The sequence below is a fragment of the Cnephaeus nilssonii genome (genome assembly GCF_951640355.1).
Source record: "Cnephaeus nilssonii genome assembly, chromosome: 3".
In the NCBI taxonomy this organism is placed as follows: Eukaryota; Metazoa; Chordata; class Mammalia; order Chiroptera; family Vespertilionidae; genus Cnephaeus; species Cnephaeus nilssonii.
The window spans coordinates 94,177,273-94,249,361 of NC_137074.1; positions in this window are offsets into that span (position 1 = coordinate 94,177,273).

A 72,089-nucleotide genomic window follows, 5' to 3' on the forward strand; every position below is an offset into this window, starting at 1 on the left:
ATAGATTACTTTCCTGCTCTACAAACATAAAAACAATATTATAATTAAAATAACAATATTATTTATTGTGAGGTTATTTCTTCCATAAACTAGTCCAAATGTTTTATAAGCACCTTTTATTTTATATTCACAGCAAGCTTATAACAATTATAAGTATTAGTTTTCATTTGCTTTTCTGCAGATTTTTGAGGACTATCTTGGAGTACATAAGAGTTCACTGAATATATTATTAGAATTGCTTTACTGGTGATATATATTACTTAGACTCAAACTTTTGGACTATAAGGAAATAGGAAGTTGTTGATTATATCATCTGAAAGTCTGTGTTTAACCAGCAAAATACAGCAAATAATTTCTCAATTTAGCAATAATAATAACACTAAAATTAACCACTGATTCTCCATTAGGGGCTAAAGGTAAGAGGTTTGATTCCAGGTATCTCATTTTTCCAAACTGAATCTTTCTATTGATTTTGTTTTAAAAAGAATGAGCCCCCAAAAATTGGTCAAGAGATTAACCAAAGAACCTAACTTAATTCAAACCTTCTTCAGACTTAGTGTGTGATAGTTAATTTTATTGGTAAATATCTGGGTAAGCCATGGAACCCAGATTTTTAATTGAACACTAATTAATAAGTAACTCTAAAGTATTTTTAGATGATAATAAAATTAAAATAGACTTTGATTAATGCAGATTACCCTCCATAATGTGGGTGGACTGCATTCAATCAGTCAAAGGCATTAAGGAAAAACAGACTAATGCCTCTCTCTTTTTAAATTTCTTTTATTATTAAAGTACTAGTGGCCTGGTGCACGAATTCATGCACATTGAAAGGAAATTAATTAGAAGAAATATCAAGTCTCCTATCTACCTACTCCAGAACTTTTGTGAGGATTAAATGAGATGAGGCATGGGAAAACACTTCACAGACATTTGGTTAAAGTGTGAAATGTTTGCACCTGGCTATAAAGCAAGTTGTGTTCTTGGGATGAAGGAACTCCAAGGAGGCTAGTTGTCACTAGGGAGAGGAAAACGGGCACTGCTATGTGACATCATTACCTGGCACCCACAGCCACCATTTCCGGCCTGGGCTGGGCTGTGGGTCACATTTTGCACAATGGGGCCTCGGCAGCATCGGCTGCAATTTGGTGGGGTGTAGCCCCACAGTGATGGCGGGGCCTGTATCCCACTTGGGGGAAGCTGAGTGTTGCTTTGTAGGTGCCAGGTCCACAGTGTCAATACGTGTCACGGCCGCTCCTGTTTTTAGCGTCTGCCACCTGGTGGTCAGTGCACATCATAGCGACCGGTCAGATGGTCGGACACTTAGCATATTAGCCTTTTATATATATAGGTAGTTGGCATGCAATATTATATTAGTTTCAAATAGTGATTCTATATTTAAATATCTTACAATGTGATTCATCAATTCCATTTCTGGGAGCTTATCAGAAGAAATTGAAATTACTATCTTTAAAAGCTATCTGCATCCAAGGTTCATTGATGCATTATTTACAATTATGAATACATAAAAATAACCTAAGTGTCCATCAATGTAGTATATATATTCAGGAATAGTATTCAGCCATAAAAAGATGGAAATCCTGTCATTTGCAACAACATGGATGTACTTTGTGCACATTATGCTAACTGAAATAAGGCAGCCAGAAAACCACAAACACTTTAATGTCACTTAAATGTTGATTTATAAATAAACCCTACAGATACAGAGAACAGATTGGTGGTTATCAGGGGTTGTGGAATGGGTAAAGGTGGTTTAAAGGTACAAACTATAAGGTAAATAAGTACAGGGAAAATAATGTACAGCATGAGAACTATAGTTAACAAAACTGTATTGTATATTTGAAAGTTACTGAAGAGTAGATCTTAAAATTTATCATAAAAATGTGTCATGATGGCCCTAGCCAGTTTGGCTCTGTGGATAGAGCGTCGGCCTGCAGACTGAAGGGTCCCAGGTTTGATACCGGTCAAGGGCACATGCCTGGGTTGCAGCTTGATCCCCAGTAGGGGGTGTGCAGGAGGCAGCCAATCAATGATTCTCATCACTGATGTTTCTATCTCTCCCTCTCCCTTCCTCTCTGAAATCAATAAAAATATATTTTAAAAAAAGTGTCATGATGGATGGTAACTAAATTTATTGTGTTAGTCATATATATATATATAATACCTAAAACTAATACACATATATATATAATACCTAAAACTAATATAATTTTATATGTAAATTATCTCTCAATTAAAAAAACAACACTACATACAGGATACTGAAAAGAGAGAGAATAAGAAAATTCACATATTGGTAAAAATATTATTTATTATGTTAAGGAATATAAATCTCCCTACAACACTATTTATAATTTTCATAATAATATAACATGGTTTGTATGCTTACTCAGAAAAAGACACTTAATAACATAATAAAATGGTCATACTGTTTTTCACCAATTTATATTTCTACCAACAAGGCACAAGGATTCCCTTTTTTCCACATCCTCAAAAACACATGTTATGTTTTGTATTTTTTTATCATAGCAATCCTAACAAGTGTGAGTGATATTTCATCATGGTTCTGATTTGCATTTCCCTGTTCATTAATGATGTTGAGTGCTTTTTTTAGATACCTATTGGCAATTTGTGTGCTTTCTTTGGAAAAATGTCTTCATATACTCAGCCCATTTTTAAATTGATTTGTTTGTTTTGCAACTATTAAGTTGTATGAGCTCTTTATATATTTTGTATATTAATCCTGTATTAGTTTTATAATTTGCAAATATTTCATTTTATTGATGGTTTCCTTTGCTGTAAAGAAGCACTTTATTTTGACATAATCATATTTGTTTATTTTTGTTTTTGTTGCCTTTGCTTTTGGTGTCAAATCCAAAAAAAATATTGCCATAACTGATGTCAAGAAGCTTACTCTGGATTCCAAAATGGTGGCAGAAAAAGTGGAAGCTACACTGATACTCTCTCAGGATCAAACTGGAAATACAACTAAAATAGAGAAGAATGACCCTGGAAAATCAATTGAAGTCTAAATGGATTTAACCCTAATAATCAAATATGGAAAGTGGAGACTGCATAGAGATTGATAGGAAGTTCAGAGATCCAAAAACACTGGCTGGGCTCTCACAGATAGCAGCTGAGGTTCTGGAGAGCTATCTTAGCTGTTGGGGCGGGGGGGAGGGGGGGCGGGGTTCACACTGAGAACTCTGGGGTCTTAACCCTGAAACTAGGCTCCCAAGCCCAGAGCACCAGAACTGAGAAAGGTGCCCACAAAATGTCTGGCTGTGAAAAGCAACAGAGTTGCTGTCTACCAGCCAGAGGTTGCTGGAAATGCAGGTACCCGCTTAAAGAGCCAATGCACAAAATTTCATGTGCAGCCACTCACCTTCAGGCCCAGCAGAGAGAGGTCAGAGTGGACTGGAGATGTGTGAGCAGAATCTAGACTTGTGGCCCCTGGGGTGGGTGCTCAGAGGGCAACCACCCTAGTTTCCTGGGCTGAGTCATTCCCTCATACTGCAGAGTACATCTTTCTCCATTGGCAGACCAGGCAGTTTGTGCCTGGGGGGAAGACAGATGCCCCACCCTGTTGGAAGACCTGTTAGCCCCATCCTTTGGTTGCTAGCCTGAGGCTAATCAAGTCTGAGTGTCAATGGGACTGTAGGCAGAAGTGGCTTTGAGTCTTTGCCTGATCTAATCCTTGGCCTGGTGCTCAGAAAAGCACATCTTGGTCCTTCCCAAATGCACTGAGCCCCAGTAGAGGGAGCCACAAACTGTGGATTGTTGATAGCTCCAACAGGGTACTCAGGGCCAGTCACAAACAGCATCTGACATTGTCCTGCACTAGAGATTGGGACTCATAGCAGATCTACCTAATACACAGACACAAACTCAAACAGGCAACCAAAATGGGGAGACAGAAAAACCAGTCCCACATGAAAGGGAATTCTCCAGAAGAAGACCTAATAAAATACATATAAGAAATTTATCAGATATGGAGTTCAGAAAAATGATGGCAAAGATTCTCAACAGCTTAAGAAAAGATATAGTATCTATGAAGAATGACATAGCACTAATGAACAACATAGTAGAAGAAATACTAACCAGATTAGGGGAAGCTGAAGATTGGATCAATGAATTAAAAGACAGGGTAGAAAAAAATCACTCAATCAGAGAACTAAAAAAGAAATTAATAAAACAACTAAAATTAGGAGGACAGCTTAAGTGAGCTGTGGGACAGCATGAAATGTAACAATATTCACACAATAGGTGTGCCATAAGAGGAATAAAGTGAGCAAGGGATAGAGAATGTGTATGAAGAAATAATGGGAGAAAACTTTGCTAACCTGGTAATGGAAAAAGTCACCCAAGTTCTGGAGGTACAGGAAGTCCCAAGCAAGAAGAACCCAAACAGGCCCATGCCCAGACACATTATTACTAAAATGCCAAAATTAAAGACAAAGAGTGAACCTTAAAGGCAGCAAGAGAAAGCAATTTGTTACCTACAAAAGAGCTCCCATAAGGCTGTCAGTTGATTTCCCATCAGAAACTCCAAAGGCCAGAGGGAATAGCATGAAATATTCAAGGTAATAAATAGCAAGGATCAGAAACCAAGATTACTATATTCAGCAAGGCTATTATTAAAAATAAATGGTGAAATAAAGAGCTTCCAAGACAAAAAAAAGGCTAAAGGAGCTTATCGCCAGCACTGCAATAAATGCTAAAGGGACTGATGTAATGAGAAGAAGAAATATATGTGGTGCAAAACATAGGCATAAATAATTGAAATAGCAATAAGTAAGTACCTATCAATAATAACTTTAAATGCAAGTGGATTTAATGTGCCAATCAAAAGACATAGTGTAGCTAAATGGACATTAAAATTATATATATATACTGTCTACAAAAGATCTACCTCAGAACAAAACACTCACAGGATGACAGTGATGGGATGAAAAAAAATTTTCCATGCAAAGAAAAAAAAAAAAGCTGGAGTTGCAATACTCATATCTGATAAAATAGACTTCAAAATGAAGATCATCACAAGGGACAATAAAGGTCACTACATAATGCTAAAGGGATCGATCCAACAAGAGTATATAACCTTAGTAAACATATATGCACCCAATATAGGAAGATGTACATATAAAAAAAATCTTCTACAAGATAATAAGGGAGAGATTGACAGTACAGTCATCGTAGGGGACTTTAACACTCTGCCAGATTTCACTGGATAGATCTTCCAGACAAAAAATGAACAAGGAAACAGAGACTCTAAATAATACACTGGATCAAATTAATTTAATTGACATTTATAGAACATTTCACCCAAAAGCTGCAGAATATACATTCTTCTCAAGTGCACATGGGTTACTCTCAAAGATAGACCACATGTTAGGACACAAAATAAGTTTCTACAAGTTCAAGAAGATTGAAATAATTTCAAGCATTTTCTCAGATCACAATGGCATGATTTAATAAATCAACTACAATAAAAACACTCAACATTCAAACATGTGGAGACTAAATAGCATGTAGTTGAAAAATGAATGGGTTACCAAAGAGATCAAGAAAGAAATGAAAAAATTCCTGGAAACAAATGAAAATGAATACATAACAAATCAAAATCTGTGGGACAAGGTGAAAGCAGTTCAGAGAGGGAAGTTCATAGCACCACAGGCCTACCTCAAAAAACAAGAAAAAATTATAATAAAGTCACCCACAACATAGAGAATTAGAAAGAAAGTAACAGGAAAAGCCCAGAGTAAGTTGAAGGAAGGCAATTATACAGATTTGAGCAGAAATAAATAACACTGAGGCAAACAACAACAACAACAACAACAAAAATCAAAGAAACCAAGAGTTGGTTCTTTGAAAAGATAATCAAGATTAATGAACCGACTCCATTGTATGCTCTTGCCTCCTTTGTCAAATACTAAGATGTTGGGAAAGTTTGACAGATACATGCAAAAAAAAGAAACTAGACCACCAACTTACACCATACACAAAAATAAACTCAAAATGAATAAAGGACTTAAACATAAGATGGGAAACCATAAAAATCTTAGAAGATGCCATAGGCAGCAAAATAGCAGACATTTGTCATAGCAATATCTTTACCAATACAGCTCCTAGGGCAATGGAAACAAAGAAAAAAATAAACAAATGGGACTACATCAAAATATAAAGCTTCTGCACAGCAAAAAAAAACCATCAACAAAACAACAAAAAAGCCCACTGCACGGGAGAACATATTTGCCAATGTTATATCTGATAAGGGTTTAATCTCCAAAATTTATAGGGAACTCATACAATTTAACAAAAGGAAGATTAACAATCCAATGAAAAAAATGGGCTAAGGACCTAAATAGACACTTTTTGAAAGAGGACATACAGAAGGCTAAGAGACATATGCAAACATGCTCAAAGTCAGTAATCATCCAAGAGATGCAAATCAAAACGACAATGCGGTACCATCTCAAATCTCTCAGAATGGCCATCATCAACAAATCAACAAATGACAAGCGCTGGAGAGGATGTGGAGAAAAGGGAACCCTTGTGCACTGCTGGTGGGAATACAGACTGGTGCAGCCACTGTGGAAAACAGTATAGTGTTTCCTCATAAAATTAAAAAAGAAACTTCCATTCGACCCAGTGATCCCACTTCTAGGACTATATCCCAAGAATCCAGAAACACCAATCAGAAAGGATATATTTACCCCTATGTTCATAGCGGCACAATTTATAATAGTTAAGATTTGGAAACAGCCAAAGTGCCTGTCAGCAGATGAGTGGATTAGAAAACAGTAGTCCATTTACACAATGGAATACTAAGCTGCTGTAATAGAGAAGGAATTCTTACCATTTGTGACAGCATGGATGGAACTGGAGAGCATTATGCTAAGTGAAATAAGCCAGTCAGAGAAAGATAAATATCACATGATCTCACTCATTTGTGGAATATAATGAACAACATAAACTGATGAACAAAAATAGAACCAGAGTCATAGAAGCATCAAACAGACTGTCCAACCTATGCAGGAAGATGGGGCGGGGGGGTTGTGGTGAGGGGATAAGAGATCAACCAAAGGACTTGTATGCAAGCATATGAGCATAATCAATGGACACAGACAGTAGCGGGGTGATAGCATGTGTTGGGGGGTGGGGGTGGCCAGGTAGAGGTCAATGGGGGGAGAAGGAAAGTCATGTAATACTTTAAACAACACTAAAAAAAAGATTAATGAACCAGTCCTAGTCGGTTGGGCTCAGTGGATAAAGCATTGATCTGCAGACTGAAGGTTCCCGGGTTCCATTCTAGTCAAGGGCACATGCCAAGTTGCAGGCTCGATCCTCAGTAGGGGAGTGCAAGAGGCAGCCAATCAATGACTCTCTCTCATCATTGATGTTTCTATTTCTCTCTCTCTCTCCTCCTCTCTGAAATCAATAAAAATATATTGAAAAAAATGTTGATGAACTGTTGGCCAGTCACATCAAGAAACAAAGAGAGTGTAATCCAAATAAATAAAATTAGAAATGAAAGCAGTGAAGTAACTACTGACACTACAGAAATACAAAAGATTGTAAGAAAATACTATGAACAACTATATGCAAATAAGCTGGATAATATGGATGAAATGGAAAAATTCCTAAAAAATACAATCTTCAAAAACTCAAACAGGAAGAATCAGAAAACCTGAATAGGCCAATAACAACTGAGGAAATAGAAGCAGTAACCAAAAAACTTCTAGCAAACAAAAGCGCTGATCCAGATGGCTTCATAGGGAAGTTTTACCAAAACTTCAAAGAACAAATAACACCTACCTGCCTCACACTATGCCAAAAAGTCCAAGAGGAAGGAATAGTTGGAAGCTTTTTATGAGGTTAGCATCATCTAATTCCAAAACCAAATAAAGACACTACAATGAAAGAGAATTGCAGGCCAAATTCCCTGATGGACATGGATGCTAAAACCCTCAACCAAATAATAGCAAATTGGATACAGCAATATATTAAAGAGATCATACATCATGACCAAGTGGGATTTATTCTAGGGATGCAAGGATGTTACAATATTCACAAACCAATATATGTTATATATCACATAAACAAATTGAAAGACGGATATCACATGATCATATCAATTGATGCAGAAAAAGCATTTAACAAAAGCTAACACCCATTTTTTATTAAAAAAAGAAAAAAATTCTTAGCAAAGTGGAAATAGAAGGAGCATATCTCTAGCAAAGTGGAAATAGAGGGAGCATAATAAAGGCCACATACACTGAGTGGCCAGATTATTATGATCTCTGAACAGATAATAATCTGGCCACTCAGTGTATAACCTATATAATAAAAGACTAATATGCAAATTGTCCCCTCGACCAGGAGTTCGACCAGCAGGCAGGCTGGCCAACTGCCCATGTCTCCTCCCCCGGCTGGCCGGACCCCACGCATGCAAGAATTTATGCACTGGGCCTCTAATATATATATATATATACTGAGTGGCCAGATTATTATGCGTTCAGAGTTCATAATAATTTGGCCACTCAGTGTATGACAAACCTACAGCCAACATCATACTCAATAGGCAAAATGTAAAACTATTTCCTCTGAGAATAGGAACAACACAGGAATGTCCCCTTACCAGGAATGTTCCCAGATACCACTCTTATTCAACATAGTACTGGAAGTCCTAGCCACAGTGATCAAAAAATAAGAAAAAAATAAAGTCATCTAAATTGGAAAAGAGGAAATAAAACTCATTATTCACAGTTGACATGATATCCTACATAGAAAACCCTAAAGTCTCCACCAAAAAAAACACTATATTTAATAAAGGAATTTGACAATGTAGCAGGATACAAAATTAACACCCAAAAATCAATGGCATTTTTATACACCAATAATGATTTCGCAGAAAGAGAAACTAAAAAAACTATCCCATTTGCCATTGCACCAAAAAAATTAAGATACTTAGGAATAAAGTTAGCCAAGGAGGTAAAAGATTGTACTGGGAAATTACTAGACTATGAAAAAAATATATAGAGGAAGATAAAAACAAGTGGGAAAATATACCTTGTTCATGGATTGGTAGAATTAACTTCATTAAAGTTCCATACTACCCAAAGCAATCTATAGATTCAATAGAATCCTTATTAAAATACCAATGGCATATTTTATAGAACCAGAACAAATACTCCAAAAATTTATTTGGAGCCAAAAAAAAAAAAGTCCTTAAATAGTTGCAGCAATCTTGAGAAAGAAGATCAAAGTTGGAGGGATCAACATACCAGATATCAAATTATGCTTCAAAGCCACTGTTCTCAAAACAGCCAGGTACTGGCACAGTAACAGGAATATAGATGGAACAGAACAGAGAACCCAGAAATTGACCCAAGCCATTATGCTCAATTAATATTTGACAAAGGTAGCAAGAAAATACAATGGACTCAAGACAGTCTCTTCAGTATATGGTGTTTGGAAAATTAGACATATACATGCAAAAAAATTAAACTATATCAGCAACTTATATCATACATAAGGATAAACTTAAAATGGATAAAAGACTTAAATGTAAGTCATGAAGCTATAAAAATCCTAGAAGAATCCACAGGCAGCAAAATCTTAGACATCTCTCATACCAATATGTTTACATATATCTCTCCCAGGGCAAAGAAAACTAAAGAGAAAAAAAAAAATAAAAAGCTTTTGCACAGCAAAAGAAACCATCAACAAAATGAAAAGAGAGCCCACTGTATGGGAAAAAATATTTGGCAATGATCCATCTGATAAAGGGTTAATATCCAAAATATATAAGGAACTTGTACAACTTAACAAAAGAAAGACAAGAAACCCAATTAAAAAACTGGCAAAGAACCTAAATAGCCACTTCTCTAAAGTGGATGTACAGAAAGCCAAGAGGCATATGAAAGAATGTTCAGTCACTGATCATCAGAGAGATGCAATTTAAAACAACAATGAGGTATCTCCTCACACCGGTCAGAATGGCTACATCAACAAATCAACAAATGACAAGTGCTAGTGAGGATGTGGAGAAAAGGGAACCTTAGCACACTGGCACACTGTTGGTGGGGATGCAGACTGGTGTAGTCACTGTGGAAAACAGTATGGAATTTCCTCAAAAAATTAAAAATGGAACTGCCATCTGACCCAGTGATCCCACTTCTAGGAATGTATTATAAGAGACCTGAAACACCAATCAGAAAGAATATATGAACCCCTATGTACAATAGCTAATATCTGGAAACAGCCCAAGTACCCATCAGTACATGAGTGGATAAAAAAGCAGTGGTACATTTATGCCATGGAATACTATGAAGCTGTAAAAAAGAAGTATCTTTTACCCTTTGAGATAGCATGGAGGGACCTGGAGAGTATTATGCTAAGTGAAACTAGCCAGTCAGAGAAAGACAAGTATCAGAAGATCTCACTCATATGTAGAATGTAATGAATAAAATAAACTGATGCACAAAATAGATATAGAGACATAGAAGCATGGAACAGACTGTGGAATCTCAGAGGGAAGTTTGGGATGGGTGGGAAGAGATCAATCAAAGAACTTGTATGCATATATGTATAACCCATGCACACAGACAACAGGGTGGTGAAGGCCTGGGTGGGGGGAGATGAGCTCGGGCTAGAATGGGTCAATGGGGCAATGAAATGAAGGGGACATACATAATATTTTCAACAATAAAAAATTAATTTTTTAAGAAGCTTACCCTGTATGTTTACTTCAGATCTTATGTTCAAGTTTTTAATACATTTTAAGTTGATTTTTGTGTATGGTGTGGTTTCATCATTTTGCATGTGGCTAGTTTTCTCAGCTGCATTTATTGAAGAGACCACCCTTTTCCCATTGAATATCTTGACTACTTTGTCATAAATTAATTGGCCATATCAGCATGGGTTTATTTCTGGACTCTGTATTCTGGTCCATTTATCTATATGTCTGTTTTTGTGCCAATGCCACACTGTTTGATTACTATCCTATCTAATAAAGAGGGAATATGTTAATTGATTGCTCCACCCTCAAAGATAACAGTGCCCACAGCCAATAAGGAGGGAATATGCTAATTGACTGCCCTGCCCTCAAAGATGGCGGTGCCCACAACCACAAGATGGCGGCGCCTAGTCCCCTCAGCCTCGCAGGGGCAGCAGGCACACGGCAAGGCCGGGCCCGCCCCCAGGCAGGTCCGGCCACTCCACACGCCTGCCTCTGGAGTCCCCCAGTTCCCTCAGCTCCCCAGCCACCCAGGACCGGCCCAAGGCGCATGCAAGCCTCGGATGGCGGCTATCCAGCCACCCAGGGCCGGCCCGAGGTGCAGGCAAGCATTGGATGGCAGCTGCCCAGCCGCCTAGGGCCACCCAAGGCTCAGGTAACCAGGGCCAGTCGAGGCTTGCGCTGCTGGCAGTGGCAGCAGCAGAGGTGTGATGATGGTGTCACCTTCCCCTGATCACTGGGTTGCCTCCCACCCCTGAGGGCTCCCAGACTGTGAGAGGGGGCAGGCTGGGCTGAGGGACCCCCCCTCCAGTGCATGAATTTTCATGCACTAGGCCTCTAGTAGTTTTATAAACTTATACCAGATGAAGTACATTTTATGAAACTAAAAGAAAACTCAACTGCTATATGCATAATTATGTGTTTTACTTTGATACCTAATCTATTTGCTTTAACTAACTGTCTTAATTTCTGTACTGGCCAAAGGAAAAAATAACTGGCTTTCTCTATGGTGAAAAATTTACTAAAACAGTGGGAAGTAATGTTAGAATCAGATTTTTTTTTTGCAAAGGAATACTAGAGTATACACTAGTACATTTCTGAAGTATTGTTCTTTATATACTTTTTTGAAAGTTTGTTGGTTCTCTTTCCCTTTATGATTCATAAATAATGAATACAGGCTTAAGGACTAAAATTTCTGACCTAACAGCATTATGTAGATTTTTTTTTTTTGGAAAATATTTTTCTACAAACACATTAAAGAATATATTAATTAAAATTAAATGATATTTTAAAAAATTTGTGCCTAGGTTTTAGTCAGATTACTCAATATTGTTTACCACATCACATAGAAGTTAGCATATGTCATGCTCCTTAAATCATAGATCTTAGTTCTGGAGTGTGTCAAGGATTTCATTTTAGTGAAAGGTACTTAACCATTTAGAGATTACTATGTAAAAGTAGAGACACAGAAAACTGCATGTCTCAGAGCCTTGTGCACACATTTTCCTAGAAATGAATAAGATTATAAAATTAGATGTGATTATTAAACTTTAGTAAAGTGAAGATTGTCATATTTTTTCTACAAACAGCTTATTAAATCAATTACATAATGGTTCAATCTTTAATCTATGGCTCCTTTGCACTAATGATGATGTTTACCCTAGTACATTTTTTTCAACCACTTAATAGCCTATAATAGCTTAATCATACAACTCTGAAAAAAATAATTTACAACTAGTAAAGCTTAGGGTAATTGAAATTGAAAAATGTATCTCTAGCATAATTTAGTATATTGTCAATGTAGGTTCTTAGTCAGTGTGGGCTGCTGTAACAAATTATCGCAGATTGGAAAGCTTATAAACAACATCAATTATTCCTCACAGTTCTGGAAACTGAAAGTCTGAGACCAAGGTGTCAGCATGATAGGGTGAGGACCCTCTTCCAGAGGGCAGACTTCCTAGTGTGCCCTCACTTGGTGGAAGGTCTAGAGAGCTTGTGAAGCATCTTTAATAAGGGCACTAATCCCATTAATGAGGACGCTACCCTCATGAACCTAAGCACCTCTCAATGACTGCACCTCTTAATATCATTACAATGGGCATTAGGAGTTCAACTTATAAATATTTGGAGGACAGGAACACTTAGACCATAGAGATAGTTATAACTCTAACGTAGGTATCAAGATCCATGTTTTCTAAAGTATGCTCTCTGAACTAACGCTTGTTAGCTTTATAAAATAAGAAGACATGCTGGAGAAAGTTATAGAAAGTAATGGTCAAGTAACTAATGAACCCAATTTTTAAAACATTTCTCTGGTATGTAGTTACACTCTTTGCCCAATAAATGACAGTGTCCTCCCTCATGATTAGAGTGGCCTTGTTTGTCCCTCAGCTCTGGGTGTGGACATATGTATGCTTTGCTTAAGAGCCTGAAGCAGAAATAAAAGTTCTAATCCTAAACTTCAGAAGATTTTTGTGTGAGTCGAATTCCATTACAATGTTGTGTTCTTGGCACAGCTTTGAAGACATGCTTAGGTTAATTTGCTGTCCTAGGAGGATGCATGTGGAAGAATTTCGTTTAGCCAGCTTCTCAAGATAGGTTGGCTAAGCAGAATAACTTAACTTTTCCCATGAAGTTTATTCTCCAAATTACAAATGGTATTCCCAAGTACCTCAGGTAGCTGTAGCCAAGCCATTCATTGGTTTACTCAAAAGTGTACCACAGAAACAAAGAAATCATGTTGAATAGTTTTATCTACTCCTCCTTTTGTCCATAGCATGGAATATATCAGCTTTCTTCTAAGCTAACTGCTTAAAAAGATCTATCTATCTATCTATCTATCTATCTATCTATCTATCTATATATATATATATTCATATATATAGATATATATATGAATGATGAAACTTTGGAAAGGCTATATTACCAGCAAAGATTGGGTAGTATGACTCCCTCGATCTTCAGAACACACATTATTCAGATGTGCTTTATAGATGAGTGTTTTGATCTTTAGCTAGTTTTTCAAAGAAATACAGGTTGTCATGATCTTGTTCTAAACATCATTATACTAGTATATATTTTTTACTTATGGGAAGACCTTTTTCTCCTCATAAGGCATAAAAGAAAAACAAACATTTAAACTTTCCACCTAAGGCAATGATTGCTACCTGCCAAGTGCCAACTCATTTTAGGCTGTTTTATGTGCTTGCCAAAATTACAGAGTTATTTTGGAATGCTTAGGAATGATTAAGATATGATTCTTTACAATGCAGCTCAGTTGTCCCCTAAAAGAGACAATATATTAATATTGACTTTCCTTTTTTTTTCTTAATTTTTTCTTATTGAAAGGACAAATTTTACTATGATGATTAGCCTTCAAATTATATTTTGCTGAGATAAAGTGTGTATGATATATCTAACATCAGGTAATTATTTTAATTGGAAAAAATAACTTTGTTTACATTTATATTTTCTTTAGCAATTTGGACTATACATTATACAGGATAGGGCAGAAGTAAGTTTATAGTTGTTCATATGGAAAATAATTCAATAATTAATAAGTAATAAAACTGGGTTTCACGGACTCACAACTGTAAACCTACATTTTTCCCACCCTATATTGTTAAAAACCAGCAGCTAACCAGAAACAGATTCTGAGTAACCAAAACGCAACTCAATTCCACAAATGTATCTTGAATGCCTATTACCGGCCAAGCACTGCTTTAAGTCAGCAATAGAGAGAACAAAGGCTCTCCTTTCCTGGAAATTATAATCTGGTAAAAAATTTTGTAATTACCAGCTAACTTTTTACAATTAATTAATCAATTAATCAATTAAGTTCCACAAGAACTTATTTGACTCATTTTTTTTAGAGGAAAGAACACATGTCCACCTGCAGTACATTGATTTGGGATTTGGAAAACAGAGGCAGTAAATGAAGAACAATTGAGCAAGACAGTATAGGTTGTGTTATGTTCAGTTTTCACAGAAAGGAGAAAGCAATTAAAAGTCACATAGAGGATGATCTTTAGTGGCCTCTCTAAAGCAATGCCATGTGTGCTAAGAACAGAGAGATGAGAATGATCAGAACATACAGAGACTTGGAAGAACATTTCAGCAAATGCAAAGCATAGAAAACAAATGAACTGTAAATATGTGAATTGATCTCCAAACACAAGAGTAAATAAGGAAGTGCAAATTTAGCAACAATTAGGTATGATTTTATACATTGGCTTGGCAAATATTTTAAAGAAATATTTAAAGAAATGAGAACTCTCATACTGTTTGAGAAAGAAAGAGATAAGTAGAGACCAGTTAATAAATATTCACTAAATACAAAGCTGCCAAGTCCTGTGATGCAGCAGTTTTCCTTCTAAGCACACTGGGATAGTTTTACATATCTGCATTGATGGTGGCAGATACATACGGTTTAATTGCTAAAGAATTACAGGACCCGAAATGACAATGCTGACCAAGCTACAGTTCATTGCAGGAAAAGGAACTGAAGTAAGGGTATACATCACAACCATGTTTAAGACATTAACAAAATACACTGTGGAGGAAAAGAAGGGAAGAATAATGATGGGCTGTGCAGTGATGAACCTAGAGCGATGGCCAGAGCAGATTTTCCTGGATCTGTGCTAAGAAATACAATGTAGAGCCATTTAATAGTTTAACTGGAGCCCATCAAAAATCAGATTTGTGTGGTGCCAGAGAGAAAGATACTCCAAGAAGCAAAAGCTCATACAGTACCTACAACTTCCTGTTGTAGAAAATATGCACATGCCCTTCTAGAGCAGTGACAAGCAGGTAGGTTTGCTTAGTGATTAATGGCCAATTTTTTATAGACAAATAGAAGAAAGCTTAAAAATAAGATTTCCATTTTTTTAACTTGAGACTTTTAGAAAACTATTCAAACTTTCTAACTTTATTTTTAAAATTATGTTTTTATTGTTTTTTTTTTAGAGAGAGAGGGAGGGAGAGGAAGAGAGAGATAGAAACATGAATTGGCTGCACGCCCACTAATGGAGATCAAGCCCTCAACCTGGGCATGTGCCCAGACTGGGAGTCAAACTGGTGACCTCTTAGTGCATGGGATGAAACCCAACCAACTGAGCAACACTGGCCGGGCTTTTTCTGCCCTCAGACCCTGGGCACCTTGCATAACTTCCTTTGCATTGATTTTCTCATGTATAAAGTGGAACATCTGCCTGAAGTATTTTCTGTTTGTCCTTTTCCAGGACCTAGATTAATTTGGTGGTGAGGGTGCGGGGGGAGGAGAGGTAATTACTTGCACTTTAACATAATTATATGTTTCTTTTTAAATTAGCATTTTAAATATAATTTAGCCATAATTTATCTTTTCTTTTTAAATATTGCTTGCTTTAAAAATATCTATATGTGTGTAACTCTGTCTACATCTCTTCATATGTATCCATATCTATATGTGTGACTAAAAACAGAGAGAAATTTGAATTAATTAACTTTGGTATTTAAAATAATTTAGTTAATCAATATATTTTTCTGAAAATGAATAAATTATTGAATAGCTAAACTTAAAACTACATATGGCCCATATTAATTGTGAAATAAATGATTAAATACTTATAATATTTAAACCTGCAAAGTTTTCTGTATTTGTGTTTTCTCTGTGTATATAAACTTATAGAAAGAGGTGCTCTTTGTTCCTTAAAAGAAGTCAAGTAAGACTCCTTCCATGACTGTGGGAATAAATATTCCATACTTTATTTAGTATCAGAGAAAACCAATTAGAAAAAAATTACATTAATTGTAATTTCAACATCCTAGAGATTCCATTATTTAAGTAGAGAAGAGATAAAGTTATAAGCAGATGACAGGGCATGGATTTCACTATTATCCAGGCACAACCTAATTTTGGCTGCCTCCACTGGATAACCAGCCTGCGGGCCCGTGCTACTGTCCTTACCACTGTTAGCCCCTTCGCACCAGGTCATTCATAGTGTTTCAGTTTTCATCTGCTCCATAGGTTCCAACAGAGTCTATCTATTGATTGAGAAGCACCACCCAAATTCAAGATATATTAATGAGACTGTGTGATATTAATGAGTCTCTGTGTGTATGTGTGTGTGTGTGTGTGTGTGTGTGTGTGTGTGTGTGTGTGTGTTTGAAAGAGAGAGACAGAGACAAAGGCAGATAAATGGGGAGAGAGACAAAGAAAGTTATGAAAATGTCATTTACTATTCCGCTTTTCCCTTTTTGTTTTTTGGTTATGACTTATGCCTGCTGTTCAGTGTAGTCACTCAGGTGGTCAAACTTTTTCACATTTCACATATTTTGGGAGAGGATATTTGGGAGAGAATCACTCCTCTAGTGTGTAGTGATGATTTAAAAATTTCCTTTTTACACAAAGTGACTCATTTTTGTAAGAAGAAAAAATGATACCTATATATCATTTTATCATTTGAGGATAAAATGTTATACATGTTATACAGATAATATAAATCATATAATCTAGTTTTTTTGGGGGATTTATTTTAATTTAGAAAGAAAGTAGATCAAGATTATGAAATTGCACAGTGTACTTAAAGAATTCAATGTAGTACCTAATAAAGAATTAATGCATAATTATCATCTTCATGATGAAATAACTTGAACCTCTACTAGAAATTTCCCAGAAATATTTACTACCCAGTACAATTGTTTGTTATATATCTGAATTAAGATATTGATAGGTAAAGCACATTAGTATTGCCATCTTATCTCTACATGTTAACCATAAATTTGTATTCTCTTTCTTAAAAAAAAATATTTTAAATGATTTAAGAGAGTACGGGAGAGGGAGAGATAGAAACATCAGTGATGAGAGAGAATCATTATCGGCTGTCTCCTGCATACCCCCCACTGGGGTAGAGTCCCCAATCCTGGCAGGTGCCCTGACTGGGAACTGAACCATGACCTCCTGCTTCATAGGTCTAGGCTCAACCACTGAGTCACACCGGCCAAGCTGTATTCTCTTTCAAGTGTTAATTTCAAATAATTGTACTTTAGAATGTCCTTAATAACTATCTTCTCAATTATTCATTCATTCAGCATATATTTATTTTGCATCTATATGTGTCAGGAACTTTCCTAGGTGCTGCAAATGCAGCTGAGAATTAAATCCACACTTTCATGGAGTTAACATTCACCTGGGAGCAAACAGAACATAACAAGTCAATGTATATTGTAGAAGGGGTAATAAGTGCTTTAAAAAATAATAAAGCTACTTAATAGCATGGGAAATAGAGGGGCGGTGTGGGATACTATCCTATCTAATAAAAGAGTAATATGCAAATTGACCATTGCACCAAGACACAAGATGGCCGCCCACATGTGGCCAAAGATGGCTGCCCCCATGTGGACACAAGATGGCCGCCACAAGATGGTTGGCAGGGGAGGGCAGTTGTGGGTAATTGGGGGTAACCAGGCTGGCAGAGGAGGGCAGTTGGGAGAGACCAGGCCAGCAAGGGAGGGCAGTTAGGGGGAACCCAGGCCTGCAGGGAAGGGCAGTTGGGGGGACCAGGCCTGCAGGGGAGGGCAGTTGGGCGGGGCCAGGCCTATAGAGGAGGGCAGTTAGGGGTGACCAGGCCAACAGGGGAGGGCAGTAGGGGGCAACCAGGCCTGTAGGGGAGGACAGTTAGGGGCAACCAGACTGGCAGGGGAGGGCAGTTAGGGGTGACCAGGCCGTCAGGGGAGGGCAATTAGGGGCAATCGGGCCAGCTGGGGAGCAGTTAGGTGTCAATCAGGCTGGCAGTGGAGTGGTTAGGGGGTGATCAGGCTGGCAGGCAGAAGTGGTTAGGGGCAATCAGGCAGAGGCAGGTGAGCGGTTGGGAGCCAGCAGTCCTGGATTGAGAGGGATGTCCCAGATTGGAGAGGGTGCAGGCTGGGCTGAGGGACACCCCTTCCAACCTGTGCATGAATTTTGTGCACCGGGCATCTAGTTTTAGATAAAAAAAAAGCATTTAGGCAGAGATCTGAATGAATGAATGAAACATTCAAATACATTAGGGAGAAAAAGTCAAACTGCAGAAAATATACATAAATGTAAAATCTGTGAGTTGGAAGCAGGTTTGGTATATTAACGGATGTGAAAGAAGACCTGTGACTGCATGAAGAGACAGTAGGTATGGTATGAAGTGAAAGAGGTGGCCCTGAGAACTATCATGCAGGACATTGTATGCCAGGGTGAGGGCCTGAGTGAATTGGGGACTTATGGAAGTACTTTTTTTTTTATCAGAAGAGTAAAATGATTTAGTATATGTATTCATTTAAAAATGAACACTGCTATGCTGAAAGCAGCCCTGCTATAAATCAACTTGAAAAAAAAAATTGATAATTGAGAATGGTGCAATCCTATATAATAAAAGCCTAATATGCTAAGTGTCCAGTCGGATGGTCAGCCATTCAACCAATCAAAGCACAATATGTTAATGATATGCTAAGGCCGCTCAACTGCTCACTATGACATGCACTGACCCCCAGGGGGCAGACGGTCTGACCAGTAGGTTAGCTTACTGCTGGGGTCTGGCCAATTGGGACTGAGTGAGACAGGCCAGACACACCCTGGAGCCCTCCCATGTTCCCTCACTGGCTGGCCAACCTCCTGTGTCCCTCCCTGGCCCCGATCATGCACCGGAGGGGTCCCTCAGCCTGGCCTGTGCCCTCTCACAATCCGGGACCTCACAGGGCATGTCAGAAAGCTGGTTTTGGCCCAATCCCGCAGGCCAGGCCAAGGGACCCCACTGGTACATGAATTTGTGCACCAGGCCTCTAGTTCTAAAATAATATGTTAACTAGTGACTCGTTCAAGTTACACATTTTTTTCATATTCAATCTGTTAAGCAGAAAGCTATAGAATATAAATCACCATCTACCCATCTGTTTTTTGTTTGTTTGTTTTTTTGTATGCTTAAAAAATAGTTAATAATGGAAAAATGTCACATTATTATTAGTCCCATAGTTTTTAAATGGGAATATCCTTATTGATATTTCGGTTATGTTGTTTAAAAATTAAAATAATGTCAATAAGTGAATTATACCTTAATAATGTTCTGTAACATGTTTTTTAAAAAAATACATTTTATTGATTTTTTACAGAGAGGAAGGGAGAGGGATAGAGAGTTAGAAACATCAATGAGAGAGAAATCGATCAGCTGCCTCTTGCACACCCCCTACTGGGGATGTGCCCGCAACCAAGGCACATGCCCTTGACCAGAATCGAACCTGGGACCTTTCAGTCCACAGCCGATGCTCTATCCACTGAGCCAAACCGGTTTTGGCTGTAACATGTTTTTTTCTTTATTGATTAAGGTATTACATATGTGTCCCTAATCCCCCATTGCCCCCCCTCACCAACCCTGCTCATACCCTCATCCCCCTGGTATCTGTGTCCATTGGTTATGCTTATATGCATAAATACAAGTCCTTTGGTTGATCTCTCCCCCTTACTCCCACCATCCACTATCTTCCCTCTGAGGTTTGATGGTCTGATCAATACTTCTCTGTCTCTGTATCTGTTTCTGTTCATCAGTTTATGTTGTTCATTATATTCCACAAATGAGTGAGATCATGTGATATTTATCTTTCTCTGACTGGCTTATTTCACTTAGCATAATGCTCTCCAGGTCCATCCATGCTGTTGTAAATGGTAAGAATTCCTTCCTTTTTTATAGCAGCTTAGTATTCTATTGTGTAGATGTACCACAGTTTTCTAATCCACTCATCTGCTGATAGGAACTTAGGTTGTTTTCAAATCTTAGCTATGGTAAATTGTGCTGCTATGAACATAGGGGTGCATATGTCCTTTCTGATTGGTGTTTCTAGTTTCTTGGGATACATTCCTAGAAGTGGGATCACTGGGTCAAATGGGAGTTCCATTTTTAGTTTTTTGAGGAATCTCCATATTGTTCTCCACAGTGGCTGCACCAGTCTGCATTCCCACCAACAGTGCACAAGGGTTCCCTTTTCTCCACATCCTAGCCAGCACTTGTCATTTGCTGATTTGTTGATGATAGCCATTCTGACAGGTGTGAGATGGCACCTCATTGTTGTTTTGATTTGCATCTCTCAGATGATTAGTGTACCCATCTGTTTTATTAATGTCAGGAAATAATTTAATGCTTTACTTCTATAACTGAGTAAAAGATAAACAACTATATATTTTTTAAATTGAAGTGAAGAACACTTATCAATATGTTTACTTTTTAATTATCATAGAATAATCAACATAACAAATGCATCTCCTAACCCTAGAAAATGCCTTTTTTTATACATTGATTAATTTTCTGTCTTAGAGGAGAACTGTTATTAATGCTTTTTTTATATATTTACTGCTATTATTTCTCCCCTTTTCATTTTTAAAACAGTTATTTATACTAAACCTCTTTATGTCTATTTTAGAACTGCCCCAATTAATTTTGATTGTACTAAAGTGAAAATAAATAGGCACATAACATAGGCACAATACTGTTAGCCATGCTTTTCCAGGCACAAAGCTTGGAATAGAGCATAATCTTTCCTTTCAGTGTTCTACTGTTTAGTAGGAAAGAAAATATGCAATAGATAGTTATAATAACAGTATGTAAACAGTGAAAAATGTGAGATTGAAAACTTCCTTGACTAAGTAGCTGTGGACATATTGAGATGGTTCTTACTCTAAAATAGACATATGTTTAGAACTATGCAATAAAATCCTTTTCCTTTTTTTAATATATTTTTATTGATTTTAGAGAGGAAGGGAGAGGGATAGAGGGAAACATCAATGATGAGAGAGAATCATTGATCGGCTGCCTCCTGCACACCCCCTACTGGGGACTGAGCCCACAACCCAGGCATGTGCCCTTGGCTGGAATTGAATCTGGGACCCTTCAGTCCGCAGGCCGACATTCTATCCGCTGAGCCAAACTGGCTAGGGCAATAAAATCCTTTTTCATCTATTGCTAAAAATAGGATGTTTCTTCAGATATGTCATACACATACATATTATAAAAATGTGACTAGTATATTAGAAAGTTACTCTGTAAATATACATATTTGTTAATCAAATATAAAATGTTTATTTTATTGGCATAATTCAGATTATGAGTGTCTATTTTTCAAGATACCTGAGCTCAGACGTGGAAAAGAGATAATAATCTCAATGAGTTTCTATCTGAATAAGGGAAGATATTGCTTACCAATTCGAAAATGTCAGAGAAAATTCCCCATAACAGGGAGGTTATTTAATAAATAAAATATGAAAAGAAGATCTAAGAAAGTAACCTTCTGCAACAACTTGAATTGTTTGCAATGTTATTTGTTGTAAATCATACAGGCAAAGAATACTATAATCAACATATGTAACTAAGTAAATCAAAGAAGTTTTGTAGTATTTCCAAAGTAAATTCTATGGGGCTTGTACTGTATTGAAAACTGATTCTTCTTTTTCTTATTTTTTAATAGGTACTTGGTCAATTGATTATTTTTTAAAAATAATTTATTGATTTCACAGAGGAAGGGAGAGGGAGAAAGAGATAGAAATAATGAGAGACAAAATTGATTGGCTGCATCCTCCACACCTACCCCACATCGGGGATTGAGCCTGCAACCAGGGCATGTGCCCTGACCAGGAATCAAACCATGACCTCTTGATTCATAGGTCAATGCTCAACCACTGACCACTGAGCTATGCTGGCCCTGTGTTTTTGTTTATTAAAGAAAGCCCGAGCCCAAGCTATTGCAGAATCTACAAAGTGTGGTGCTTATATATTAATTTGTATTTACTTAATGCTATTACTACAAATAGAAACATAATATTTTTTTAATAAAACAAATCTAAGTTTAAGAGGAATGTCTTACATAAGAAAGAATATGATCACATTTTTGTTTGTCTGTGTGTGTTTACTCTGTTTTAAAGGATGCATTTATTGTCTTGCTTTTATTTGTATGAGGGTAAATCCTGTTTGATTTCATATTTGACTTCTTATTCACATGGCTTTGTAAGACTACACAGAATAGAGATAGCTATAATACACTTTGAATTATTTTAAAGATAAACAACAATGTGGGAAAGCATGATATATTATTTCTCTATCTACCCAGAGAAGTTGAGTTACCATTTTTCCCAAATTAAAATAATAATGAGTGAGCATTTATTATTAGTTTATTACAATTTAAGCATTGGGCAAACAGTTACATGCTTGAAATTAATAATCCCTCTCAATATATCAACTAAATAAATACTACTGTCATTTTCATTTTACCAATAGGGAGACTGAGGCTCAAAGAAGATGGGTCCTTTTCCAAAGATCACATAGCCATGAAGAGGTAAACATTCTATACCACTAACTGTTTTTGCATTTTCATGGAAGTATACCTGGTTTTCATTTTTGAATAAAACCATATCCTTACTGAGTACTAGCATATCTGCTCGTTTAACCAAGTGTTTATACTTTTCAAAAGAGATAATATGTGTTCCTAGCTTGGCCGCCTTGGCCATTGGGCTGCCCTTTAGTGGTGCTGTTAGCATTCTTCTACAAGTCATCTCACAGGTGCTGACTTCCCTGAAATCTGGCCCCTATATTTTTTGTTAAAGTCTTATAGTGACTTCTGGTCTAATCTGTTGAGGTTGGGGTGACAGGTTTATTTCACTCAGTATATGAGATAGAGGCCAAAGATCTGAAGAGAAGCACTTGAATCTACCATCCAAATTTAAATTTTAATAGTGCTCTCTAATAATAGGCTTTTTAATAGACTTCTTTAAGTGGAAAACAGTTTGAATAGATTATTATTGATTTTTTAAAGATCCCTTGTTTTAAGGACCCAGCAGAAATATCTGAATGGTGGGAAAAAAGAAATGTTGAGCTTTGGAAATTTGGTCATAAACCCAGCCATTATTTTGTGATAGGGATTACTATAAATAGTGCCTATTCTAGGAATCTGTGGTTAACTAAAAAGGGGAAAAAACAGAAAAGAACCAAGTATTTAAAGATACAGTTCAAAATTCAAAGTATCTGTATGAACCATAGAGTGGAAGCTGATCAGGGGAGAATGTATGAAGAAGAAAGCAGTCAGAATCATTTAAAAGTCAGGTAAATGATATATATTTATCCCTTGGATGCAGTAAAAGTTATGGATAATCTTAGTAAAAGCTGACCAGTACAAAACATCAGGTAAAGTAAGTTGGAAGTGAATGTATGGTGAAAGCAGATACCAAAAGTGCCTTACCAAATATTTAATACTAGAGGCCTGGTGCAAGAATTCGTGCCTGGGTGGGGTCCCTTGGCCTGGCCAGTGATTGGGGCTGGCCGGCTGGAGGAAGGACCATGGGAGGTTGGCTATGGGAGCACACTGACCACCAGGGGGCAGGTCCTGCATTGAGCATCTGCCCCCTGGTGGTCAGTGTGTGTCATAACTACCAGCCAGTCAACTGGTAGTTCAGTCATAAAGGTCGCTTAGGCTTTTATATATCATAATAATAAAAGTCCAAGAGGCGTTATGACTGAAACGACCAAACAAACAGTCACCATGAGGGGACCCCTGCCATGGTCAGGGGCGTAGCCAGCTTTCAAACTGCAGGCGCCCCTCGTGCAGGCCAGCCCAGTGCCCCAGAGGGGACCCGCGCCTCAGGCTCTCCACCCTCATGAGCCCGCATCCGACCTCACCAGCAGCTGCCACTTTCCTCAGCCATCAGCCCGCCAGCACAGGAGGAGAGGAGAGGAGGAGGAAAGCTGCTGGTGCGAGTGAGATCAGAATCACAGATTGCCTGCTAAAAGCCACACACTTCCACCAAAAACCAGTCCTATAGATGTTTCTCCGTGTGCCTCCCTGCCCCACCTCTGCCGATGGGACCCCGTCCCTGACATGCCTTCCTCCAGGTTGCCGCCATCTTGGGAAGGTCAACGCCCAGCTGACTGTCCAGGCCTCAGACAGTAGACACCCAGCAGATGCCATGACAAAGAGGTCATGGAGGGTCAAGACACTGCCTCTGGTTGAAGCAGGTGCTGTGGGAGCAAAGTGACCCAAAGAAATAGGTATGTCCAACGGCCATCTAACTCTACACATGGTGTGCGAATTAGTCATTGTTAGAGCCAAATTTAATATTGATGTGCCTCATTTTAAGCAGACCCCCCAAATAGACTTACCATGTTGATAATTCACTTTACTACAGAAAGAATGAACAAAGATTCTTGAAATAAGCAAAATATTTTGCATCTCATAGTACAAAATGTTTAAACATCATTAAAAATAATCTCTATAAGTAAAGGGAGTTGATATTAACAAAATCTAATATATCCAATTCAAAATGTCATTCAGAAATGCATCTACAATGTAAAATCAAAGTATGGGATCTAGGGTTTGGAAAAAGCAACTTTACTTCACTCTACCTGCTCATCCTCTCAGCCTTATGCTTTGCTCCATAAAGAGATGGAGCAGAAGGAAAAGTAATGCCTCATGGCACTGAAATTTATCTGTTTCTTCAACAAATGTTTATAAAAGTTGTATTAACTTTGTGCCTGTATTATAGAAACACAATACAGCTCTGTCCCCATCTTCAAAGGGCTTAAAGTCTCTGTGAGTTCCCTGTAAGGTAAACACGTAAATAGCCAAAGAAGGAGTAGGTTCCAATACAATTCTTATAAAAATTACTGAGTAAAAAACTGTCCTCACTCTCCCTCTAGAATAAGAATTAAAAGGAGCAAGTAGATATAATGAATGAATCCGAACTCCTTTGGGGACCCCAACACTCAGGGACTAACACAAGTTTTGTGAGGCCTAAAGTTTACTGAACCTGAAGGACTAATTTTTTTTTTTTTGGGGGGGGGAGGATTTTTTTAATAAGGTTCAAAAATGACTTTATTTAGAATAAGAAAATAAATTACAAATAACTGTAGGCTTGGGGAATCTGTCCCTTTCTCTTTTAAATCATTTCAGGCAAAATGCTGCTGGTTGCAACTTGCTTGCTCTCTCCCCCAGAACAAATCCAGCTCTTACAAGGGCTCTGAAGCTTCCTTATCTTTACCATAAAAAAATAAAAATTCAACAACACTGCTTTCTGGACAAAATTCTTTCTTTTTACATTTTTAAATTTTATCAAAGTAGTAAATACATAGTTCATAATGTATCTTTTTTTTCCCTAATAGGTGTGTAGTGTAGTGGTATATCATTGTTGTTTTTATTCTATTGTTGACATTAGTATAGATGTCTCCCATATCCCTCCCTTTACCTTCCTCCACCCAGCGCCCCCCACCTCTGGCCATCACCACACTTTTTCTATGTCCATCCCCCTCCCCTCTGACGTCTGTCAATCCCTCCCATCGTACATAATAAAAGGCCAATATGCAAATCGACCAAACGGTGAAACAACCAGTTGCTATGATGCTCACTGACCACCAGGGGGCAGACACTCAATGCAGGAGCTGCCTCCTGGTGGTCAGTGCACTCCCAAGAGGGAGTGCCACTCAGCCAGAAGCTGGGCTCACAGCTGGTGAGTGCAGTGGCGGTGGTGGGAGACTCACCTGCCTGCGCTGCAGGTGGGTGGTAAGGAACAAGGGCTCCCAGACTGCAAGAGCCCCGGACTGTGAGAGGGATGTCTGACTGCCGACTTAGGCCTGATCCCTGGAGGCAGACATCCCCTGAGAGCACCCTCCCCAATGCATGAATCTCATGCACCAGGCCTCTAGTAGTTAAATAAAAGAGCAAAACTACCAAATTTGGAGACTTATATCCAGTTACTTTAGAATATGCTGAAACTATTTTTTTTTTTTTTGCTGCACTGTAAATGATCGCTACCAAAAGAATTAATTTGAGTTATACTCTGGGAAAGAATAATAGGTAGTTAAAAATAATAACTGCTGCAGAACTAGTAAATCAGAAATTTCACAATGCAAGCTTGACATCTGGGACACTGTGATGGTCATAAACTAAATATTTAAAACCATAGATAGATAATGAAATTGATCTCAAATGGGAGAAATGTTTCTCTTTCTATCATCTCTCTGTCTATCTAACTATCTAATATCTATCTATCTACTTATAATCTATCTATCTATTATCTATCTTATATTTTTTGTTGAATCATAGAGAGGTTTAGGGGAAAACAGAAATATATTTGATAAGTTTGCACTTTAATTTCTTTGTTTCACTTTAACTAATATGAGTGTATAATTTTCTCAGAATCAAATTAAACAATAAAAATAATTTTTTAGAGGAAGTGTTCAATTAATATGCTCTTCAGTAAGATAGACTTATCTCTGCCACTTAATTGCTCTATAACCTTGCGAAATTTAACTTTCCTGCCTGTGACTCAATTTCCTCATACAGCAAATGAAGGCAATACTAACTTCATAAGGGTATTGTGAGACTGAATAAGATATATATATTTAAATGCTGTCCATCACAAAGCAAAAACTAAATAAAAAAATTAACTTTTACTAGAATGCTTTCTTGTGGCAGGCATTTTACATTGATTTTGTAATTTTATCTTCACGGTAGCTTTGTGAAGGAGGTAAAGCTATTGTGCCAATTTGTTTCCTCCTGCCCTCTCTCCCTGCCTGCTATTATACATCCTCTTTCATTATTGCTTCTATTTTTTCAGTCAGTATATAAAGAACAAGGCACTACATTAAGGCCCAGAGCTACGAAGATAAATATGATATAAAAACTGCTTTAGAATTTATCAAAATCTAGAAGGAAAAAAAGACACAATGTATAAAAATTATTATTAGAGTGCTCTATTACTTCTTTTTATGATCTTATACCTAGTCACTGAGAAAGGAGATCCAGTGTTCAGGAGTCCTACTTTCAATATTGGGCCCTGTATACCTCAAATATAAGTAACTCAGGCTTTATTAGTTCATTTAATTTGTTTTGTTTTATTCTTGCTCTCCCAACCCCCATTAACTAGGATCATTGTATTAACCATCTGAACATTAGTTGGTGAAAAGGTTATAGTACATTAAAGATTCTTTCTAATTCTTAACATATTAGAGAAAAACATTTTAGCAGATTATAATTTGGATGCTATATTATCTTTTAGAGTTTGTAGTAGAGTGTGAGATGAATTCCATTTCCTTGAAATGATAACAATCTGCTTTTTAAGATTCATTTTTTTCAAACATCTTTTATTCAGTTCAACTGAAGGACAGAATAGAATGAAACAGATAATGAGCTGGCAGCTCATAAGACTAACCTTTTTGAATAATTAAAAAATGTACATTTGCTACCTTGTTATGTTTCAACAGAAAAGACATGCATCCATCTTATCCAAAGGAATTTTAAGGATCCCTAAACATCAAAATTAAAGAATCAGAAATGTACAATTATTACAGGGGAAAGAAAATAGCTGTCAAATATATCTGTAGGAGAGAAATGTAATACAGAACAAATAGGAAGACTGAGTTGTATTAATGAATTTAGAAATCATCATAAGAAAAAAATGCAACAATTAATGGATATCAAGAACTTCTAACAGTTAATTCCTAATACTGAATAGAAACTGATCAAATTACTGTATTGAGATAGAAGAGAACAGCAAATGGCCATAGACAAAACTAGTTAATTCTTTATACAACACCCCCCTCCCCAACAGGGATGTTTAAATTTTAACCATAGGTGATCAGTAGACTAGCATAAAACATTTAAGACAAAAGCTACATTTATATAATTTTTTTTATTTCTTAGTAAAATTATTCTTATATAGTACTAGAAAATAAACATTATATTTTAAGAGTAGCAGTTATTTCTCCTAGGACTGCCACATTTCTATATTTTATGATGTAAGCCATTAAGTTGAATTAACATGGCATTTTATAAACATTCTTAAGAACTAACTGAGCTCCCAAATTTTAAATATCTCTAATAAATTATATGTTTCTTAATATAGCAAAGAATTGACAGCACAAATAGTTTTACTGCTTAATTGTGTCATGAAAAAATACAACCCCAGAAGATGACTTAAAAATACCTCTCTTTAAGGTACGTAGTATCATAATTATTAATTCTTATGGAATGAATCAACTTAAGGGAAATTCTCTTCATCGAAGGTTAAATGATCACTAGAAATACCAAATGAGAGGCAGGTATCCCAGTCGTTGTTTTGTTGTCTCTTGATAACACTCTTTCATTTATATTTCTTTTATTGACTATAAATGTGAATAATTTGTAAGGGTGTAAATGGAGAAAATTCGTAAAGAACAATAGCATCTCACAAACTTAAATTAGAGAATAGCCGAGTTGACTGTGTTACTCTCCTGAAACTATTTAATGTAGTGTTCTGTGAAACCACTTTCATTTCAGAATGTCTAGAATGGAAGGAAAATTGAAACAGATATGAAATCTTAAGTAACTCAATTTTATGTAAATTTATGTATGAAACAAAAAGCAGTGCTGCAATGAAATCTTCTGGGTTTTAATTTGATTCAAGGTCTGATACATATTTTGACCATCTTTCCCTCATGCAAAAAGAGAAATACTCCAGATAGAACAAGTCATTGACTGCCTAATGTACATCAATCAAGCTTGCTAACTTACGATGTTTCTCAAGGGTATTGGCTCTTTGGGAGTCGTCAGAAATATAAATGGACAACGTGATGTGGGTATACAGTGCAATGGAGCAGGGAGGCATGGTTCAATGTGCCACATCCTTTCATTTTAAACATCTAATTAATGGTCTGCTGTATATCCTGTTTCTCAGGGGTCAGAGGTATTGTTAAGAATCTTTGATGTCACTTGATTAAATAAAAAGAGATGACAGATTCATCCGGGTGTTAGATAGGGAGGAGAAAGCCCTTATCTCTAGAAAGCTCATGGGAAAGAATAGAAGCAATGGAATACCAAAAGAATTAGTTCCCTTTGGTAAATTTTATTTATTAAACTTTTAACCCCTAAGGAAGAAAAATTAAAACAGTTTATTCTAAGCAAATAATTAATTTGATATATTTTGTCTGTGAAGCTAATTTCCTGAATCATTTTTCTCATTAAACCACTTGTAGTATAATGAGCAGAATATTTTAAAGAAAAATCATATTTATGAGAAAAATGGTGTCACCAATTGTAGAATTTTATTCTCTCTTTTGCAAAACAAAATATGTTATTGCAGTGAGAATTTAGATGTGTTTGAATACTGAGGTTTAGACATGAGGGCCTATATAGTTTATAAGAAAAGAAAATCAATAAACTTATGCCAGCTAGCATGTATTAAATATGGCAAAATTCACATTGAATTCAAATTGTATTACTTTTGATATTTATAAAGAAATCAACTTTGAGTGAGCATATTTTAATCACTTAACTATTTTCCTGGATTACAAACATTATTAAGAATTGTGATTCATCCCCCCCCCCTTTTTTTTTTTTTCTCATACATTCAGTCACTGAATGCTGAGCTATCCGGTAGAAAATTAAAGGTGAATGAAATTAAAAAAAAAAAATTAATGCTCCAAAGATCTCTCTTCTCTGTGCCAGGCATTCCTCTTAGTGCTACTATTAATGACATCATGAAGCTTATATTCTTACAGGAATGACATAATAAATATAAATGTAAATAAAACTCAAGTATTACAGATGGTGTTAAACCATATGAATGAAATACATAGCATGAATTGACAGTAACTGGAAGAAGTCAGTTTAAATAAGATTGTCAGAAAGACTTTTAAAATATATTTTTTATTGATTTCAGGGAGGAAGGGAGAGGGAGAGAGAGATAGAAACATCAGTGATGAGAGAATCATTTATCGGCTGACTCCTGCACGCCCCACACTGGGGATTAAACCTGCAATCCAGGCATGTGCATAGACTGGGAATCGAACCACTGAGCCACTCCAGCTGGGCAACTATTACATTTTTTAAAATGTTACTAATCTGAGAGAGTTTTTTTTAAATGAGACTCAAGACTTCCTGTTCACATGGAGAAACAGTTTTAGAAATTCTCCTCAAAAGTATTGTTCTTGTTACTATTAGCATTACTAGTTGATGTTTATTATTTATTTTTAAATTAATGTACAGTGGTTGACGTTTTTTGTATATAGCTCCATGAATTTTACCACATGAAGAGATCCATGTGACCCCAACACAGCCAGGACACAGAATAGCTATGTCACTCCATGAAACCTCCTCTCTGCTATCCCTTTTTAGTGACAATTTTCACATACTCCTAATTCTTAACAACTCTGATTTTTTTTCTCCCCCAGCATAGTTTTCTCTTTTGGGGGCAATTATATAAATGTAGTTATATAGTTTCTGACTCCTTGACACTGTTACTGGGAAACCCCGGGTGGGCTCGGGCTGCCTGTCACTGTGTCCAATAACCAAGGCAGGGTTGACTCATATAAGGTGTTTGTTGAGAAGGCTAGTCAACCAAGAAGTCAGGGCGCTTAAAAGCATTCAAATCCTGTCTTACAGCAAGGTGCAGGGGACAGGATTATAAAGGGGAAGGGGCTAGGGAATGGAATGCAGCTACGTGTAACCCTGGGGTCTGCAAATGTCAGCTATTATCCTTAATCATCAGGTCACGAGATGATGTTGATGAGATGATATTTTGACTCCTGGTAGGTCAGTCTGACCCTGCTTATCTGTTATGCTTGCTGGATTGACAGCTGAGTCACCCCCACCCCCCACCCCCCGCCACTCCAATACCTTCACACAGGCCTTGAAAAAGAAACTAAAAAAAAACAACTTAACCCCCTATTTACATAAGTATATGTGTTCTAAGATTTAAAACAATATGATTACTTTTCAGATGTTCCATCCAGCAGATTATAAGTCCCCCTAACAAAACTGATGTTTTTACTTTCAGAATAATGACTTTAATATCCACCCAAGCTGTATGAATCAATGGCCTATTCACTTTTATTGCAGGGTAGTATTCTATTATATGGATATACCCAAGTTTGTTTCTCCTTTCACCCATTGAAGGACTTTTAGGTCATTTCCAGCTCTTGGTAAATATGAATAGACCTATTATAAACATTTGTGTACTGGCTTTTGTAGAAATATAAGTTTTCATATCTCTTCAGTAGTACCAAGGAACACAATTACTGGGTAAGTGTGTATTTAACTTTATAAGAAACTGCTGATCATTTTTCCAGTAGTTTGCAATCCACTAGCCTGAACAGACACTTCTCCAAAGAGGACATACAGGTGACCAATAGACATATGAAAAATGCTCGGTGTCAGTGATCATCAGAGAGATGCAAATTAAGTCTGCAATGAGATATCATCTCATACCTGCCAGAAAGGCTATCATCAGTAAGTCCACAAACTAGTGCTAGTGAGAATGTAGAAAAAAAGGAACCCTCATCACATATATTAGATATAGGAACTTTATCAGATGTTATTTGCAAATATTTTCCCAGTGTTGATTAATTTCTAAATATATGAAGATGTTTCTATTATTATTCTGTTATTGACTCCAGTTTAATTTCATTATGATCAAAGATAATTCTTGTTTGATTTTAATAAAATTCATCAAGGTTTGTTTGTTTTCTTTGTTGTGACCTCAAGGTTTGTTTTATATTCATTGAATATGGTCTACCTTAGAGAATGTTATTTATGCATTTGAAAGGAATATATATTCTATTACTGTTGGGTAGAGTGTTTCATAAATATAATGAAGTCCAAGTCGTTGATATTTTTCATACACTTTTGTCTATCTTGCTTATTTTATGTCTACTAGTTCCATTGATTAAAGGAGGAGTGTTGAAGTCTCCACTGTGGGTTTATTTATTTCTTCTTTCCATTTTTGTGTTTTGTATTTTAAAATTATTTTGTTTGCCATATACACATTTAAGATTATGTGCTTTCTTAGTAACTTAACCATTCTATCATTATTTAGTAACCCCCTTTTTCCTTATGATCAACTTTGCTCTCATGTCTTCTTTGTCTGGCATTAGTATAACCTCCACAACTTTTCATTTTTGACTTGTGTTTGCATGCTATGGCACTTTTTATTCTTTTACTTTTTTTCCTACCTACCACATTGTATTTGAAGCGAGTTTCCTTAAGTAGCATTTAGTTGAGTTATAATGTTTAATTCAGTGGCAATTTCTCACTTTTAATTTACATATTTAAGCACATTACATTACATTTAATGTAGTTATAAATGTCTTAATTTATATATACCATTAAATTTTTAATTTCAGTTTATTCTCCTTTTTTTTGTCGCTTCCCAGCCATCTTTCATGTATATGCACATTTTTAGCATTTCATTTTTATTAATACATTCAGGTTTTTGTTATATCTGTCTGCATATTGCATATGTTGTTGTAGTGATCCATGGATTATAGTACACATATTTAATCTACATCTGTCTACTTATAACCAACATTTTAAAGTGTGGAGTGAAATGTAGAAACATTACCAACATATGGGTCTCTTTCCACCCCTTTATATTGCAATTGCCTTATGTATTACATCTTTATTCATTGAAAATTCCATCAAATATTGTTTTAATTTTGCTTACAAGCAACATACATATTTTAAAGAGCTCAAGTGAAGAAGAACATTTAATTAGATTTGGCCAGATATATACCATTTCTTTGCCCTTTCCTCAGTTTTTATGTTTTCAGTTACCTTCTGGTTTCATTTTCCTTCTTTCTGAATAAATTGTTTTAGCAATTTCTATAGAACAAGTCAGCTGACATGAAATTCTCTTACTTTTCTACCTTATTCTTCATTCAATCTTATGCCAAAATTTCTGTTCAGGTATGAGTTCCTTGTCCCACAAAGTTGAAGAATTAATTCTTGGACTAAAACAGTTAGTGGGAGCAAATTTATTGAGAGAGAGATGGATTCTCTCTGCTGTAGGGATCAACAGGAAGGGGGCCCAAGGTGGGTGACAGGTAAAGCTTCTTTCTCTCAGGCTCCAAAGGGATAGATATATGCTTTGCTAGCTCCTGATTGGTTCTTTTAAAAGAATTCTGCCTTAGCAACATCCCTAAGGATTGGTTATATGCCTCACTACTTTGTGATTGGTTATTTGCAAGCTGCCTGTTTTAGCAGCATCCATACATTTTGAAGCTCACTTCTCCCACTGGCCCCTTCCTTCCTCATCCAACTGGGTTGTCTTAGCAACTCCCACCCAGCTGGGTTCAGTTCTAATCCTTTTGTTTGTCTCTGTGGTGCAGTCAGCAAGCTACATTCTGCCTGTGTCTGCAATGCTCCACTACCGCCCCCCGCCCACACTCCAGTCCCTGATTGCCAGTTTCCTTCTGCCCCCTCAAATTTTATTCATGAGGACGTTTTTCCTTTAAAAATATATATATATTTTATTGATTTTTTTACAGAGAGGAAGGGAGAGGGATAGAGAGTTAGAAACATCGATGAGAGAGAAACATCCATCAACTGCCTCTTGCACACGCCCTACTGAGAAAGTGCCTGCAACCAGGGTACATGCCCTTGACTGGAATCGAACCTGGGACCCTTCAGTCCACAGGCTGATGCTCTATCCACTGAGCCAAACTGGTTAGGGCGAGGATGTTTTTCCTAAATGTAGCATTCCAGGTAAAAGTTATTTTCATTTTTATATATTAAAGTGTTTCTTAATTTCCTTTTAGCCTTAATGGGTTCTGATGAAAAAAATGCATACTCATTCAAAAAGCATTCCCCTGTCAAATGCTGTATTACTGTATTGTTGTTTTGTAACTGTTTTCAAATTTTTTATTTTACCTTTAATTTTCATCTTTTTGACTAGGATGTTCCTGGATGTGTTTTTGGGGGTATCTTTTGTGGGGTTTTTGATTATGATGTTTCTGGATGTGATGTTTCTGAGATATCTTTTGCGGAGTTTTCTGAGCTTCTTGACTCTGTGGTTTGATTTATTGGCCAAATTTGAAAAGCTTTCAGCATATATATATCAGATTCAGATATATTGTCAAATTTGAGAACCTTTTAGAATATATGTATTCTAAAAGTATATGCATGAGCATATCAGGTATATATACTGATATATATATATATATATATATATATATATATATATATATACATACATATACTTATACTTATATTCATACATATACTTATATTCATGTGACTGAAAGTTGGTAAAGTAATAGAGGTAACTTATTCATTATTTTATATTTTTGTCTCTTCATTTGTTGACAGTTATATTTTTGTAAATTATAAAATAAAAACATTTATAATTTATAATTGTTTGTTTACATCATAATATAAACATACTAGAGGCCTGGTGCACAAAATTCATGCACTGGGGGGGGGGTCCCTCAGCCCGGCCTGCCCCCTCTCACAGTCTGGGAGCCCTCAGGAGATGTCCTAACTGGGAGCGGGCCTAAGCAGCATCTGTCCTCCCTCTGCAGAAGGTGACCGGCCGATCAGGGGAAGGCACCATCCCCATCACCCCCTCACTGCTGCTGCCTCTGGCCTACCTCTGTGGAAGGTGACCCTGTGATCAGGGGAAGGTGACGCCCCCATCATGCCTCTGCTGCTGCCACTGTCGGCTGTGAGGCTGCCTGCGCCTCAGCCTTCGCAGCTTTCCTGAGCTTCACGAGGCCCTCATTGCCTGAGCCTCGGGCCCTTGAAGCGGCAGCAGTCATCGGGAGTGCACACAGCTGCCGCTGCCATGTGGGGAGTACAGGCTGCCTTCCACCAGGCCCTGCCTCCCCTGCCCCCATCCCCGCTGCCACTTGCCCAGGGCTGGCCCAGGGCAAGCAGCAGTGGCCATCGGCAGCTTGCTGGAGTCCCGGGTTAGCCCTGGGCAAGTGGCAGCTGCCATTGTGTCCCCAACACTGCAAATCCCCTCCCCTATCCGCATGTCCCCACCCACCTGCTGTGCACGCAGCCTGCTGATCGGTCATTACTGTGATGGCATTACAACTAATTTGCATATTACCCTATTATTAGGTAGATATAGATATCTTTATTTTAAAAAATATTAATTATGTTATAAACATTACCTTTTAATGTTTTATTTAAAATAATGTCTTCTATAATGACATTAGTAATGGGTGATAATAAAAAATATCTTTTAAACAATACTGATATTTAAAAATGGATTATGTGTTATATATTAGGCCAAACCTTTTAAAAGAACTGCTAGTATGTGATAAGTATAATTATCTCAGAAAATATTGCAAAACATTTAGTTTCTGTTACTTACATGAATACAGCTAAATTTCTCATTATGTTCAGTGATTTAAAGTAGTGACAAATAAAATACACACACTTTTAATGTACTTTCATAATATTTTATTATATACATATGGGCTGGTAATATCTATTTCTCTATCTTAATGATAATTAGGAATTCATCACTCTAATTAAAGTGTCAAGACATTCATTCCTGCTTGGTATGGCTCAGTTGTTTGGGTCATTGTCCCATACACCTAAAGCTTGTGGGTTTGATTCTAGGTTAGGGTGATCGGGGTGTGTGTGGGAGGCAACTGATAGATGTTTCTCTCTCACATGGATTTTTTTTCTCTCTCTCTCTTTCCTTTTCCCTCCCTCTCTCTCTGAAAAAGAAAAATTGTCAAGACATTCAAAGATACAAATGACAAAAAGAAGTTATCTATGACTTTATTTCTGAGACTATTTTTCCCTTTTCTCAGGTTGTGTCTACTTTATGATCTTGTCAAGTATGAAAAAGCAAACAAGAAATTATAAACATTTAGTAAAATACAAGAAAGAAGTACTGTGCTCTGTACATTTAACATTTCACCTTGTGAAACCCTGTTCAAGCCCGGCTAGTGTGGCTCAGTGATTGAGCATCGACCTATGAACTAGGTGGTTATGATTTGATTCCAGGTCAGGGCACATGCCCAGGTTGTGAGCTCTATCCTCAATAGGGGGCATGCAGGAGGCAGCTGATCAATGATTCTTTATCATCATTGATGTTTCTATCTCCCTCTCCCTTCCTCTCAGAAATATATATAGTTAATATATATATATATATATACTTTTATCTTGCCTATTAATACTTAGGTACAATAATGCTTTCTAGTTTATATAAAAAAAAAGTGCCTTAAAAATATCAATAGCTATCCAATATCATAAAACTATTAAGAAGTAATTTTGGCTTTGAGTCTACTACTTTTTGGTTTCAAACTTTGTAGTTATAATTATCATGTTCCCCTTTTTACTTTTATAGTTTTTGTAAATACATTATATTTATCACTGTGTGCATAGACTCTATATCTTTTTCATGTAAGCATGCCAATATACAAGGCCTGAATAGGTGAGATATCAAGGGTAATAGATTTACATTTGGATGGGAGAAACTAACAACAGCAACTAATATTTATATTTGCTGAAAAACAGACTTTGGAATTTTGATACTTAGTAACATAGAAGAACCTTGATTGGGTTACATATGGAATGATTTAAATTAATTCAGACACATTTCTAAGACACATCTTTTTTTAACCTTGTGAAAATATAAGATTGAATTATCCATCAAATTGTTCCTGTCTTATACGAAATTATTAATACCCAATAAAAGAAGAGTGATTTATGTAAGTAAGGCAATTTAAAGAGAATAAAATATGAACAGGGAGGACAAAATAAAAGTCTAAAATTCTGTGCATATTTTGCAAAGAGATAAAGGTCAAAAGGAGTATTCTTAGAAAGGACATTAAAATAGCCACATTAAAATAGTAATATGTTCCAATCCATAAACTATAATTTCACAACAAGGTTGTAATAAAATACAACAGGATTCATCACTCAAGTGGACTATTATTTTTAACTCATTACCAATATATTCAAAGAAAGGATGCATAATCTCAAATTCAAATGAGGTTACTCAAAAATAATATTTCAAGGGTAGGTAATGCACACAGCTATAAAAGGATCTATAAGATATCTTGCATGCTATAAGACAGTTACTACTTGAGCAAGAATCAGTTATTTCTTATTTTTACACTTTATCGCAAGTTATATTGGTGGATAATCAACATTTTTTTTTAAAGCAAGTCTTGATTTCTGATAATAATTGAGCTAACCAAATACCATGGTAGACCCTGATATGGTACTTTTTGTCCGTGTCATTATATACCTACTTAAGAGCAAAAAAAAAATTTTAATGCTTATGAATTCAATAACTACAATAACAGTGCAAAGCAATGGATATTTTATTTAGAATTGAGTGTCTACTCTGTGCCAATTAGCATTTTATAACACTAATTTCAGTAAAATGTTTACATTGAAAAAAAATCAAAGGCGATATATAATGAGGATTAAGTGCAAGTCTTTACTGCCAGACAGACTTTGATTTTGTCACTATCTGTGCAATTTTCCTCAAGTTCTACTTCTATATGCTCCTATCTCATCATCTTTAAAATAGTAATGATAATATTAATAACTAGAGGCCCAGTGTATGAAATTCATGCATGGATGGGGTCCCTAGTCCTGGCCAGCAATCAGGGCTGATTGGAGAAGAGGTAACGGTTCCTGGGCCAGGCATGGAAGGAACCACCACTGTGCGGTTCCCCGCCTACCCCCCTCCTTCTTCCCTGCTGCCATGCTGCCACCACGGTAAGTAGGCTGCGGGCCGATCAGGGCCTGCAGGCTGGGAGGAGGGACAGCACACAGGAGGTTTGCCACTGGCTCCAAGGAGGGATCCGGCCTTCAGCCCCCATGGGAAAGGGGCCTTGTCCACCGCCACCCACCCCCAGTTCCCTGTCCCAGCCCTGGGCCCGGTCCCAATTGGTTGATCACGGCCTGCCCACTGTGGGGAGGTTGGCTGTGGGAGCACACTGAACTGCCCAGCAGGGGGCAGCTCCTGCATTGAGCATCTGCCCCCTGGTGGTCAGTGAGTGTCATAGCTACTGGTCGTTCCAGTTGTTCCAATCATTCCGGTCACTTAGGCTTTTATATATATAGAATAATAATGATACTAATAGATTTTCAATAAGCTTGTTAAAAATAATAAATAGTGCATTGCATGTATAGCTTAGTAGATTAAAATTTTTAATTAATTGTGAAGTGTTAATTTAACAAAACTTTGGGGACATTAAGTAACCAAAGCTTTAATTACTGTCACTATAAATTCATCTATAACTAAGATGCTGACAAAATACATGCAAGAAGAAAAATATCCTAATGATTATTTTTTAGTCCACATTGAAATTATTGTCTAAATCTAATATTTGCTGAATATCTTTATTCAAAAGTCTTCCTTGGATATGAAGCTCTGAAACTAGATTCAAATAATAAAGTATGTGATCTTGGAAGAATGCTGGCACTTAGGGATTCTTTGACCAGTCTGATTTTTATCCTTGGGCTTTTAGATAGAATAACTATAATCAATTATTTTTAGTGGAAATACTAGATTGTAATAATCAGTAATAATTTTGGCAAAGGGTAAATTGTTACCTATGTCCCCATGCATTAGTCATACAAACTTGCCTATTGCTAGTGATGGATAAGGCAGATATTCATGTTGGATGACCTGAGCATAATATATAAGCTATCTAAGGGTTTTACTGGTATCTATCCAACTGAAGATAATTGTCAAAATTCCTAATCATGAAATTTCACTGCCATTTTTAAGCTCTTTTTCTGATTTGTTCCTTTCTAAATCACAAAGTCAATAACACAAATTTTAAATAATTGACATATCCACATTATAATTTAGTCTGGGAAACAATGAGTTAGAAATTCATGTATTATTATGTTTAAGAACAGCGTTTCTAAAAAAAAATGTATTATGTATTAAAACCTAGTTGGAGGAAATTCACATCAGGAGTGTAGAATTCTATTCTGTTCTAAATTTTAGAGGCTATTAGATAAAGAATTGTTAAATGACCTCTAGGCATTTATAACACACTATAGGCCCAGTGCTTGAAATTCATGCACTGGGGGGAGCAGGTGTCCCTAAGCCCAGCCTGCACCCTCTCCAATCTGGAACTCCTCGGGGGATGTCCGAGCTTTGGGCCTATCAATGGGGCCTGATCAGCAGCCCTGGAGGATGCCTGGAGAGAAATGGAGGCATGACTGCTGGCCAGGCCCAGAGAGAAAGAGAGAGACAAGTGCTGATCAATAGATGCCACAGAGGCTACGGATCAGACCCTGCTTCTCTCTCCAGGCCTCTCTCTGGGCCTGATTCACAGCCCCCTCTGCAGTCAGTGCTGGATACCCTCTCACAATTCGGGACTGCTGGCTCCTAACCGCTCACCTGACTGCCTGCCTGATTGTCCCTAACTGCTTCTGCCTGCCAGCCTGATCACCCCTAACCACTCCCCTGCCGGCCTGATTAACATCTAACTGCTCCCCTGCCAGCCCAATGGCCCCCAACTGCCCTCCTTTGCTGGCCAATTTGCTTCTGATTAATTGGTTTCTATGCCAGTCAGCGTCAAAAGCTCTGTTTCCTAGGCAGCCATTGGCTCCTCACAGTTGACTCAGATTTGGTTCTGATTGGTCAGTTTCTATTCCAGTCAGTGTCAAAAGCTCCGCCTCCTAGGTAGCCATTGGCTCCTCACAGTTGACCCAGATTTGGTTCTGATTGGTCAGTTTCTATGCCAGTCAGTGTCTTTGGGCCTATCAATGGGGCCTGATCAGAAAGGTGGGGCTGATCAGCAGCCCTGGTGGGTGCCTGGAGAGAAATGGAGGCACGACTGCTGGCCAGGCCCAGAGAGAAAGAGAGAGGCAAGTGCTGATCAATAGCTGCCACAGAGTCTACGGATCAGACCCTGCTTCTCTCTCCAGGCCTCTCTCTGGTCCTGATTCGCAGCCCCCTCAGCAGTCAGTGCTGGATTACCATGCCTTCTGCCATAGAGTCAGTGCTGGGTCGCCACAGCAACCCAGCGCTGACTGCAGGACTGACTTCCGGTTGGTTGAGCCTCCAGTCATGACAGACCCAGGGTTTTTATATATTAGGATTAATTGTAGTCATTGTCTTTAGTTATGGATATAAAGCAAATAAAGTTTGTGAAAAGTATCCATATGAATAAAATAAACAACATAGCTACATCCATATTGGCACTAATAAACCTTTAAACAAACTTGCCTTTATAGTAAAAATTCTATTTCAAGCTTTATGTTATCCATAGTGTCATGCCATACTACCTTAATTCACCAAACAATGCATTGATTTCATAATATAGTTTACTTGAATAGCCATATTATAAAATATAGCACTTTTTTTTAACTAGATATCAATTACCTGATATTTTCCCTTTAATTTACTATAATGTGGCTTGTTTCAAATTGAAATGGATAACATAGCACTCTCTTCAATAACTATAGCCTTTTACCTAATGATCCAATAAATTAATGCTTGTTTGATGGGTGTGTATACTGCTTTTCCAAACCCAATAGGAAGTAGCCAGTGCTTTTATGCAGAGGCAATATTTTCTCTTGTTCTAAATTTCTCAATGGAGCAGCAGTTAATATAGTATTTTCTGTAACAATTAAATTAAAGTGCCAGAGATTTGTTTCTCCAGATGTTCAATTTTTTTGATTAAGTAATGCCTTAAAGGCACATTTTAATATGGTAAGTGCACTACCTTCATGAACCAAGTTTTACTTGTTAAATGATGAGTGGCTTCCTGCCATTACATTTTCATGAAAAATGATGATTGTATAAGCCTTATACAGTGGAAAAAATATATTTGGTTGTGTAGGCCAATACTGAAAGAAAAACCCACAAAAATGTTGCATTGTTATACAAAAACATTAAAAATTATCCTACCTTATAATAGAGAAACATGCAAATTGACCGCACCTTCGCTACGCCCACGATTGGGCCGGCGAGAGGCTGGGGGGGGGGGCTCCGGGTGGCCTATCCGGCCGTTGAGAAGATCAAGATGGCGGCGCCCAGTCCTCTTAGTTTGGCAGTCCCTGGGGAAATCACTGCCCCGGGGAGGCGAGACCTGGCTGCCCAGACACTCAAGAGGGTATCGGGAAGATCGGCAACCTGGGGGGGCATGGCTGGGCCCATCCATCCTCTCCCAGGAGTCCCTGGGGAGATCGGCACCCCGGGGAGGTGAGGCGGGACTCGCCAAGCCACTCCCAGGGTCCCTGGGAACATTGCAGGCATGTGGTTGCTGAGACCCAGACCAGGCCTCTGGCCACAGATTCATAGCTTTGCGGAGACCTAGGGCAGGGATCTGTCTCATCTGCATAGAGACAGAGGTTCTGCAGTGCCCCCAAGACGTGGGTGGGCCCAGCCAGGGATCAAGGGGCATGGAAGGACTCCTGGCAGAGGGCCAGGACCCTCACCCCTGAGGCGGGGGTTGAGGGGTGGTGCCACCTCAGTGGAGGGGTGCTGCACTGCAGGGTACTGGACTGACTGATGTGATTCAGAGAAGCTCCCAGTGCTAAAGGGCCATGCACAGGTGGCCTACACACTTCAGAGGCAGTGACTCCTGCTCCTGCCTTGACCCAAAAGCAAGCTCGCTACACCCTGCCCCATAGCAGAGCATGCCTAGGCAGTGAGTAGGAAGCCTTCCACCTGCTTCGGAGAAGGGGGGCGCAGTAAAGAATGGGGGGAGAGGAAAGAATGTGGAGCATCCGCAATGAAGAGGTGCTTGCGAATGTCAATAGTGTTGTAATGATGGTATGATGCCAGGTGGGTACTACAAATATCGGGGAACACTTTGTAAAGTATATGATTGTCTAACCACTATTCTGTAACTAATATAAAACCTGAAACCAATACAAAATAATGTTGAATGTAAAGAAATGAAAATTGGAGTGAAACTTTTATAAATTTCAAAGTTTAAATAAAAGCTGTAAAGGAAGGAAGGGGAGAATAAAAAGTGTTTTTCATTTTGCCACTTCATTAAAAAGACAGTTGTCTTTATATGGTGCTTTTATACTTTTCTAAGTCATTATCTCATTTTAATTTCCGGGCAACTTAAAGACAAGATAAGTATTCCCTCCACTATTCAAAGAAAGGAAATCTTGGTGTCTGGTCCTAATGATTCAATCGTCAAACCCTTATTGTAAAGCAGGGTTAGTAAAATTTTCTGTGCAGGGTCATATCTATACTAATAAAAGCCTTGGGGGTGATCAGGCCAGCAGGGGAGGGTATTTGGGGGCAATCAGGCCCGCAGAGGAGCAGTTAGGGGGCAATCAGGCCAGCAAGGGAGCAGTTAGGGGGCAATCAGGCAGGTAGGTGAGCAGTTAGGAGCCAGCGGTCCCGGATTGTGAGAGGGATGTCCAACTGCAGGTTTAGGCCCGAAACCTGTGGAATCGGGCCTAAACCTGCAATTGAACACCCCCGAGGGGTCCCATATTAGATAGGGTGCAAGCTGGGCTGAGGGACACCCTCCCCAGTGCACGAATTTCGTGCACCGGGCCTCTAGTAGATAATAAAGAATTATGTAACCTTTAGAAAATAAAGTGACATCATTTATGAAGCTAAAGGTTAAGTAAACATATTTAATATCTCCAAAACAAAAGTCTACATAATGAGGCATTTATTTACTGATTCATATTCTATCAGAATTTGAGATTCCTGTTAAATCACAGCATTGGTAATAGTAACTTCCTTAAAATGCATGAGACTAATTGTGAAATGTAGGCAGACCTGCAAAGTCAAACAAAGGCTTTCAAAATGTTTACACATTATCTTGAAACAATTCCAACAGAGGGGGCACATTCTTATGCAAGACATCTAAAAGTCTTTACTTGTAGATATGATGTAGTTATTAGCACCATACTTCCCTCTATGAGCAGATAGAACACTGAAAAAATACATTTAAAAAAAAATCCACCTTATTTCTGTTTTCAAACAATAGGCAATGTATGACTTTAATCCCTCAGCAAAATGGATTCACTTATGATCCCTGATTAGACCTACAATTTTCTTGGCTTTCTGCCAGAAAGTAGTTTCTAGGTAACAGTACAAGAAAGAATAATAACAGCCTCCTTGAATTGAGGAGACAATCAGAGGTTGAGAAAGCAGATACACCTATAGTTTGCTAGACAGTAGACCATAGAGGATGAAAATATAGAAAAAACGCATTTCTAAAATGTGGGTGGGTTTCCCCTTGGAACTATTGTGCGGTAACAAGATGCACATGGGAGGATGATATCCCATTAGGATAAACAAAGAAAGACTTTAAGAAGGAAGCTGAACAATTCTCATAGCTCATACTGGGTTGGAACTCATTCTACTGCTGACTAGTCAGAGTGGAAAATCCTCACTGAAACCAGGTGCATTTAGTGGACACATGATAAGACTCACGCCTTAGTAAAATTGAATTATTCCTGGAATAAAGCCTGCTCATAACTCACACTAGCAACTTAAAATGAGTCTCAAAGGATCCAGATAAACAACAAATATCAGAACAGCCTGACTGATAAAACCTCCTCTACTCTAAAGGACACAACAACACCTAGAGCACAAGAATGCAAAATTTACAATGTGCAAACTCCAGACAATAGCTTCTACATATGTGTAAATTCTACGGTAGCTTCGAATGTGCAGAGCTGCAAGACAAGGTCCTTCTCACCCCAACAATAAGAGGAATCTTTACAATCTACAAAATCATGTTTTGAACCCATGAGAGACACTGAGATTGCAGGACAACGGGTGAACAGAATTCCAATGGGTAATGAGCTACTCTGAGGACAGTGGGAACACATGAACTGTTTTAACTTTAGCAGATCATGAGAGGTGGCATAGGAAGAAGACTTCTGAAAATTCAGTGAGTTCTTAAAGGCCATATGGGAACTGGCATGAGATTTTGAACTGGGAAGCCCTATAACCAAAAGGGGTCCTCAGCCAATCAATAGCCCTTCTCAGTGGCTCTCCAACAAGTGTCATGAGCAGGAACGGTGGCCTGAGAGTCCCCGTGGTGCAGGCATGGAGGCCGCTGAGTTCTGAAAGTGGAACAGAAGAATTGCGCAGTGCCTGTTTGTGCTCCAGCCGCTGCGGAAGTACAGATTAGTGACCGGCGGGTAATAGGGACGAAATCTGCCAGCACCGGGTGCCTTTGCTATGAAGCAAAATCTGACTGCTGTTGGGGGATGAGCACTACTGACCTGGATAACGCTGCTTTGACCCACGGAGGAGCAAGTGCTTGGAGAGCAATTTCATCCTTGGAGCAGTGGATGTGCAAGACCTGCTGAAATTTTAATGTAGAGCAAGAATACTAAGGAAAAGCCATCTGGCACTTTAGGCTTCACATTAAAAAGCAGTTAGTGGTTGTCAACCACTGAAGGGATTTGAAGCCTGTGGCATATGTAAGGTAGTTATAGCAACAATAAAACTCAAGCCAACATTGATTACAGTCCAGATTGATTTAAACCCTCAGAGGCCTGAAAAAAAAGGTGCACCCATGTGAAAGCATACCTGTTATTTAACTCAGTGTTTATACTTATTTTGCTCACATCATTAAAACTACCATGAAACACACATAATAAGCAGTAATAAACTACACATTATGAAGAGGTAAATAGTCAATATAACCAGGAAAAGATAAGACCAGATATTGGAACTATCAAAGATGGTCTTCAAAATAACAATAACTAATATTCAAGGAAATAGTGAAAAAGGGGAAAATACAGATAGACAAAAATAAATTTTATCAGAGTAAAAAAAAACCTAATAAAGTATCAAATTAAAATGCTAAAAATGGAAGACAGCATATCAGAAATTCTTTTAGAAGAGTTATCAACAAACTGGATGAAGCAGAGCAAAGAATGAGTTAACTTGGAGATAGGTCAATAGAAATTATACAGACTGAACCATAATGAGAAAATCAAAAAGAAAACAGAGATAAGAGAATCTAAGTGGACAATATCAAATATCTTATATATATAATTTTTGTTTCAGAAGGAAAATGAGGTAGAAGAAATATATAAAAGATAATAGACAAAATTTTCCCAAATTAATAAAAAATAATGAAGAGGCTCAAAGAATCCCAAGTCAGGTAATTACATTAAAACAACAACAATAACAAAACATCAAGGCACATCAGAATAAGACTTCTGAAAACCAATGAGAAGAAAAAAAAAAAAACTCTTTTTTTTTTATCAAGAATAAAAAGAATCATTACATACAGAGGAAAAATAAAAAGAATAGACTCAAATTTCTGACCAAGATACAGAAAGAGCGACCATATTTACCCTATTACTTAAAACAACTGTAACAGAGAGATCAACTATACTAAAGATATTCAAGACATTAGACTTTAAACAAGAAAAAGTGCTACTCCTTGGAAGCAGGACACAAATGATGTAAATTATTGCCCCAGCTTCCTACCTGGAAATATTCTTCAATATAAATTATGTTAAGAATACTTTATTTGCAATCAACTTTTATTTTCTCTTAAAAATAAGTAAAATTGATGAGTCATGTTATATATATTTTCAAGGCTACTGATACAATTTAATAAATTTCCCTGCAGGCTAGTCAAACCAAAGTATATACTAGTACACATCACCAGTGTCTGAGTATATTACTTTCAAATTTTTATAATTATTTTGTTTATATTTGTCTCTAACACTTCTTGCAAGGGAAAATTCTATCTTATTTTTATTCCAAAGCTTAGCCCAACCCCTATAATATGCAGTAGCTAGCAGTCAACAAGGCTTTATAAATATGTACCTATGCATGACAGGCTTATCTATAAGCACAAAATTATACCACATAACCTCTAAATGCAAGTATCTCTGAGCTCAGAAAGAAGACATGTATGTTTATTATCAGCTTGTAAGTTAGATGTCTCAGGAGAGATGATGTGTAATCTAAGTTTTTTAGGAAGGAGGAGAAAATAACAATTAAAAAGCCACATCATTTAATAAAGACAGGTATTCAAAAGCTATTGAAATTTGAGCTTGCCCTGGAATGAACATGAAATTTCAGTGTGTACAATGAAAACTTAAAAGACAGGAGGAAAGCAATATATTGCCTTTTGAAGAATGATGAAATTGTGCTGGGGAGTGACTGTGAAGTAATTGAGAATTTATAGGTATTTGAAAACCAAACCAAACAGCTGGGACTATTTTTGTCTTTGTTGATTTGTTGTTTGATGGTGATTGTGGTGTTTTAGTTTAAGCAGTAAAGAGAGAGAGAGTACCTTTTTGTTTGTTTTATTTATTAATTTTAGATTAATTTGTGAACACTATGCAGAATTAATTGGCTGTGAATAGAAGGATGGACAAACACTAGAGATAAGATGGATATTAGGAGGCCACTAAGATGATTTAAATAAAATATTGTATAAGCCATTACTAAGTTTTAGCATAATTTATAGAATAAGTAGACTAGCAGACAATTGGGAGTCAGACATCCAAGCAGATTTATATAGTTCTCCCTCTAATAATAATAAAATGTTTAAGAAAATAAGAAATCCCAAAGTAACAGTTGGTCTCAACTGTTTATGATTCCTCAGCTATAACAAAATACTATGTACTATCTACAAGTCTTGTCTCAGTTTTGTGCTACAGACTAAGAATTTTTTATACATTGGTTTGAGTCTCTTGGGAAATAAGAAATACAATAGTAGGGCAATGTTGCCAACAGAAAGAAATCAGCGATGCACATAATTGAGGAACAGAAAGTAAGAAAGCAATCTTGATTGTGTTTTTATAATCAAAGACAGTGAGGTCAATCATTACTGTGATTACCTAGATTCTCAATCAACTAAGTAACTACACTATTTATTAATGGCGTGATTATTTAGGAGTAAGTATTTAGATTGTTAACCACTGAGTTGGAAGTAATGAGAAAACAATGTACTTGATACATTATTTCTCATACAGAAATAATTGAGATAATGTGGGGAATAGAGAGAAAGAAATAAGTAAACCAAAATAAAATTGAAGTCAGAAGTAGAGTGAAAGGACAAAATATGTCTTTAAGTTGATAATTTTCTTACCCAAGAACAAACAATGTACCCTGGATTAGAATCCTGGAAATTTTTATTTTCTTTTTATTTATTTTTTTAAAATATATTTTATTGAGTTTTTACAGAGAGGAAGAGAGAGGGATAGAGAGTTAGAAACATCGATGATAGAGAAACATCGATCAGCTGCCTCCTGCACACCCCCCACTGGGGATGCGCCCGCAACCAAGGTACATGCCCTTGACTGGAATCGAACCTGGGACCCCCGAGTCCACAGGCCGACGCTCTATCCACTGAGCCAAACCGGTCCCGGCTAAATTTTTATTTTCATTTGTATTTAAATGTAAAATAAATAGCATCAAACAACATACAAAAATCTTAGAATTTATTTTTCTATACTTAATGTGAGGGAAATCATTCAAAATTATGAAATAGAAGACTTCATTTTATTGCTTATGATGCTGGACAGCTCACAGGGAGGCCAAGGGAGGCCTCAATCCAAGTTCTTGTCACTGAGCAGGAAAGAATTCAAGATTGAGACAGAGAGGTTTAGCGAAGCACAGCTGATTTATTCAAGTGATAGTATGCACTGAAGAAAGGTGAACTCAAACAGTGAGTCCCACCGATTGGGTCTGGTGGGGAGGTTTTTATCAGTTATGGGCAGGGGAGGGAAATGGGGGTGGTTCCTGGTCTCTGATGCTGGGGGTCAGCTGGGAGAGTGGTTGTCTGCACAGCTCATTTCAGTCCCTCCTTTCCAGATGGTGTCAAGGTGATCTGAAGGGCTGAGTGGCTTCAAAACTGCAACTAGTAGGTCAACATGGCTGCCATCTCAGGCTGAGAAAGGTTTTTATTCGTCTGAACTATTTAATATTCCCAGAAAATTGGGAGGTGGATATCAGGGAGCAGTTATCTAGCCACCAGTTTGGTCCACAGTGTTCTAACTTAGAAAGGAAGGGGAGGGGTAGAGCCTGGGGCCACTCTTCCCTATGCTAACTTTCCTGCCTCACAGAACATTTCATACATGTGAATAATAAAAATTATATTTTAAATGTATTAATTTTGGATATTCGTCATATTTCTAAAATAAAATCTTAAACCATGTTTTAATGAACATGCTTGTCTATATAGTTTTGTTTCTACTGATGATTATATTATTGCTATATATTTCTAGGATTTACATTACCTAGTTATTTAGTATGTCTTCTTGAGATATTTGAAAGGCTTTTTTTTTTTTTTTCTTCAAATTTCCCTCTAGGAAATGTTGAAATCATTTACATTCCTACTAACTGTGTGAACTGCCAAGCATCACTGGAGTAATATATATTTTTAATATACTTTTATTGATTTCAGAGAGGAAGGGAGAGAGATAGAAACATCAATGATGAGAATCATTGATCAGCTGCCTCCTGCATGCCCCCCAGTGGGGATGGAGCCTGCAACCTAGGCATGTGGTCTTTGCTACTGATTAACTTGATACAGATTTCTTATGGACTTGCAAGACAATCTGTACTTGATAAAATTCAAAAGGTATTTGGGCTGTAGTTACAAATATGCCACCAAGGGTAATTTTCAGTGTTTTTCCCTTTTGACTGTGCACCTTGTTTTTTCAATATTAGTTCTCCAATATTTTTTTCTAGAAATAGCCACTTCTATGAATGGCTTCTAAGATTGAATGATTTTGGTAAGACCTCTGCTATTAAGTTGTCCCCAGGATTAGTGGTTCTTGGTATTCAAGGATAGCTTTGGGCTTTGTGGATAAGGAATCTCTTCTACCCCATCTAACTCATTTCTTCTTTGGATCCAACTCTAGTTCAGATTTCTCTGTTCATTTTGTTTCTAACTTCTGACCTTTTTTTCCAAATGACTAGACACAATCCGGGTGGACTATCAGTACTCTCTCATCACCTCCATTTTTTGGGCCTTCACAATCTCACTCGGTCTCTGACTAAAATGAAAGATTATCAATAATATCATCATCATCATCATCATCATCATCATCATCATCATCACTATCATCACCATCATCATCTATTTAATGTCATTATTTATAGCAATGGATTTCAACACATAAAGATAAAAAAGTAATGGTAGGAGGGATTGGCTCAACAGGGCAATGCCTAAGCCTCATCTTGAGCCACCAAAATTCCCTGTTGAATAAGATAATAATAAAATAGTCCTCTCTATCTTTGGCGGATAAGGTTCAAGATTCCCAGCTGATACCTGAAAACACAGATAGTACCAACACATATCCATTGTTGTGTTTTTCTTTCCTCCTATACATGCATAGCTTTTCACTTAAAGGACACACTTTATGGCTTCTCTTTGACATATCTAAATTGCCAGAATCACTACTTTATTTATTTATTTTAATTCTTTATTGTTTAAAGTATTACATATGTTTCCTTTTCCCCCATTGACCTCTCCCCAGTGGTTCCCACCCCACCACATGCCCTCACCCCCTACTGTCTGTGTCAATGGATTATGCTTATATGCATGCATACAAGTCCTTTGGTTGATCTCCTAACCACCACCTCTGCCCTGCCTTCCCTCTGAGGTTTGACAGTCTGTTTGATGCTTCTATGTCTCTGGATCTATTTTTGTTCATCAGTTTATGTTTTTCATTATATTCCACAAATGAGTGAGATCATGTGATATTTTTCTTTCTCTGACTGGCTTATTTCGCTTAGCATAATGTTGTCTTGGTCCATCCAGGCTGTTGCAAATGGTAAGAGTTCCTTCTTTTTTACAGCAGCATAGTATTTCATTGTTTGATGTACCACCTTTTTTTAAGCCACTCTTCTGCTGATGGGCACTTTGGCTGTTTCCAAATCTTAGCTATTGTAAATTGTGCTGCTATGAACATAGGGATAAATATCTCCTTTCTGATTGGTGTTTTTGATTTCTTGGAATATATCCCTAGAAGTGGGATTACTGGCTAAAAAGGGAGTTTCATTTTTAATTTTTTGAGGAATCTCCATGCTGTTTTCCACAGTGGCTGTACCAGTTTGCATTCCGACCAGCAGTGGACAAGGGTTCCTTTTTCTCCGCATCCTCGCCAGCACTTGTTCTTTGTTAATTTGTTGATGATAGCCATTCTGATAGGTGTGAGATGGTACCTCATTGTTGTTTTGATTTGCATCTCTCAGATGATTAGTTGTAGAGAGCAGCCCAGGTGTCAGCAGGGGCGGGACTAGATATGTAAATCCAGTAATGCTAGGGCCTAGTTAAGAATGCAAATAAGCTCCTTTGATCCTAAGTTTTGGTGTTACTTCCTGGATTTCTGGGATATAAAATAAACCTGCTGGGTGGCTCGTCATCGTCGTCATGCTGCCTCTCCATCAGAGAGGAAAGATGGCGTCCCACCCAGCCCCAGCTTCATGAATCTATTTCTGCGTCTTGTTTTCTTTATTTCTATTATTTCTCAATCCCTGGCCGCCTCCACTTAGAACCGGTTCATTCATCTCTCTTTCCGCGCGGGACGCGGAAAAGGGAGATCCCCGCCATGTTTGGCCCCCGCCGCTTCAGGCCCCCGCATAATGGCGACCAACGTGGGCCGTGAAAGAGGCAACAAGAGGTAAGAGGCAAGGGATCGCTCCCAAGAATTGCGTGCGCCACAGATTTAAGAAATGTAAGGTATTGGGGAGTGTATTGAACTGAATTGAAATAGCCGGGTGTAAAACGTGGGTAAAAATGCTTTAACTATGCTCAGATCTCAAAGATTTTCTGTTAAGCATAGTCAAATTCTTGATTTCTTTCTTAATTTTTGTTGTTAAAATGTGGGAAAAGGTCAGAAAGCAGTTGCATGCTTGATTCAGCACAGGCGAGTTTAAGAATGTCTAAACGGGATGTGGCCCTGGCCTTACAGCCGCCGCCTCCACCCGCTCTTCCTGCCAGTGTGTAGTTAAGAGCACACCTGTTGGAGGCTAAAACTTCTTGTAACAAAGTAGAAAAGGATTAAAGGAATTTCTCAGCAACTGCCAATCTTTTTCTTTCCTTAAAAATAAATAAATAAATAAATAAATAAATAAATAAATAAATAAAAATTGAAGAAAAAAAAAATAAATAAAAACAGTAGATGCCAGACCATTACTGAATCTTCCCCCTAAGAAACAAGGAGGTGGGGAAGGGAGACACGTGGCGATCCAATATGGACGTCACTCCCCAAGAAAGCCACTTTGAAAGGCCTCATCTTCGCCATCTTTATTTATTTTCCAGCTAATGACTTAAAGCTTTTACAAATTCATAAATGTATCCGGGATTTCTGTGCACATGTAAAGGGAAAAGGCCAGTTTAAAAACGAGTGCGCATAGTTTTGAGCTGAACTTAACTTTTTGCTGTGTACAGAATAAAAACCCGAGACTGTTTTGGCCTTAAAAATGGCGGAGATGAACCTGGGAAAGAAATACTGGGTAGTTCCCCAAGGTGATCTAAGGTAGCTCTTTTGAAGTTTCCCGCCAGAGGCAGGCAACCAGCAAGTAAATAGTCAACTTTACATATGAATGGCTGAGAGTTTGTTTCTTGACTTCCTCAGCAGAAAAAATTCTTTAAAAATTTAGTGGCTGTGCCAAGCCTATTGGCTGGAAATTTAAAACTTTTAAGTTCAAATGATCTAAATGTATTGAAATTTAAAATAATGAAATGTTGATCTGAGTATGCCTAGTATGAAGTCTAGATGTTATAAGTTAATCTATTAATTGAATATGCCTTATATTTTATTTGAAATGTATCCTTAAAAATGTAAAAGTATTATTGATTTGAGAAATGCTAAGTATTTGATTTGCTACCTGAAAAATTGAAGCTCTGAAAGTTTAAGTCTCTTTTCTCATCATGAAAAGGCTACAAAAATGAAAAACCCAGAACCTTTTTCCTAAGAAAAATGGCGGATTTGACCAAAAGGAAAAAAACAGGCTAGTTCCAGCAGCAGATGGGCATTTCCATAATAAAGAGTAGTTTTTAAAATGCTAATGAAAGGTGTTAAAAATTTAACCTTAAGGTCTTCAAGACAAAATTTATCCAAAGTAAATGCCTTAAAATAATTGGAATTGGATTTGAAACTCAAAAATTGTTGAAAAACATATAAAAATAAAGTAGCCCAGATAAAGACTGGCTATGCCCCTTGTTAATGCAGGAAGGCGTAGTCGCCCTTCCCCCAGCATTCAGGTAGGCAAGTTCCCGCCAATAGCCATTTTTAAGAATGTCATTTACATTTGAATAGACCAAACCTGTTTCGCCATCTTTAAATAGGTTTGGCTTTGGCGCTTAAAATCTTAAAAGTTTGCTTAATTATATAAATAATAAAAGTTTATTAAATATCTAGATATTTTGAAATGAAAAAAACGCTAAAATATTAATCTAAATTTGCTTCATGAAAGACTTAGAGGACAGACTTGAATCTCTTTGACTATGTCTTGTGTTTTAGAAATTTATTATTATTAAGAATATAAAAGAGTTGTTAATCAAAGAACTGCTAATATTTGACTTGCAAGCTCTGAAAGTTGAGTGCAAATTGAATTGAGAGAAATTATATAAATGTGGTATAATACCTAAAATATAAAAATGTGTTTTTTTTTAAAAAAGAGAATTCTGTGATACAATTTAAATTTAATTGATATTCTTTAAGATAATTTAAGTATATAATCTTTAAATCATATATATAAATATATATTATATATTTGATCTTTCCAGGTATATTTCAAGGTTTTGAGAGCGGCTTTTGGGCATTTCATTGGGCCCTTGAAATGTATTTCAAAAGTCTATCCTCTCTTAAAAGAAATATTTTAATTAAACCGATTGATACTTGAGGTCTCATGGAAAGCTTTATCAAATAAAAATTAATTAATATATTTTACTTATATACATGTATATTAAATGTTATGAAAGTTTTCACCTGTAAGAAAGGCAAAAACAATATGTTTCTTAAATATAGCCAAAATTTTCAACAGCAGTAGAATTTCATAGAAAGACAAAAAGCCTCAAGCAGCCTGCATTTTTGAATCGGCTGGAGGTGGGACACTGTTTATGCTTTTAGATCAGACCAATAAATATTAAATAAGTTTACTGAATAAGTTTCTTTGCCTTTTTTTTTAATTAAAGATACCTACTTAAGTTGCTTTATAAATTAGCCTTTTAAAAAAAATAATCAATGTCTCATATAAATTAAGTTACATGAGAAGCCAATGTTTAAATAATTGAATTTAAGAACAGATTGGAAGCCACCATTGTAGCCACCTGCATTCTTAATTAAGCTAGAGGAGGAGCAACATTTGCAGCTTGTGAGGCAGCCGCCATCTTGCCTGCCCCTCTGGCCACATGGTTACTGCCCACCATCTTGAAATAACAAAGGCCAACCCCTTTCCTTTAAATAAGCCAATGTCTTTGTAAGCAATTTAAATAAGTCTTCTAAGAAAGTTACTGAAGGCATCCCATGATCCCTCTGTATATGCAAATAAGCCTAAGAAGATACTTTAAAAATATAATTATAAATTTAATAAAAGGGAGAAAATTTTAAAATTTTGAATTCTCTTTCACTAATATTTACAGTGTAAACTAAGATTGTTATTAAAATGTTAAATCTGAAAGTAAATTAGTAGTCACCCTTACTGTAAGAGTGTTTGTAATATAGCTAGCTAGTCACCTGAGGCTTGTCTTTCAAGCTGTAACCATACAGATTGCTTATTATAAAAAGAAAGACAAAGTTTCTTAAATGAAACTCTCTATAGCCTGAAAATTATTTTGGAAGAAAATAAAGAGAGGTTTCCTTCAAATATCATAAAGATTGTAATTGATAACCAATGCATTAGGCCTCAGAAGTTGTAGATAAGAAAAGATTAAATGACTTTTAGAAATTATTAGGAGACTTTAAGGGTTAAAACCTTTTCTATACAAAAAGAAATTGATAGCCAGTTTGAGATTGAATTGCCATGGCCTAGAACAAAGAATATTCTTACATGATATTCTACAATGTCATTATAATTTTGATATTTTACAACAGCATATTGTACTATTATCCCAAACTTACAAACTAATTCTTTGAATGTTTGGCAGCAATTTAAAAAAGACATGAAAGAATTTAATTCCTTCCACTGTGTGGAAGGCCCCCTAGGAAAGCATTTGAGCATTCTATATTGGCCCTTCTTGCTCTTTTTGCCAAGAGGGACCCTCTTCTCACAATCCAATTGCCCACAGCTGTTGCCTGAGTTCAGTTCATGCTGAGGTTGAAGCCTCGTGGTGGCTGGTACCATGGATCTTTCTCTCGCCCAATTGTGTGAGCTGGGCCCTCCTTAGAAAAGAAACCTGGGGATCCCAAAGCAGGTGCTGGGCATGGAATGGAGGCCATGGGGGCATAGGCTACCAAGGAGACAGAACTGAACCTCACATCACCCTGCTTGGCCCCGGAGGATGGCTGGTTAGTCAAAGACGGGTAAGATTCCTCAAGGGAGGAACAACCTAAGACAGGCACAGTCGCAGAGGGGCCATCAGGAGAGAACTTGGGGGTCAACAGAGGTGGGGCACAGAACCTCACCCCCCCAACATTGCAGGGGCTTGAACACTCGCCCCTTCTGAGGGAGTTCTCCTGCCCCATGGCTGCTTCGCGCTTCCCATGCCCAGCTCAGATCGGGACCCAGGCAGCGAACAGAGACTTGGCCCAGCTCAGATCTGAAAGAGACCCAGGCAACAGAGAGTTGGCCAATGGCAGCTGCCCTATGTCTAAATCTAGCCTAGCACCAGGAATGCTCGGGGCTTTCTCAAGGATGCAAAATAATCCTTTCCATTAATATTTACAGAGTAAACTAAGATTGTTGTTAGAGTATTAAATTTGACACTAAAATAGTCAAGTTTTCAGATTAATTTAAATTGGCAAAATGAAATAAGTGAATATTCAAGAAAATTTAATTGTACAAAAGCTGTTCCTAAAGTATTAACCAAAATTTCTATTGATAGTTCATTTCATGGTAAAATTACTTAACATGCAATGAACCTAAAGCAGTCATATTTTTGTGCAAAAAAAATAAAATTTAAAGTTATCAAGACTTCATTATAAAAATTTTCCAAAAGCCTCCTAATAATTAAATAAAAATAAGGGGGGATAGTGGAGTAATATTCTGTAAGGAAAAATATCCTGAAAGTAAATTACATCTAGAAATTTTTTACTTTGAAAATTAATTTTTATTTGTAATGCAAAGAGCAAGACACCCATGAAAAACTCATATGGTGTCAAAATAAATCAAAGGAAAATTGTTTGGGCAAGGATTAAAAGGATCCCAAGTCTAATTTATAGAAAAGAGTTCTTTATTAACCTTTGGTCGAGAATATGTTTATATTTTCAGGAAACTCCAAACCCCATATGGATTCCTGCAACAACGGATCCCAGAGAGGACCTGATAGGACTACTGCAGCCACAGAATAAGCAGTGGCCCCAGAAAACAGAGGAGAAATAGTCCAGAAATAAAAATAGTGAAGATGCCTTGCCATGCTAGCAGTCAGCACCTGTGCATTGCTGCAGATTGACCAAGGGCAAGGAAGGTCGGTGTGCACGCTTACAGACCATGTGTGCACACCCTTCTGCATAGAAGTCAATGTTTGATGTTTTGTGTTTTTACCAGGACCCCTGACTTGGGGTCTTGCCTTATTTCTAACTCAGGGAATGGTATTAACTGCCACATTAAAAGAAATATTATACCTCAGGCATTAACCATTTTTACAGATGGATCCAGTTCTGGAAAGGCTAGATCTACTGCAGCAGGAAACAAAGATCCTTCAAACTTTTTATATTTCAGTAGAAATACAAGCTCTTATTTGTGCCTTAACAGATTTTGCTACAGAACCCATCAACCTATAGTAATAGTGCTTATGTGGTAAGTATGGCCAAAATTATTGAAACAGCTACTATAGGGCACACTAATTCAGAGGAAACTTTTCATTTAATTTTCAGCCTTTAAAATGTTATTAGACAAGGACAATTTACATGTTTTACTGGAAACAATGTCCTCAGTCTGTTATCCACCTCTCTGTGCCAACTTTAGGGGTAAATCCCCGAGGACTTAAACCTAATCAAATTGACATAATGAATGTCACTCAATTGTGGAAAGAGCCAATCGTACTCTTAAAATCATTTATTAAAACAAAAAGGGGGAGACAGGTGTTATGTGTCACCTCTAAGAGGCTCAGTCATGCTTTTTATACTTAAAAAAATTTTTAATTGTAATGCAAAGTATTGTACAGCAGGTGAAAGGCATCAGGCCTCCTGTATAATAGCCTTCACTGAGTCAGCTAGGTGGAAGGAAGCACAAAACCAGACAAGAGTTTTATCAGATTCAGTAATAATGTGGGGAATAGGTTGTGTTTTATATTTTTCCAGAAGGAGCAATGCAGCCAATTCGGGTGCCAGAGCGTTACATCTGTCACCACAATGGACCCAGAGAAGCTCCTGTGTCCCTTCACTCAAAAGGACTGAGAGCTGCCCCATGACAGCAAAGGGGAAGAAGAAGAAAACTGAAAGCTACGCAAGGGACTGACGTGCCAACATGGAGTCAGCTGAAGAAGTTAACAACTGAAGTGCAGCAGATTGTGGAAAAGCAAGAAGTTGAAGCTACTTCTTCAACCATGTTCTTGCTTATGCTAGCATCTGTTAGCTGCCAGTCTTCTGCAAAGATCTTGGCGCAGCCAAGTCCAAGGACTCTGAGTAAATATACACCAGCAGCAAGAGAGACTTTCTTTCATTTAGTAGCAAAAAATGTTAACATGTCCATAGTTCTGATTTCTCTTATTGTTGTTTTGCACTGGCGTTGTTTTGTTATTATTTAATAGCTATTATTTAATAGCCAGAGTTTTGCTCTTGACATTCAAGTTTTGAAAATGATAACATGTATATAGTTTAGTTTTGCATTGGCATTGTTTGCAATTGTGTTAATATTAGAGCTTTATTCTTAATGTTTAAATTTTACTTTTATTATAGCAGCTTAAAAACAAAAGAAAGGGTGAGATGTAGAGAGCAGCCCAGGTGTCAGCAGGGGCGGGACTAGATATGTAAATCCAGTAATGCTAGGGCCTAGTTAAGAATGCAAATAAGCTCCTTTGATCCTAAGTTTTGGTGTTACTTCCTGGATTTCTGGGATATAAAATAAACCTGCTGGGTGGCTCGTCGTCGTCGTCATGCTGCCTCTCCATCAGAGAGGAAAGATGGCGTCCCACCCAGCCCCAGCTTCATGAATCTATTTCTGCGTCTTGTTTTCTTTATTTCTATTATTTCTCAATCCCTGGCCGCCTCCACTTAGAACCGGTTCATTCATCTCTCTTTCCGCGCGGGACGCGGAAAAGGGAGATCCCCGCCATGTTTGGCCCCCGCCGCTTCAGGCCCCCGCATAGAGCATGTTTTTATATGTCTCTTAGCCTTCTGTATGTCCTCTTTTGAAAAGAGTCTACTTAGGTCCTTTGCCCATTTTTTTGATTGGATCCTTTATCTTCCTTTTGTTCATTTGTATGAGTTCCCTATAAATTTTGGAGATTAAAACCTTATTGGATATTACATTGGCAAATATGTCCTCCCATGAAGTGGGCTCCCTTTTCATTTTGTTTATGGTTTCTTTTGCTATGCAGAAACTTTTTATTTTGATGTAGTCACATTTGTTTATTTTCTCCTTAGTTTCCATTGTCCTAGGAGATGTATCAGTAAATATATTGCTGTGGCAATGTCTGGTATTTTGCTGCCTCTGGATTCTTCTAAGATTTTTATGGTTTCCCATCTTATGTTTAAATCCTTTATATATTTTGAGTTTATTTTTGTGAATTATGTAAGCTGGTGATCTAGTTTCATTTTTTTTTGCATGTATCAGTCCAATTTTCCCAACACCATTTATTGAAGAGACTGTCTTGACTCCATTGTATGCTCTTGCCTCCTTTGTCAAATATTAATTGAACATAATGGCTTGAGTTGATTTCTGGGTTCTCTGTTCTGTTCCATTGGTCTATATGTCTGTTCTTGTGCCAGTACCAGGAAATTTTGAGAACAGTGGCTTTGTAATATAGCTTGATATCTGGTATTGTGATCCCTCCAACTTTGTTCTTCTTTCTCATTATTGCTGTGGCTATTCAGGGTCTTTTTTAATTTCATATAAATTTTTGGAAAGTTTGTTCTAGATCTATCAAATTTGCCCTTAGTATTCTAATGGGGATTGCATTAAATCTATAGATTGCTTTGGGTAGTATGGACATTTTAATGATGTTGATTCTACCAATCCATGAACATGATATATTCTTCCTTTTGTTTATGTCTTCCTCTGTCTCTTTTTTCAACATCCTTTAGTTTTCTGAGTACAGTTCTTTTACCTCCTTATTTAAGTTTATTCCTAGGTATCTTAATTTTTTGGTGCAATGGTAAATGAGATTGTATTTTTAGTTCCTCTTTCTGTGAGTTCATTATCTATATATATAAAAGCCTAAGCAACTGTCTGACCTTGAAGTGCAATGACCACCAGGGGGAAGATGCTCCAACCAACAGAGGAGGTCCTGGAATTGGCCAGTGGGATCCCTTGGCCTAGCCTGCAGGGATCAAGCTGAAACCGTGCACCAGTGGGGTCCCTCAGCCTGGCCTGCAGGGATTGGGCCAAAACTGTCTCTCTGACATCCCCTGAGGGGTCCCAGATTGTGAGAGGATTCAGGGCAGGCTGAGGGACCCCACCAATGCATGAATCCATGCACCGGGCCTCTAGTTGGTGTATAAAAAAGCCATAGATTTCTGGGTGTTAGTTTTATATCCTGCTACATGGCAAAATTCATTTACTAAGTCTAGTAGTTTTATGATGGAGTCTTTAGGGTTTTTTATGTACAATATCATGTCATTTGTGAATAATGACAGGTTTACTTCTTCTTTTCCAATTTGGATGCCTTTTATTTCTTCTTCTTGTCTGATCACTATGGCTAGCACTTCCAATTCTGTGTTGAACAGGAGGGGTGAAAGTGGGTATCCCTATTTTGTTCCTGTTTTCCACAGTGGCTGTACCAGTCTGCATTCTTAGGGGAAATGCTTTTAGTTTTTGCCAATTGAGTATGATGTTGGCTATAGGTTTGTCATATAAGTTTTTATTATGTTGAGGTATGATTCCTCTATTCCTACTTTGTTGAGAGTTTTTTCAAGAAAGGATAGTGGATTTTGTCAAATGCTTTTCTGCATCAATTGATATGATTATGTAATTTTTGTCTCAATTTGTTTATGTGGTGTATCACGTTTATTGATTTGCAGATACTGTACCATACTTGCATCCCTGGAATAAACCCCACTTGGTCATGGTTTATAATCTTTCTAATGTAATGCTGGATCCAATTTACTATAATTTTGTTGAGGATTTTAGCCTCTATGTGCATCAGGGATAATGGCCTATAATTCTCTTTCTTTGTAATGACTTAATCTGGTTTTGGGTAATGCTGGCTTCATAGAAAGAGCTTGGAAGTGTGCCTTCCTCTTGAATTTTTTGGAATAGTCCGAGAAGTATAGGTTTTAATTCTTCTTTGAATGTTTGGTTAAACTCCCCTGTGAAGGGCTTTTGTTTGCTGGAAGTTTTTTGATTACACAATCACTAATCTTGAGCTTTGGAGCCATTATTAAGTAAGCTAAGGGTTACTTGAATAAAATCACTGCAATTCTAGTTCTTTATGAAATGTTAAAGGGTCTTCTTGAAGAAGAAAAAAAGATAAAAAATATAAACAATAAAATGGCAATAAATACATACCTATCAAAAATTGAATAAACTAAAATTTCCTTTAAAGCCATTTCACTAACTCTTATCTATTTAAAAATGCTAATTTTATAGAATTACTTTAAGTATCATTTTTGTATATTTACTAAAGATAACCTCAATTATCTATCTAAATTTGTATTAACCTTTTAAGTTTCTATGCTTGTTATTTTTGAGTGGATTAGAAAACTGGTACATCTACACAATGGAATACTACACTACTATAAAAAAGAAGGAATTTTTACCATTTGCAACAGCATGGATGGAACTGGAGACCATTATGCTAAGTAGAAAATAAGCCAGTCAGTGAAAGAAAAATACCACATTATCTCACTCATTTATGGATAAAGAAAACATTATAAACTGCTGAACAAAAATAGATACAGAGTCAGAGAAGCATGGAACAGACTGTCAAACTACAGCGGGAAGGCTGAGGTGGGTTGGGCAGGGGAGGTAAGAGATCAACTGAAGGACTTGTATGCATGCATATAAGCATAAACAATGGATGCAAGACACTGTGGGGAGGTGAGGGCATGTGCTGTGGGTAGGGGGTGCTAGGGGAAGGAGAATGGGGAAAAAAGAGAGACTAATGTACTACTATTTTTAATATTTAAACAATAAAATAAAATAAAAATTTAAAAAGACTAAATCAGTAATCAAAAAAATTCTAGTCCCAGATGATTCACTAATAAATTCCACAAACTTTTAAAGAATCAACAATAATCCTTCTAAATCTCTTCCCCCAAAAAAGTGGAAGAAACACTTCTGAAATCATTTCATGAAACCAATATTATCATAATACCAAACCACACAGAGGAGAAAATGTGTAGAACAACAGAGACATAGCAACAACAACAACAAAAAAATACTTTCAAAATATAAATAATTTTCAGTACTTAACAGCATGTAAATATAAAGCAATTGTATCTCTGTATAAACAATAGTCCCGACAGTTGTGTTTAACAGGTAAAATTATTAATACAAACATGGGCTTATTAGATTCTTAGTAGTATGAATCAATACCTTTGTGGAAAAAAGGATTGTAGCAAAATTATAAAATATTTACTCTATAAAAATAACATCCTGGGTGCATGTTAAATAAAGAGCCACATAACAATAACTTGTTTATATGCACATTAAATACTAAATAATTTAACACAAGCAATTCAAAGAATATTAAACAGCTATGCTGCTGTTTTTCCACTTATTCCAAATTTATTTGATTCTGCTGCTACTCAAGTTAAACTTAGAAAATGATAGTGTCATTTATTGCTTAATTCTGTAATCATTGTTTTCTTATACATTCCAGATACATGAAATAACAATATGCAAGGAAAAAACAAATGTATATTATTTGACTTGTTCTTAATTTACTTACACTTACCAAAATAATTCACGACCTCATGATATTCCTGTTTGATTAGATTTGAAGGTAATAGGCCATTTTATTGTATGAATAAATTCAATTCACTCTTTTGTAGACTATTATATTTTCCAGATTTTACAAATTATCTCATCTTATTTATATTTTAAGTGTTGTAATTCTTTGTCATAAATCAGAATATTTTAATCAAATTATATTTCTACTTTGGTCTTGCTTTCTACGTTTACTAGAGGCTCAGTGCATGAAATCGTGTCCCTAGGCCAAGCCTGCAATCAGGGCCATCTTCCCCTACTGCCAGCAACCACCCTCGCCCCTCACTGCCACCCACTCGGATTCCCAGTTTGCCATCAGGCAATGGGAGCCTGAAGGCTGGCGGGGAAGGACTGAGAGGTTGGCCGGTCCCGTCCTCCCATGGCCCTGCCCCTGCCACGGGTCACCACCCTCTGTGTGTGGGACGACCAGCAGGATGGAGGCCTTGGCTTGGTGCCACCTGCATCCCTGGCCACCCATCCCTGGATCCTTGTTTGCCATCAGGTGATGGGAGCCTGCCGGCTGGGGGAAGGGACTAAGAGATGGTCAATGCACCTCATAGTGACTGGTTGAGCAGCCTTTCTAGTCATTCTGCCATTATGGTCACTGGGCTTTTATTATATAGAATAAATATAGTGGCCCGGTGCATGAAATTTGTGCACAGGAAGGGGTTTGTCCCTCAGCCCGGCCTGCACCCTCTCCAATCTGCGACCCCTTGAAGGATGTCCTACTGCTGGGTTTACAGGGATCAGGCCTAAAATGGCAGTCTGACATCCCTCTTACAATCTGGGACTGCTGGCTCCTAACCACTCACCTGCCTGCCTGCCTGATTGCCCATAACCACTCTGTCTGCCAGTGTGCTTGCCCCCAACTGCCCCCCTGCCGGCCTGATCACCCCCACCTGCCCTCCCCACTGGCTTTCTCACCCCCAACTGCCCCCCTGCTGGCCTTCTCACCCCTAACTGCCCCCCTGCTGGCCTGCTCACCCCAAACTGCCCCCCACTGTCCTGATCACTCCCAATGCCCCCTACCCACTGGCCTGATCACCCACAGCTGCCGTCCCATCCTGGCCTGATCACCCACAACTGCCCTCCCCTCTTGGTCTCTAACCGCCTCTACCTCGGCCCTGCCACCATGGCTTTGTCCAGAAGAACATCCGGAAGGTGTCATGGAAGGTCTCCCAGTCTAATTAGCATATTACCCTTTTATTAGTATAGATAGAGGCCTGGTGCACAAGTGGGGGCCAGCTGGTTTGCCCTAAAGGGTGTCTTGGATCAGGGTGGGGGTTCCCTTGGGGCGTGGAGCAGCCTGGGCAAGGGGCCTGTGGTGGTTTGCAGGACAGCCCTGCCCCCCCAGCAGGGACTCTTACTCCATGGGGTGTGGCCAGCCTGGGTAAGGGGCTGAGGGCCATTTTCAGTCTGGCCTCACCCCTTTTAGGATAGGGGGTCCCACTGGGGTGCCTGGCCAGCCTGGGTGAGGGGCTGATGGCTGTTTGCAGGCTGGCCAAGCTCCCCAATGGGGACCCTCCCTTCATGGGGGTGTGGCCAGCCTAGGTAAGGGGCTGAGGGCTGGTTTCAGGCTGGCCATGTCCCCCCCCCCCCCCCCCCCCCCGGTGAGCCAGTCCCCCAGCCCTTCCTTGAGTGGAGATCAGGGAGGGTGGGAAGCTTGGCTTCCTCCATCGCCAGGGGCAACCCTAGCCTCCTGCTTGCTCCAGCTCCATGGCCTCCGCCAGCTTTGTTGGGTTAATTTGCATACTCACTCCTGATTGGCTGGTGGGCATAGTGGAGGAATGATAAATTTGCATGTTTCTCTTTTATTAGTGTAGATTAGTAGTGTTAAGTTTTCTCTATCATGTCACTTTTTTCTTAACATTTCCAATAGCCTTTGATGGTCCTTGTTACCTCATCCATAAACAAAATTCTTCTTTTTCCTCCTAGTTTCTCTACATTATTACACATCTTGTTAATTTTTAATACTCTCTTATTTGCGCAATATCTCTGTTTAAAATCATAGATATTTCAGAATCTGACTTGAGTTAATCTTTGTAGTTCTTTGATACCCCCTTTGTGAAGACACATTTGTTTTAACAATAATAATAATAACAATAATTTGTTAAATAACAAAATAAGTAAATAATAAAAAATTAAATATTAACTGGTTTTTGCATTAAAAAAATTTAAACTTTGGTTTATGGTACTTTTCACTCTTTACCCTCCCCATGTCATTCTACTATTTCAAGTCCATTCTTCATTCTGTTCATAAGTCATTATAAAAAAATTAAGATGGACCTCAAACAATAAAAAACAAATCAAAGTTAAATATTTATAAATGAAAAAGTGGTTATATAAAACATTACAATTACTGTTTTGATTTCATTGGGAATATAAATTTAGGGATCATGTTGATCATAGTCTTGAAAACCTCACACTACTATTTTTATTTACTCCTGTATTTCTTTTAAAAGTACCAGAAAAAGCTTTTTCCACTAAACCCTTCAACACAGAATTTAATTAGAATGATCTGCATTAATAATCATACATATTTTATTTTCTACCAATTTCCCTGTTCATATTTTTATTTTATATTACACCGTAGTCTCCAACCAAAATTCAGTTAAACACAACTTGCAATTTCTTTTTTGGTTCATTTGCTAATTCAATTCTCTGACCTGTAACACCCTTTTCTAGTCTCAATCAGTAGACTAGGCAGAAGATAACAGCCTGTAGATATCAGAATGAAAATACAGTAACAATCTGGGTGTCCGTTGATTTTTTAAATTACTGAAGTAACTAACAGGATATTTTTTTATTGCTTAAACCAGGCAATTCTGTCAATAAAGAGAATAGCAGTGGTGGTGAGGAGCTATATTATAAATTCTTCAGTGAATCAATAGGGATTGAGGGTTTGAGAGGCTTCCTCAATAACAGAAGACAGGAGAGTAGTTGGATTGATGAGAAACATTTAAAGAAAGCAGGTTTCTTTAGAAAGATGAAAGGGACAATAATTTTTAAATAGTTATCAGAAGGATGTGTCATAATGGAGTATTGGAGAATTGTAGCCTGCACTTTAAAGAACACCAGAGAAAGCAGTGTTCCACTGAAAAGTACTGGATTAGAACACAATTTTGCTTCAGGACATATCATAAGGGGCAGAGGACACAGTGTGGAACGTAATGAAATTTTGAATAAAATAGGAGGTATAAAAGAATCAAGAAAAATAAAAGTCTTAGTAATGGTGGATGACCAAAGAGGTTTAGTTTTTAGATGCTGAGTCAAATAAGTAAGGCAAGCATGGTGGAATTATTTCTTAAAATTTGTTAATTGGAGTTGGCCTCTTTCTTGGGATCCATTTTTTAAATCTTGAGAAGCAGGATCAGTTGTGACTTGGTGAAGAAAGGTCAGATAGAAGAGAACTTAAGATCTGTGGGCATCCCTTATAATTGACTTTAAAAGGCATTATTGGAGTAAAAGTTCTAACTCCTAACATTTGGGGCTTTGAAAATCTAGTTTAAAATCAAGTATATATGTGCTATTTTTAGACATCCTTTATAGACACAAAGCCTAGTGTTGTTAAATGCTGGTTAAGTGATCAAGATAAGTCAAGATTATACTTTATTGAAAATGCTATGCCAATGATGTAAGATAAAAAGGATAAGGAAATCGTTATATACCATCATATAATTCTTTCATGGCACTAATAACAAGGAGAAAAAATGAATAGATGGATATATCTTGTGCCCAGGCAAAAACAAAGTTACCAGGTTAATATTTTTTTTTCTTCATTTTAACTTAATTAAATGGACCTGCATCATTGATTATCTCTAAGTGAGCACTTTAATAGAATCCTGCCTCACAAGTGTTTTTTAAATATGTTAGAATGCACTACATGGCATGGGGTTGGTCTACTTGTGCAACCTCCTATCTACTCTCTACATTACCTGTGTTCCAATGATCAGGGTTTTTGTTTTGTTTTGTGTTGTTTTTAAGGGTCATTTTTTCTGCTAGGCTTATGCATTTGCACATACTACACACTATTGCACTAATGGCACGGCATTATCCATTCCTTTACCTATCACTTCATCACCAAACTAACTCTCATTCAACTTGAGATCTGAACATTCAAATGTTATTTTTTCAGAGTGGGTTTCCTTTGACATATGGAATCGCAGTGCTCTGAATGTGTATCAGTCTGTAATTAAGCATTGGTTATTTAATATACATCTCCCTCAAACACAAGAATATAAGTTCAATGAGTTAAAACATTGCTTATATGATGCAAGCAATTTAGTTAATTTATTTTCTCAGAACTTAACATATTATTTCTCAAAACTTAAAATATTAAATGATTATTTTATATATGTATATCAACTAATACCAACCAATAGCCTCAAATGCTAAGCATACTCCAGAAATTTCATTTGTATAAATTTCATCTTCAAGATATTGTTAATGATGGATCAAAATCATGCTCAAATTCCCTAATCATCAGATAGATGCAAATTAAAACTACAATAAGATATCGCTTCACACCTGCCGGAATGGCTATCATCAATAAATCAACAAACAAAAAATAAAGTCTCTATTTTTAAAACAACTTCTCAATACAATTTTAAATTTTATCATCTAATTTTACATACTTGAAAGATTGTGATGTATAAATGTTGATAATAAACAAAAAATGGCTTCCCTGTACTTGTCTTAGGTAGCACATTTACATTTTAACTAGGTCTTTCAAAATATTAACTCATGAGTTTTATAACAAAACCCAGGCAGTTTTATAGAGAATAAAGTTTGAAGAATAATTGTTTAAACATCCCACATTGTTGCCTGCACTTCATAAAGTACTACTATCTATCACCTTCATTTTAATAATACCACCTCATAACAGATATTTATACTTCTCTCCTCACCCAGAAAGCATTAAATAACCTTCATTATTAAGACAAATTATGAAATGCAAAAAATATATGATTGGGCCTCTTAGGGGAAGAATGTGATGTAAGACTGATGCCGCCCCAGTTCTCTACTGTGAAGCACAGAGCATATCTTTTCATGGTTGATTCATTACTCAAAGAGTTAGCTGTCCCTTCTATATCATTTCCAGATCACAGTTACTTACAACAAATTAATTATAATAAAGTGTAGACACTGAAATTTTACTTCTATTGCCAATTTTAGCAAAATTTTAGCATGTGGGGAAAAGGGAACCCTCGTGCACTGTTGTTACAAATGCAGAATGGTGCAGCCAGTATGGGAAACAGTATGGAATTTCCTCAAAAATCAAAAATTGAACTTCTGTTCAATGATCCCACTCTGGGAACATATCCTAAAATATTAAAATACCAATCAGAAAGAAAAAATGCATTTCTTTGTTCATAGTAGCATTATATACAATAGCTAAGATCTCAAAACAGCCAAGTGCCCATCAGTAGATGAGCGGAATGAAAATGCTGTGGTACAGGTACCCAATGGAATACTATGCAACTGGTATCACAGTGCTTGTATTTAAGTAACCCTTATTTTACTTAACAATGGCCCCAGGTACAAAAATAGTGATGCTGCAATTCAGATATGCTAAAGAGAAACCATAAAATTGTCCCTTTAAGTGAAAAGATGAAAATTCTCAACTTAATAAGCTTATATGAAGACTTAAAAAAGTGACACCAAGCCATTTACTGCAATTAAGGGATGGTTCTGTTTTCAGATAAATGTGTGGATTGTCTTTCTCCTTTGCTAGTGCTGTTATGAATTGGAGTTACCACCTGGGATCTCAGTTCTTTTCCTCGATGTGGAAAAGATTTTAAGGTCAACGATAATGAAAGTAAAGCAAAATGAGTTTTATTGAAGATACACTCATTTGGTAAATGGTGTCTGAATTGAGTTAAATTATAGGATACTCAGCTTGTGTTTTGAGAACTAATTGTGGATGTGGGGAATACTACCCCCTTCCCCACCCCACCCCCCAACCAATATACACACATTGAAACTGGGTCCAGAAACAAAAAGGCCTCCATATTTTCAGGGGCTTGGGGAGAATCTACAGAAGGATCTGACCTCAATAATGGAGAGTACTAATTGCTATTGAGAACAACTGAATGTGAGTTAAAAATTCAGAATCTCAATATCAGCCCCACCCCAGATTTACTGAAGCAGGTTACTCATTTGACAAGTTATACACGTGATTGGAATAAACGTTAAAATTGGAAAGACACAGGATTATGTAAGAGTAAAATAGTCGGCCCTGATCCCGTTCAAGACTGTTTTGTTTCCAAGGCCTTTAGATTAATAGCTTCTGCTTGGTCTTGCATATAGACATGCTAATGGTTAGAGAAATTCCTTTTGTGGCTTGAGTTTTACAAAAATAGCCTTTTATCAGAAAATGCCTCTCCCGAGGCTATACTGGGAGCATATACAAAATCAGTGATTATTTATTAAAGATTTTCAGGCACTCCTTGACCAGACTCCCATCAATTAGAGTCACCAGGCTAAGAACAAATAAGTTTCACAATCATACTTGAACTCTGCTGGTGCTCAAATGTATTCTGTCATCAATCACCTCTTGGCCCTTCCATTTTCCCCTTCTCCTGACATAAATGAAGTCTGAATTCTGTAATTTCCTAAGATGGTTCTTTAGGTCATCTTCTTGGCTTCCTGAATAAAATCCCAATTCCTTGTCACTTAGTTTATTGGTACTGATTTGGACTTGGTTACACAAATACATTAAGCAGTGATAACAAATAACAATAGAACCTTGGTTTTTAATTTAAGTGGAGAATTGAACCTTTTGACGGTCACAGGGTAGTATATCCTCAGTTAAATGCCCTTGTTTAATATTGAAGACTTTATACTTTTTTTTTTTAATTCAGCATCTAGCTTTCTGGCAAAATTCCTATATTATGAAAGTGTTAAGTAATTACTTGCTATGTGAAGGAATAAGTTTTATACTTTTAATCATTTCAGGTTTACTGCTGCATGAACCACACTACAACTTTTTTTTTTTAAATATATTTTATTGATTTTTCACAGAGAGGAAGGGAGAGGGATAGAGAGCTAGAAACATTGATGAGAGAGAGACATCGACCAGCTGCCTCCTGCACACCCCGCACCGGGGGATGTGCCCACAACCAATGTACATGCCCTTGACAGGAATCGAACCTGGGACCTTCCAGTCCACAGACCGACGCTCTACCCACTGAGCCAAACCGCTTTCGGCCACACTACAACTTTAATGCCATATTACAAATCAGTTTAAAGAATTGAATAAGAAATACTACATTGAATAAGATCACTAGTAATTTGGAATTTATAATCCCATAGACTCCATTAGAGATAAGCTTTGCTGACACTTTCATATACTAAGATAAAAATAAAGACATATTGCTTCAGGAAATATGATACAATTAGCATCTGTAATATATGACACCTATCTCATTCATAATAAACTTATTATTGCTAAAAACTGTGCTCCTTATTAATGCTTATAGCATAGCCCACTACTACTTTCTAACCATTAAAATACATAATACAATATTTAAAAACTACATTTATTTTAATTTTTATTGATTTAAGGATTAGATTACATGGAACAATATACACCATAATCTCAATTTATAATTTTGCATCTCCCATTTTAGTTATTTTGCAAGCAGAATAACTATTTCTTTATATAAACAATATTGCCTAATCCTTGCATGGCAAGGAGAATATCATAAACAAAACATAAGAAATTCCAAGCACATGATAAATTTCTCAAGTATTTATTGAATGAGTAAATAAACACACTTGGTATAAATTATTAAATGGCCCCTGAAAATAAATTAATGCATTAGGAGAGAAAAATCATCAATTTTTACATATTGGTTTAAAAGTTTTTATATGGATAATCTATACTAATAAAAGGGTAATATGAAAATTGGTCAGGACGCCCTCACAGTAACCACCAAACAGCAGGCTGCATGGGGCAACCAGGCCGGCAGGGGGGTTAGTGAGGGATGACCAAATGACTGAACAGCAGGCTGTGTGGGGCGACCAGGCTGGCAGGGGGGGGCAGTGGGGGTGACCAGGCTGGCAGGGTGGCAGTTAGGGGCAATCAGGCAGACAGGCAGGCAGGCAAGTGGTTAGGAGCCAGCTATTCTGGATTGTGAGAGGGATGTCTGACTGCCTAAACTGGTAGTCAGGCATCCCCCAAGGGGCCTAAACCAGCAGTCGGACATCCCCCAAGGGGTCCTGGATTGGAGAGGGTGCAGGCTGGGTTGTGGGGACACCCCATGCTTGAATTTTGTGCACCAGGCCTCTAGTTTTATATAATGTTATATTAATAAATGATAATTTCTTACTTCCACTTATTTGTAGAATTTAATATAGATGTTAATAATTATTTTAGATAAAGCACAAAATGTTATATCTACCAAGTCACACAGGTAATTCTTAAATACTTTTATATTAATTTTTCAAAAAGAATTTTTAGTCTAAGACTTTTTCTCCCCCCACTAAAAGTTTGTTTCTTATATATTGTGTTACAATTTTCTTAACTACCACTAAGATACATTTTTTACTTATAGCTATTGAAGAAGACCAAAGTATAGACACCCTAAAACTGCCTCTTGGAATATTGATTTATTAACCAAAAAAAAAAAAAAAATCAGAAAGAGCTTTTTACCTTCCCCCTTTCCTCATAAGAAATTTAGATTGAAAAATATGCTTCATGGAGGGAACCTTATCATAACCACCTTAGCATTAGATAGGAAGGATCCAAGCAGGGCCCAATTACCTAGAACAACCTCTGTGTCCCAGTATTCCTAGGTTGCCTAGCAAACATTGTATGTTCTGCCCTATACCATATTTTCCGGCGTATAAGACAACTGGGCGTATAAGATTTTCCTGGGTTAAAAAGTCATCTTATACACCAGAAAATACGGTACCTTTTCTGAAACAATCCCCACCCATCGTTCCTGTTACAATTACTGTATTTTCCAGCATATAAGATGACTTTTTAACCCAGGAAAATCTTATACGCCCAGTCGTCTTATACACCGGAAAATACGGTATGTTGTGCGCTTCCTCAACTACCCATAAATTGTCCATTTTCACTTTTAAAATTTAGGATTCCAAGCTCTCCTTTTCTTTTTCCTTCAAAATGACACACGTGGAGATTAAAAATGGCGGCAGAGTAGGAGGATGCTGCATGGAAGTGCTCCCAAGAACAAGCTGGAATTACAACTGAAATACGGAAAGGCTTCCTGAATAATCAATGGAAAACTCACAGGAGAAAACCCTGATACCCAAGGTCCAAAGGTGGAGATCCCATAGAGACTGGTAGGAGGGGCAGAGGCATGAAAGGACTGGCCGGGCACCCACAGATGGCAACTGAAGTCCCAAGAGATATCTCAGCTGTGGGGGAGAGCCACTGAGAATGCTGGGATCTAATCCCCAAGCTGGGCTCCCCAGCAGAGAGCACCAAACTGAGGAGGGTACTGACATAACATCTAACTGTGAAAAGCAGTGGGATGCTGTCTGCCATGGAGTGGCAGCTGAAAGTTCGGGCACCCTATTAAAGGACCAGTGCACAAAAATTCACTGTGGAGCCACCCACCTCGTGCTCTGGCAGAGGGAGGGTGAAGTAAACTGGAGCTGTGAGAGCAGAACCCAGGATTGGGGACTCGGGGGATAGAGCTCAGAAGGCAGACACCCCAAGTTTCCTGGGCTGAGTCACTCCCCCACATGGCAGAGGACATATTTCCCACACAGACATTTGCCTAGTCTGCGGGGAAGACAGTCGACACACCCTATTGGAAAACACCTAGGCCTGAGGCCATTAAGAGATTAAAAGTAACAATTAGCCTCCAGGCAGCAGCAACTGCCCCACCCTGTTGAAAATACTCTCGCTATAACTGAGGACGATTCCCTGGGGGCAATTCAAGCCAGAATCCTATTAGTCTATAGGCAGAGGTGGTGTCTGGAGGCTTTGAGTCTTTGCCTGATCCATTTAGTAAGAAACAGCCTTTAACACTGTCCTGCACTAGAGAGGTATAGAGGATCTACCTAATACATAGTCACAAACCCAAACAGACAACCAAAATGAGGAGACAAAGAAACAACCCCCAAATGAAAGAACTAGGGAATTCTCCAGAAGAAGATAAATGAAGTAGAGATAAGAAATTTATCTGAAACAAAGTTCAGAGTAATGATGTTAAAAATGCTCAACAGTATGAAAAACGATATAGTAACTATGAAAAAAGAACAGTTTGAGATAAAGTGACATAACACAAATAAGAACACATTGGAAGGAATATACAGCAGATTAAGAGAAGCTGAGGGTCAAATCAGTGAATTAGAAAACAGAGTTGAAAATATCATTCAATTAGAGAACTAAAATGAAAACAATTAAAAAAACAGGAGGACAGCTTAAGGGAGCTGCGGGACAATGTGAAACGT